Source organism: Python bivittatus, unplaced genomic scaffold (assembly GCF_059951505.1).
Source record: "Python bivittatus isolate LINGU-HERP-01145 unplaced genomic scaffold, Pbiv_v1 ctg000350_np1212, whole genome shotgun sequence".
In the NCBI taxonomy this organism is placed as follows: Eukaryota; Metazoa; Chordata; class Lepidosauria; order Squamata; family Pythonidae; genus Python; species Python bivittatus.
This window is the reverse complement of record NW_028277074.1, coordinates 22,528,512-22,600,600: the sequence shown is the minus strand read 5'-3', so window position 1 is coordinate 22,600,600 and position 72,089 is coordinate 22,528,512. Positions and strand designations below refer to the sequence as shown.

General features: G+C 38.2%; 1 protein-coding gene across 2 annotated transcripts; it reads right to left on the bottom strand.

Moving 5' to 3' along the window:
- Positions 1-14,925: 14,925 nt before the first annotated feature.
- Positions 14,926-66,266, bottom strand: ABCG1 (ATP binding cassette subfamily G member 1). 2 transcript variants are annotated; one of them, XM_007434800.4, is made up of 15 exons: positions 65,889-66,266; positions 59,239-59,482; positions 43,311-43,428; positions 38,071-38,203; positions 36,491-36,541; positions 34,888-35,033; positions 32,638-32,761; positions 29,616-29,730; positions 26,942-27,090; positions 25,174-25,275; positions 24,176-24,344; positions 20,872-20,972; positions 19,420-19,578; positions 19,018-19,136; positions 14,926-18,343 (listed from the first exon to the last, which is right to left on the bottom strand). In XM_007434800.4, exons 1-15 carry the CDS (start codon positions 65,928-65,930, stop codon positions 18,115-18,117), a joined length of 2,001 nt encoding a protein of 666 aa, XP_007434862.1. In that variant the 5' UTR covers positions 65,931-66,266; the 3' UTR covers positions 14,926-18,114. The 2 variants fall into 2 exon arrangements, with proteins under 2 accessions (XP_007434862.1, XP_088000829.1); XM_088144703.1 differs by lacking the exon at positions 65,889-66,266 and adding an exon at positions 65,264-65,563.
- Positions 66,267-72,089: the final 5,823 nt, after the last annotated feature.

Genomic DNA, 72,089 nt, shown 5'->3' with positions numbered 1-72,089 from the left:
CTTACCCAGCTCATCTTTTCAGTAATGTTATATACATGAACCATAATACGAAATGAAAGGCATTAAAGCATGATTGAAAAAAAGTCACGTTGCATTTTTCTGTCTTTTTTTTTAACATACTGCTGATTTGTTCTCCTTTTTGCCCTGGTTTTGCCCCCATTTAGATTCAAATTATAAGTTACTTTAAAAATGTAGCTAGCAGGAGTTCAGTCCAGATCCTGGCCTGTGGGACAAAGGGAGCTGAATTCCTATCCTCATGTCCTTGTACTTCCCAGTTCAGCTCTAGCTGTTATTATAGACATAGGTGGGCAACATCCAGGCTGCATATGTCCCAGCACTTCTTTGCTGATCTCCAGCACTTGGAGATACACTTGCATTCAGTGGCAAATGGCAAATTTGGCCACTTTGGGATAAAAACTTGATAGCGTGATTTTAGATCAACTTATAGGGTTTAAGGGAGGGTAATGGTCATAATGAAGGGACCTCCTGTTCCCATTCCCATGTTTGAGTCCCCTCTCAAAATTTTGACCTAGCTGCATCCAGTAATGTTGTGGTCCTTTGGAAGCTCAGTAAGCACATTCATAGAGATGTGGAAAAGTTAACACTCTAAGAATGGAAACTTGAAGAGAATTCTAGAACAATCTATTTCCCTCTGACCATGCCAATCTAGACATATTTGGGGTGGTCTGGCAGTTTTCTGGAAATTAGTCCTCCAAACCAGAACTGGGTTTGTAGTATCCAATAGAGATCTGAAAAATTATGAACCGCTTGAGGAGGATTAACTTCCAGAAAATCTTTGGACCACCCCAGAATCAGTGGGCCTGCATGATCCAAATGAGGAATGGAACATTCCAGAATTCTATGAAACATTCTGTTCCTGGGACAGCAGGTTTTGCAAATATCTTGTGTGAGGGAAACCTAAGTTGTTCTTAGCTGTATTGGAGTTGAAGGAGTTTTTTCCTGCTCATTCCATACCATTCAAGGCCAGCCTTTAAGTTTTTGTCAGTCAGTATAAGGTGATGGGAATTGATGCAACAGAGGCAGAACAAGGATCAGCAATGTGGGCAGCAAACTTCCTAGTGTGCTTTTTTCCAGCTCAAGGAGGGATGGAGAGCACTTCAATTCCAGAGGGATAAAGACCAACAGAGTTTTGCAAGACTTGTTTCCAGGAGCTTATATCCCAGAAGACATTGTTTTTTTTATAGATTGAAATAAACTCTCTCTTTCCTTCTATAAAAACAAGTTTCTGCATTTCCAAGAAGTATCTGCCAGAAGAATCCTCCAAGCCTAAATACCAGGAGGAGAAAGTTGTTTGAAGATGACCTGTATTCTATGCATAGTGTGTAAAATTCTAGCACTCATGTTCTCTGTTTTTTACATTTGTTTAAGTGAAGGAGAACATATACTGAACAGGAGGATTTTCATTCACCTTTGTTTATCTGGGCCCCTTTTCCCTACTGCCCCCCCAAACCCCTCCCTTTTCTTCTTCTCCCAGCCCCACAGTTGTGGTTCGGGGGACTAGGCATATAAAGCTCCAAGCACTGTTCTACTTTTCCTCCTATTTTGCTCCCTTCTCTCTCAGCCACTCCTTCTGGGAATAGCAAAGGGGAACGGGAGCAGGGAGGCTCCCCTCCCAGGACTTCCTCACTATGGCTTATTTCCAGCTGCTATCCACTCACAAAGAAGGCAGACCCTTGCAGATCCAACTCTTCTTGTTGGTGGTTGGGGCTGCTGTGTGCCACCCAACCAGTCTGTAGTGAAAAAAACACAAGAGATCTTTGGAGATGCTCTTGCAGCACTGGTCCAGCAACAATAAAACCAGTCAGGGGTCCCCTTCTCTCACAGCTTGATGTCTGTCTCCTTTGAAGGAGTTTCTCATGGGAAGAAATTCATCCCGTTATCTGAACAACAATATTATGGCTACATGGATCATGAAAAAAAACAACAACTTGTTATTGTGTGTTGTGCATGTATACTGCTATTTATTGCCACCTATTGGCATATGGGGGACGTGGTGGCGCAGCGGCTTAATGACGCTGAAAGTTGCCGGCCAGAAATGGTCGACGCTTCAGCGGTTTGAGTCCAGCCTTCGCGTTAACAGGGTGAGCTCCTGTTTCCTCCCCAGTTCCTGTCAACCCAACAGTTCGAAAACTCACGTGAGTAGATAAATGGATATTCTCACTCTGGTGGGAGGAAAAATGCTGGTGGCGCTTGCAAAAGGACTCAGGAGCAGTTGCCGGTAAGCGCGAAACCGTGCTCGCCCGAAAAGGGTGCAAAGCAACGGAAACTCTGCCTCCTGCGCTCGCCAGCTGGGCTCTGCTCTAGGAAGGAGGCTCTGGCAAACCACTTCCGAAACACCTTGCCTTGAAAACTGCAAGGACTCGTCCAAGCAGTCACTGCAGAGTCGGTAACGACTGAGCGCAGATTAAAAAAAAAAAAAAATTGGCATGTGTATGCTAGTTACCCAGTGGGGGGGTATTGAGTGGCAATATAACTGGAGCATTGTATGCCCAGCCTCGCAGTTGTTTTACCGTTAGCCACCATGTAGTTATGTAGTTTTATGGGTTATGTAGTTGTAACTAATAACCAAATAGTGTACCTCTTCTCTGAGAGTTTTTGGCTAGAGACTTTATGTTTGTAGATAAGTCTTGGATGCTGAATTTATGAGAAGACGTGTTTTTTCCTATATTTTGTATACAACTTGTATTTTATGAAGTTTTGCATTTTTATCAATAAACAACCAGATAGTATGTATTTTCTGGCTGGATTTCTTCAGAGAACAAGATATGGATATTGTAGTTTGCAAACCTCTCATGTTGATGTGTATTTTTTTCCCTGGGCAAAGTTTTTCTGGGAGCATTGCTGTACTCTGCACAACAGCTTTTCACTGGGGGAACAGAACAGTCTTCCAGATAGAAGCTGAGCATTCTTTGCTCAAAGATATTTGATACCTCTACTTCTTGACAAGAATATGTCTGGATAATGACATCAATTGAGTGTTAACTAGAGCTAAGATTCATGCAACCAATTAAAACTCTCCTCAATTCCTGAGAATGTAGACAGGAAATTCTCCCTTATAAAATTTATTTCTATTTCTTTTTGCTTCCAGTGATTAGAATAATATGAAGGAATGGTATCTCTCAGAGAAAAATAAGAGTGGTATGACTGTTGAGTATCTGCTCTTTTCCTGCCATCTTTGATATTTTTCTCGTAAACAAACAAAATAGAATTTGTCCAGCCTTCCTTAACCTGATGCCTATAGATGTATATGTGCTTCTTTACTACATTTGGAATGGACCTAAGACATTAAGAATTGTGCACTTTGCAGGGATGGAGATTGGCTGAAATAATTATAATAACAACACTCAAAGTAGAAATCTATGCCTGATTTTCAGCAATGGATTGTTCATATGTGTTATGTGTCAACATTAAAAGTAAGTTTATTTTTATTTACTTACTTGGTTAAGAAAGGAGTGAGGAAGAAAACTTTTCAGCAGTTCTGTTTATACTATAATTTTCCAAGGCACACTTTCATTTTCTCTGTTTTCCCTCCTCTTTGTAATATCTTGATTATTAATTCTGAGATTATATTACATTGTCAATTCAGCTATACTTTTTCTTCTGTTAATTAGTTTGACAAAATAAAATAAATAAATAGTAATAGAGTAATGTCACTGCCCTTTGGATCAGTTGGAATTCCCCAGATTCTGAGACAGTATGATACATTCTAAGAACATCAAACAGTATTCTGGAGGTGTGCTTCCGGAAGATTGGAAAAGCCTGGGTTCTTCCACATGACTCCATGTTTAAAATGTGTTTGGGACATAGTCATTTCTCATAACAAGTAAAAAGTTACCCAGTGCTCTCAGTTCTCTATCTTCACAGTTAAGCTTTGCTATAATTCATTGCACTTTTCTTTCTTGTTAATATTCCTAATGCTTGTTCTACTTCTGCTCTGACCTTACTGCCATTTAGGCACCACACTACAGGTTGTTTTAAAAATGTAGCTAGCAGGAATTTCGGCCCATATGCAGGGATATAGTATTTTAATCCTTTATCTGTTCATGCAATTATTTCTAGACCATCCACTTCAACAAAGATTTCAAGGCAGTTTACAGTCAAAGACATTAACACAAAACTAATTAATTAGGCAGTCCTTACACCATCTGCTTTTGCCACTGCAAGAATCTTACATACAGTCAAGCCTGTTGTAGCAACCAGACAACTGGTGGGGAAATCTCAATCAGGGCTATATCCTTATTTTCACCCAGCCAGATATTTGTGATACAAGCCAGATTAGCTCATTTGTCCACCACCAACATATTGTGGATGATAGAGGTCTTATTGCACATGGATCTGGCATTCAGTAGCAGCAACCTGAGGCCATAGCATCCAGCAATCCTACTACCCAGCCCAAAGGATGAGGCCAAACAGTCAGAAGTGGGTACCTATGCCAACTTATTTTATTTATTTATTCAATTTATATAGCTGCCCACCTCAGACCAGTGACAGAACTTGCTGTCTTCCTTCCCTGTAATGCCTCCCATTACACTTCCTGTGGCCAGTCACTTCAAAACATTAACGGGTCTTCAAAACATTAAGAAAATTAGCAGCACAGCCAGGGTGGGCACAAGGCAATAGCATTTTTATTTTAAATTCTGAAAGTGGAAGAAGCACAACACAGGTGCAACTTTTGGCTTGTTACACTCTTCTCCTCCTTACAGCATTTTGATACAAGCTTTAAATGAATTTCATGTATACAGATAAGCCTTAAGATCAGTAGGAAAATAGAAACAAAGGAGAAGAAATCATATAAACAATGGCAGAAGAAATATTCTAATTGGCTTCAAAGCTCAGGAGATTGAGCTATCAACAGCGCTCAATGACATTGTTAGATACAATAATCCACAATACTTATTAAATCATAGGCATTTAATAAGACTTGAAAAGTGTAAATAGGAAGATTTGAGAGATTTAGTCTCTTCAGTGGCAGGAGAAAGGCTGAGTAATGTTGAGGATGGATTAGAATAACAATGGAAAAGCAGGGAGGGAAATTCAAAGGTAGAAGAAAAAAAAAAAAAAAAAGGAAGAAAAATACAGAGATAAGCTTGTTCTTTTCTAAAACACAAGATGGCCATGCATAAAACAAGGGAAAATGAGAAGAGGGTTTTCTTCTTAAAATTATAGTAACAATAATAAGATGTAACAAAATGAGTAAAAGACATAGAAAAATAAAATAACAAACCCAATTCCACTGCCTGACAACCCCATGTTCCCTCCTTCATTGCTCTACTTGGAATGACTCTTCTTATTCCACCCTGGTTTTTAAAACAAACAAACAAGCAAACAAACACTATAATTCTGAGAGCCTATATTAGATAAAACTAGGGAAAGCACAAACATATTTCGGGATGCATGGTATTTGCTTTCACTGTTTCTACTCTGTTCACAGATGAAAAACTTGTATATCTCATTAATTGGCCTGTTCTCTTTTAATGATCCTGGCAAATAGAAGGGGTAGAAATGGAAGCAGTAACAGACTTCATTTATTTGGGCTCCAAGATCACCGCAGACGGAGACTGCAGCCATGAAATTAAAAGACGCTTGCTCCTTGGGAGGAAAGCTATGGCAAGCCTAGATAGCATATTAAAAAGCAGAGACGTCACCTTGCCGACAAAGATCCGCATAGTCAAAGCTATGGTTTTTCCAGTAGTAATGTATGGCTGTGAGAGCTGGACCATAAAAAAGGCCGAGCGCCGAAGAATTGATGCCTTTGAACTGTGGTGCTGGAGAAGACTCTTGAGAGTCCCCTGGACTGCTAGGAGGTCAAACCAGTCAATCTTAAAGGAAATCAACCCTGATTGCTCATTGGAAGGATCGATAATGAAGCTCAAGCTCAGATATTTTGGCCACCTAATGCGAAGAGAGATCTCTTTGGAGAAGACCCTGATGCTGGGAAAGATTGAAGGCAAAAGGAGAAGAGGATGGCAGAGGATGAGATGGTTAGATAGCATCACTGAAGCAATGAGCATGAAACTGAGCAAACTCAGGGAGGCAGTGAAGGACAGGAAGGCCTGGCGCAATATGGTTCATGGGGTCACGAAGAGTCGGACACGACTTAACGACTAAACAACTTTTAATGAGGGCAACGTAGGAGGATTTATGTCCCCCAATTTCTGCTGATTGTATTTCCAAAACAATATTTTCTATTTCTGCAGTCTGTTTAATTTTTTTCCCCCTCAGAAATGGAAGGCAGTCCATTGATCATAGTCCTAATGCCCAGCTCTGAGGACAATATTGATCATCTAAGTAGTGCTTTTGATTTGTAGAAACTCAGAACTTAATCTCAAATTTAAAAGTTAAATAAATATGCAACTCTTACTCATCTGTAAAAACTGACTTCAGAGACTTTTCAGTAGATTAGCCATTTGCAACATGCTTCTGGGTAAGTTGATGCTTCAAATCACAAGTAAACAGTTCTCACCTTTAGTCAATATGTTACTCAGAGTATCCAAACTATTCTAACTCTTCATCAACCCTGGAATAATTTTCCCAGGAATGTCTATCAGAAACTGCTACTCCATAACTCTGAATACTTGTAATCTTATGCTGGGATAGTATCTGGTCACTTGTCTTCAGTTGGTCTCTTTTTCAATTGCCTTTGATTTTCCAAGTATCAAGACTTTTATTGCATTTTCTTCTCTTTACATTATGTGTCTAAAATGTCTAAGCTTTGGCTTCATTATTAATGTTTCCAGTGATCAGTCTAGATTTGTTCTTCTTGTATTGCCAGGCATTCTCAACTATTTGTTCCAGCATCACAATTCAGACATCTATTTTTCTTTGCTCAGCCTTTCTGATAGTCCAGCTTTCATAGCCATATGTTATTTTACTATATTTTACATTACTTTTCAAAATACTTTAATATCTTACCATGACCTGCATAGTCTTTCTCCCAAGTAGCAGATGTCTCATTATTTCTGGTACAGTTACCATTCTTGTGAAGTTTTGAGTCTAGGAATATAAAGCCTATTACTGTTTCAACTTCTTCTTCACCTATTTGCATTGGGTTGGCATTGGCTGTTGAGATAATCTTAGTGTTTTGCTTTGTTTCCGATTGAGCAATAGACAGGTCTTTTGTACATACTCACTGAATGTTATGGTTGAGTATATGATCAAAGCTGCCTTTATCTTAGTGACTTGGGTTCATACATTGCATTACATTATAAACTAGGGTTTACAAATGGAAATAACTGTGTTCACACAACATGCTAAACCAAATTCAAGCCATATGCATAATTGCTTTGTTTCTCTGTGTGCAAGGAAGTTCCTCGTATCAAGCTAGACAACCTAGTGCTCTCCAGGTTTTTATATTAGAAATTCTATAATCTCTGATCATTGTCTAGTTTTATAAAGATATAACTCAAACTTCCAGAGATCATCTAATCTTATCATACCCACTCCTGTCCACTTTCCCCAGTACCCCAACTGCTCTCTTTAATCAGTAGAACTGTGAAACTAACTGGAATCAGCCAGCCTCTGATTTAGAAATTTACTCTTATGACCTTACTGAAAGATGAAGGAAAGATCAGTCATGGCTTAAGTACTGATGAATAAGGTTGTGCAAAAATTCAGTTCAGAGATTTGATTTGAAGATTGAATGAAATCTCTGAATCAAATGGACTTTCAGAATTGGGTCACCATCTTGAATTGAATCATATAATTTATTGCTTCTGAATAGATCAGACAATTTGATGGCTTTTTGTACAGAAAACCTATAATCAGATTAAATCAATTATTCAAATTAGATTGATTAGAATGAAAACACAATTCAAATTCTGAAAAAGGTATTTTGAAACAAATTAAAATATTTCAGAAATTGCTCTGGGAAATGAAGGGCAGAGTTCTGGATTCTTCTGGATGACCACTGTTGGATCTAATTCCTGGTCTTGCTGGATTTGATTTGGTTTAAGAAGCAGATTTAAGAAGTTTGGTACATCTCAAAAATATTATTCTAACCTGAAACAGATTAAAAAACTTACCAACATTAGTTCATTTAGGGCCTGGTTTTTCATTTAGCATGAGTAAATCAAAAGTAAAGTTTAAAAAGAAAAATTGAAAAAAATCAAGACCCTATCAAGTAGAGCTCAGCTCCTTGTGTCTGCATTTATGCAATTTTCTTGGAAGTGTGACAGAAGTGATTTGCCACTGCCTTCTTCTGGGATTTTTTAAAAAATTATTTCACAGTTCAGCCTATAGCCCTGGATACCAAGGGAATCCCACATCCAAATAACAACCAGGGAGAACCCTGCAATAATTTCAGCTCCACCTTTGGCCAATTAATTAATCACAGTGAATCACCAACTGTCATTTCATTTGTACCAAACACCCAAAATGTATGTGCCACTTATTATGCTATCTTAAATATATTTCTCCACTGAGTTTAAATGTATATGATTTAGACTGTGTTCATTACTATCTACCCAAATAATCCCAAATGTATATTTTTCCAGCTACAACAAAACTGGACTTGCTTTAGCTTAATTTATAGAGAGAGATAAGCACTAATAGTTAGCGTAACATCTTTAGGATAAGCTTTTCCTTCTGGTTCTGCTGGCTAAAGGCTGTAATAAAATTGATTTCCTTCTGGTTCTTCCTTCTATTTTTCCATTTATGACATTTTATTTGAAAAGATAATATAGTCCTCCCAGTCTTTTCTACAATCTTTTTCACAGCTCAGTTTTCCTATCTGCAATTAGCAATCTCTCTCTCTCTTTCTTTTGTTATTTTTAGAATATTTTCTATCAAGGTAGCAGAGAAGAACTTTGGTTTCTATCTCAGTAATGAAGGGTGGCTTACATTTGGGGGCAGAAAGGTGTATTCAGTCCAGATGTGATGCCAAGGACTAAATTCAAGACATGGACAAGATCAAAAGAAATAGATGGGACCTGGGCAAAATAGCTGGGCCATGCAATATTTTGAGTGAATAAATGAAATATTCGGCTTTTGGCAACAGTCAACCAAGTGCTTTCAGAAGATCCAGAAAAGGGCACAAAGGCTTCAGCAGATAAGACAGCATGTTATTATTTATTAATTTGCTGCCAGAACTCAAAGAGTTTCTTCGCTACATAATCTTCCTACTAATATTAATAGTTAATCCATCATAACCACATGTTGATACTGTATCTGGGGTATATGTCAAAATCTTTATATCAAAACAAAGGTGGAGGTATGAGGACATAAAAAGCCCTCCAAAGATAAACATTACCTGAAAAGATTGAACAAACAGATTAGTATAAAAATTATTTTCAGCAGATCTTTTGCCTAGACCTTGCCTTGTTAATTTCTTATGGAGTGCTAAAGGTTCCTGACAGAGGAAAGCAAGCTGCCATGGAGCAAAAGAAGTTCTGGTTACTGGTGATGGTCCTTTTCTTAGGATTCAGCAGCCTGGCTAATGGATTTTCCCTGAAACCATGTGAGTGGAACTTTTAAAAAAATGTTTACTGGGACTTATTGATTCAGCTTATATCAAACCTGCCTATTCCATGTTTTCTGCAACAGCCTTTTTGACATCAATATATTAGCTTTTGGTAAAGCATGAAAGGCAGGCAGAATCTTCAGTTATAGTGATTCCTAGTGCATATTCTTTGTTACAATATTCTTACAGATGTTCGTCCTCAGGTGCCCAAACTTCTTGACTGGCTTACAGTACTTTGAATCTGAGGGAAGGGGTTGCATCTGCTGCCCTGCCTAAGGCATCAACATGTCTTAGGTCAACTCTGGACTTAATCGATACCTGTTTGTTAGCATACTTAGCGTTCAGGCTTAAACATAAAATCTTTTTACAAATCAAATACCTTAATGGCCTTCCCCTTCCCCAAATAAATTAATCTGATAAACTGTATTGAACAGCTTCAGAAGAATGCCAAGTGCAGCCAAGTGCCAGAATGAACTGTGGATACCCCTACATCAGTGCTCAGGAATGCTACAACAGAGGATGCTGTTTTGATTCAAGTATTGTTGGAGTCATCTGGTGCTTCTTTCCAGATCACTCAGGTACAGTATTAATTTATTGACTGATGCTACTGGTTGGGGCAAAGTCTTCACAAATTGATTTTCATAGCCATAAAAATGCAACTAGTCTAAACTATCAGCACTAAAATATCTATCATCACCCCTCAAAGCCAAAATCCCATAATTAGAAAGCATTATAATCTGATAGTGACAAAATAACAGTAGTAAATGACAATATAAGCAACCCACAGTTTAATGGACTGTGAGGGAAAAGGGGTGTCTGCTAAAGCCAAATGTCCATTTGATTTGAATTTACTTAACTATTTAATTTTCATCTAAATATGTCACTTAGCATTGTTACAAAGTGATATAAATTAACATAAATGGTGTACAAACAGTATAGGTGAACGACCTATAAATTGTGTGTGTGTGTGTGTGTGTACACACACATACATAATTTATATGTTGTTCACTTCCACAAAGGACTGAAGTAGTTTACAGTCAGAGAATTACAGCAAAAACAAAAACAATACATCCATCTAATCTAGTTTATCTAACCTAAGGCAGCTGTTGTACCATCAGCACCTATATGTTCCATGAAATAAGAAACCGAGGCTTTGCTGTTATGTTAAAATAATAAAATCTCTACCTACTTACTCACATTTCTGGAGAAGGGCAATTCCACTTGACACTTCACTTAGTGAGAGATCAGTAGACCAGAAAAAAAAATCTAAAGTTTTAATAGGGATCATTTGTACATTCTGAGAATTTCTGTAAATTCAGCTCTTACAGTGGAAAACACTAAAGCATTTAATACAATATTTTCCTACAGCAAATCCTGCTCTTAACAAAACCAAATGTTGCTGCAAGCAGAATCCCTATTATTTTGCAAGCCACTGCCAGCTCAACATTTATTATTCTTATGACATGCATCTAGTGGTCTTCAAGGACCAACCTAATAAGTATGTACTTAGCTGAATTTGAGCACAGTGATCAAATGGACCTGTATATGATGTCAAGCAAAACTGCAGATTCTGTTTATAGTCAGCTATTCATCACAAGCCTATAGCAACCACAGCGTGAAGCAAACACCTTTCCATTCTGCATTTTGGGGTATGTTTGTAGGGTGTGTGCACACAAGTATATACACACACAGGTACGTGTGCATACACCCCTTGGGCATTCACTGAGAAAGCTGATGAAAAGAAAATGGGAACACAAAGCTGTTTCTGTCTTTTAATAAAGTTTAATTTAGAGACTTAACTCTGACCAAATTCCTAATGATTTGAGAACCAAACCATAGAAGGAGAAATTTAAGCCAAACAAATAATCAACCAAGAAAAAGACAACATACTGAAACGGATTCAAATGGATGTATTTGCAGTTTCATGAGTGTGCATGTATGTGTCAGTCTAGTAATGTAGTCTAGATGCAGTTTTTACATCTCTCTCTCTTTTTAACCTGCTATTGTGCAACACTTCTTTCTGTTTATCTGACCCAATTCATTTCAAGTGATTGATGTCTGAATCTGCTTACAGAACTTATCTGTACTAACTTCCTTCAACACTTAAGTACAAACAACACCAGAATAACTTGCACATTGGTGACCTAATACTAATTCTCTGGAAATATAAATGCATCCCCATCCCTCAACCAATTTTAATTTTCAGGAAGGAACATCATTCTGCAATCTAGAGAAAACATACAGAATGACTGAAATTAATTCAGTTCATTAAGCTAAGATGGAGGGAGCAAAGATGGGAGCCCATGACCTACAAGTTTCAGAGTCCCAAGCCTCACTTTTGCTGCCCAGAGAACTTCCTACCTCTGGAATTTGGTGCTTATTTGCAGTACAATTTTTGTTTGTTTTAAATAAATTCTAAAGTAAGTGTGTGAAGCCTCCAGTACACTCCAAGTACTTATTTTGCATAAACCCATCCCATAAACTTTATAGAAAGGGCTACAGATTTCAGCTCTGCCCATCTATAGAAACAACAATTACAGCAGCAGAAGCAGAAGCAGCAGCAGCAGCAACAACAAAACACACCCATCGCCTTATTTACTTTGGGGATAGACAGCATCAGACAGGATGAAACCAAAGGAAACCAAAGAAATTTCAGATGAAAATGTTAAAAAGGAGAAAGAAAGATAGCTAAAAGTAGTTTACACCAACACCATCTATTATATAAACCATCCTTGCTTCCATCACATCCATACACCACTTTATACATTGCCTTTTGTTCTTTAAATTTTCACCTTTTTCAGAACTTCAGGCTCCATCTAATCAGGACTCTCTTGGTCTTCCTCTGCATTTCAACCTATCCAATATTTCTCTATATATTTGTGTGGTAATTAACTTTTCTTTATATGACCAAACTACCTCAAAGTATTTATTTGTACTGATCACTCACTTTTGTATTAGTCTACATTTATTTAGTACTTGTTCATTCTTGACTCTATTTCTTGTTTTGCCACATGCAATGCACATTAAAAAGATGTGAGGCCCAGTTATGCCCACCATTTTGGTGCTGTTGACTCCCCTTGGGGATGCCCCTGCTTTGCCCATGTTTTATATATAGCTATTTGTGCCTCTTTTGACAAACTTTCATTCTTTGCAACAGACAACATACTACCACAACCTTTCCATCAGGATTTCCATATTAGCATTTCTCAGATTGTTTTCCCATCGTTAGTAAACATTCTCATAAAATATATAGAATAATCTATTTTCCCTATTCCAGATATGATTGAGGTCAACAGGCTTACAGTGTCACAGGAATGTTTGGCATTGTAGTTTGAGTGGCAGTACTAATTGTTTGTAATTCTGTTTTGTTTCCAGAATGTTTCATCTAAAATAAATGTGATCCCAGAGCCTATCTCCTTCTTCTAGGATTCCTGAGGAATTAAAATAAAGCTAATCTTGAATCTGTGGACCTACATATGCTCTCTTGCTGGTTAAAATAAATGTTGGCTTTTGAGAATATGTCAACCTTATCTTAAAAAATAAATATAATACTTAAATGCTAATGTGATTTTTCCAATATATTGTTCTGTCAAGTACAAGCCTTGAAACTTCATAGCTTTTACAGCTATGCCATTGTTGGTATTAGTTTGTACTGTTTGTTCTACAAATCCTGCTTTGTTTTTCCACAAGTAAATGCATATTGATACTTCAAATCAGGGCCCATACTTAACACAGTAATGTTGTATTAACTACAAATATTCTAAGTTAATTATATTTGTTCCTCAAACCTAGTGCATTATTTGGTGGGGATTACACTCAGTTGGCCAAAACTCTGAGCCTTGGCAGAGTAGTATATTAGAGAAGTTATAGGAAGACATTTGGTTCCAACCTCTTTTCTTTTCCAGCAATACTCAGAGGAACCCATTAGCCTCACAGCAATCCTGCAAGACAAGCCTTGGCAACTTTCAGTTGTGTAGATTTCAATTCCCAGAATTCCCTAGCCAGTATAAACATTATTGTAAATTTGGGGAATTGGAGTTCACACATCTGGAACTTGTCAAGGTTGGGATACTCTGAATAAGACTAATGGAATTAACATTTGCTATTATGTTCCCTATGAAATCCTGGGAATTATAGTTTTGTGAAGAGGTAGGAATCACTAAGCATTTTCAATATCCTCAAAAATATTGCATAGTGTGGTATGGTAAAGAAAGGGGCCTATAGTATTGGTAGTCCCTAGAACTCTCTCACCCAAGTTATTATTCAATTTCAGTTCTGGTTAGCTTCAAACCCAGACAAGGTTATTCACATGCTACCCAGAGCAGTTATTGTACAGTACTGTATATACTCACAAGCAAGCTGAGAATTTTAGGTGCCAAAATGCACCCAAAAAATTGGATTCAGCTTATCTGCAGTTGGGCTTATACACAAGTATATATGGTATATTCATAAAATGGAATTTTATGGGGATGGGGGAGTGGGGCAAATGATAGCATGTGCATCATGATGTCACGATGCAAGTGATGGAATCTATATACTTGCATCAGATATGAGTCAAGTACAAAGCTGTGTCCTTTAAGCTATGATGTTTTGACAGATTTGCTGTCATCACAGCTTGTAACAAACACCGTGCTGAGACCTAGCCAACAAATCTATGCAATCATCAGGAATCGAACTCTACCCAAAGGAAAGCTTTACCCAAGCTCTACCCACTGCCACATCCAAAACACTAGGAGGATCTATCAAAGCTTCTCTGAGGCTTTTGTAACAGAAGTGTGTTCCATATTCCCATTGTGTTACCGTGCAGTAGTAGCCAGATAAAGGGAATGGTGTTACAGTGGAACAGCAGTGGAGGATAAAAAATCAAGCATCTCAACTCTCTTTGCTCCGAACTCCATCTTCACTTTAGCTACAGTATTTTCGTTTAAAAAGCTGCTCTTGAGGTTTCACTAAATCACAGAGTAATGTAAATAAAGATACAAAATATATAGTTCTAATCTCTTTTCTCCCCAGAATGTACAGAAACATGGAAGTGGATATCCTACAGAGAAATGTTAGGAGGGAAGTTCAATTTGAGCACAGCTCTTTCATTGTTTATGAAAGAATGCAGCACCCTCTAGTGTACAATCCTTGACTATATTCTAAAAACAGCATAAAGAGAAGTTGCTTACACATCCTTCAAAGAGAAAACTGTTTTTGCTTACTGGCCTATTTACATTTATTGGATGAAGGGTTTAGAACTCACATTTTGTTTCCATTAGCTTACATGCCCCATGAATTCTAAGGAGAGAGAAAAAAAGGAAGGAATAAGCTGCAAAAACAGGAAGCAGAGAGAAAAAGAAGAGGTAACAGAAAATAAAGAAGGAGCCCATATTTAAGACTGGGCTAAGGAAAGCTTCAACAGCTGAAAACTGAAAAATCACTGAAACAAGACCAATACAGCAGTTTGAAAATACCAATATTTTTATTTAATTATTCCTTTGTTGCATTATCATAAGGGTTCTCTATTTTCAGAAAACGAACTCTAAACTGGAAAATAATGCACATACAAATATTCTACAGGAAATCAACTATACAGAAATATACAAAGCATTTTGTTAGTTTATGCAAAATACAGAATTAGAATGCCCAACATCCTAAATCTTCTAGTTCGATACATGAATCAAAGTACTCATAGGTCAATTAGTTATCATCATCAGAACTATAAAAGATAAACAAGCCACCTGGAAAAAAGACAATGTTTACATGTATCTACAACAGTGCAAATGTATCACAGCGTGCAAGCAGCAGCAGTCTCTAGAATAGCAAAACCAACAGGAATCCAAAGTAATGCAGTGTGCATCACACAACCAAGACAAAAGAACTGTTAATATACAGTAGATGCACTCTTTAGCACGCTGAGGTTTTGAAATTACTTGCATTGACTTTTGCTTTTTCTTTAAAAAAATAAGAAAACCACACATATGCATAAATGTCTTAAATAAGTATGTTTTTAGGGCAACAACTCATCACAACTAAGAATCTACATTGCACAGAAGGTATGATTTAAAAACAAAAGATGTCAAAAATACTGTCACATTGATACATACATACAGGTGATAATTCATCTCCCACCATTATAGATGCCTCGGATAATAACAATCCAAAGTTTGTTTTAAAACGACAAATAGGAATTTTTGTTGGGCTCTTTTTGGAGCAAGGGTTTAGCAATATTTCAGCAATACTTGAGCACGGAGCTTAGTAGAAGATAGCTCCTAAAAGAAAAGCAGGATATGTATAGTCTGAAACTCAGAGCATGGACATTAATTTCAAAAGTTTTATGATCTCCACATCATAATTCTGATATTTCTCAAAATAGCAGGTTTCACATAAAAATGCAATAAACTGAATGGCTTTATTTGCATGACATGCTTAAACTTGTTTGTTGGAATCATGGTTTACTCCATTGATCCAATTTTCTGGGTTCATATAACACAGTGAATGATAAACTAGCTGCACAGGCTGAGATTCCATGATGCATTGAGTTAAATTGTGATTAGCTAATTTGTAGTTCAGTGTGTTGAATGAATTTAGCCAGGATGTTCTCCACATATTTAGCTAAGGTTTTGAGCCAAGCCTAGATATATGCAAATATATGATACACACACACACACACGCACACACACACGCACACACACATGCCTTAGTTGTCAATTAGTAGATAACTGAGGGGTTTCTAGGAAAGCACTTCTTGTGTGGCTCTTCCAAATCTGGTGGTGGTCCATCGCAATCCATTGACTGGTTGTGAGGCCAATTACCCTCCAAAGAGACTTGGATATGAGGGAGGTTCTCTTGTTCAAGATAAGTAAATACATTCTTGGAAGTTGTCTGAGCTAATCACAAATGTTGCTGTATATCTGCTGTTAATTTACAAAATAAGTTCTTTATTGTTTCTGGATGCAGATCTACAAGTACCTAATTAGTGGTGCAGATTTGAATCCTGTGATACATATGGGCCAAACTGCAAGCTACTTCAAAGACATAGCCAAGAATTATGTATGTTTTTATTTATTACTCTAAAGTAAGATTAGAAGACTAGTATTGTGGGGAGAAAAGGACTTTAGCTTTGCCAATCAGTGCAATCCAATTACTGGATCATTTTCCAGCAATATAAACCATGCACTTGAGGAACCTGTTCTAGTCTGGAAGAATTGTGGAAGGGGCATATTATTAAATCTTATAATATGGATAAAACAAATTTAACTCCAGCCTTATAGCCTTGTTTTTAGCTTTTATTCATTTTGTTTTAATGTTCTAACTTAACTCTAGAGATCTTGCTTGAGTGATTAAAGTATCCATTCAAGAACAACCTCTGCTTAGAATCCAGCTGTTTGGAAACAGCCGTTTGATCGTTTCTGAATGTACAGCTTGAAATCTATTTTGGATTGAAAACAGCTTAATTGGTTTCCCTAGTAAGCCAACCTCAACCCATTGCACTGAGGTAGATATGACTGGCCTAGAGTGGTACCTTTCTTTCCTACAATGTTAGTTTCACAAAATACAAGTTCTGAGACAAAATGTTATGTACAGCTAGAGCTTGAAATTACGGTGTAGGCACTTCTAATAATCAACATCCATTTACACATCTCACTTGTCCAATTAGATGTCAAACTGGTAACAAAAACTGTTTAGATAAACTTTGTTGCAATCCAGCAAAGAGTGAGTGGGGGAAATATAAACTGTCTATCAATGAGTTTGGAATCACCTAGCTTTGCTGGAATGTTAAGATAGCATGATTTGAATTTCTTTTTGAGAAAGTCAAGGATTGGTGAAAAACAGAATTGATGTGTCTTGTTGTACACAGTGTTATGTATAAACAATGCTGGGGTGGGCACATATGTATCACAGAGACCTTTCTACTAAGTCCTTAAGCATTCATCATACCAAACACCAAACCACTGGCAGTCCTTTTTCTTTTTAAAATAAGTGTTATTAAAATATGCTAGAGTATTCAAATTTGAGATTGGTTTCCATTTTGCTCTGTTTGGGTTTCTGCATTCACAGAAAGTAGATAAAACAGACAATGAGGTATCTGAAATTCCACAAGAAAATGAGACTGAAAAGACACTGCAAAAACAGAATGCTAGGAGTAAAGAGCTGGGTACTCATCTTGCATTTTCAAATTCTTCTACATCATTTACTGGAATATGATATAATATTAAACATTTGGTACATGAGACCAGCTCATATGATTAAAGTTCCAAAACTGGGTAAAGGAGAACCAATACAAAATTTCTCATCTTTATTTTTAAGCATTCAGTTTAAAGAGGCACCTTTCATAAAACTGGAAAAATGTGTAGACTATGTGGGAAAACATTTGTAAGGTGCCACAGGAAATAATGATGCAACATTTCTTGTTTTTCACTTATAGTAACAGACATCTTCTGTCTTCTTGCCAGAACTATAGCTACCTTAGAAGAAATACAGTTTCCAGGAGAGGAAACTCTTGGAATCAGCAGTGATATTTTTTAGAACTGAAACAAGATTCCATTCTAGTTCTTCTAGGGGCCAGATGACAATATGGTTTGCAACTGAGCTTTGAAAACTCATCAACCAAAAAACAACAGTCTAGAACTGCATGTTACCACATTTGTTTTTTATCTCTCTGCTCGAATTTTGTATCTGAGAACAAAATAGGCAATGAGACGTAAGGAGATGAAGAAAATTCCAAGCACAATGAAGTCCAAATAAAGTTTAGCATTTTCTACATCCAATTCTTTGAGGATGGCCTCTGATTTCTGAAAATGGCAAGTGTCATCTTTGTCACAGTGAAGATCTTCACGATCCAAACCATAGATGGAAAGAATAACACCTTCAAATCCATACCTATGGGGAGGAATAATTTACAAGGTCAAACAAAGCAAACACAAATCTGTGATGTACTGGTAAAGAAATGCAAGCAATCTATAGCAACAGTATTATTATTTGATTAATATCTTATATTTTGGTTCCACTGAGCACTCAAGGCAGTTAATAATACATGAAATAAAGACTACAAAAAGGATATTAAAAACATACACTTAGGCTAATGCAAAAATTCTTATTTTTAAAAAAAACCTTCAATTGAAAATAAAGGTCTATCAATCCCCCTCAATAGGGATTTTTTCCCCCTCATGGCCAGTAGAGTTGCATTTGCTTATCAGGCTGAAAATATGTAATTTGACCAAAGCTGTTCACAGCCTTTGTGCTGAGCCAAGCTTTGAACTCATGCTATACGACTCAGATGCAATTTCAGCTATCCAGCAGATCAAATTGGCTTACTCACATGTGGACTCTATAAAGTCAAATTATACAGTCTTCCTCCATATTCATCCTTTTTAGAAGTGCATGCACACATGTGTATGTAGCACATGTATCTGTGTATATATACAAACACATACACCCAGAATAGTTAAAAATGAAAACAGCTAGCTCTATGAAAATAAAGTTCCAGAGAATGCCTGAAAAGATGCCTTTGCATATCTAAGCTTGAAAAACCAAGAAGCACCCTTCAAATGTACCTGACATAAGAGATGTAGGACATCCACTGGAGGTAAGTGGGAATGGTATCAAAACTGACAAAGAAGCCTGAGAAGAGGAGAACTGGGATTGCTGTAACAGGACCAACAAATGTTGCCACCTTAAAAAAAGAACAGTCAGAAACATTTTTTTAAAATTAAGGAATGGATCAAACTTTTATGAGAAGCATGTTTGCTAAAAGCCTTTTTTAATGACACGTGATATGGACTGCAGAAGTGAGTACAGTTCAGTTCCAGCTGCAAATATATCATTCCCCAACCTTTGGCCATGTTGTCTGGGAAGAATGGGAATGTTAATCCCAACTCCCCTGGAGGACATCAGGTTGAGACAGGCTGGCCGAAGAAACAGAGATATAGAAGATTGCATAAAGCAGGAGAAAAGACCTGAAGGGAGGTGGATGCTGCTCCAATCAGAAGTCCAAGGGATTGAGCCACAAGGGATGTCATGGCCCCCAGGGCTGCAAACAGGAGAAATCGCAGAGCATCAGAGGGCTGTGCTGTCATCCAATATACAATGCTGCAGTAAGCCACAGGAAACATAATCTGTAGTAGATGAATAACAAAATATGGTGCTCTGTTAAGTCAAAAGTAAAGGAAGGAGTTATATCCATATCTTGATGTTAATGAAAGAGCGAGATGGTGTCCCATCTCTTTGTCTTTATGAGCTGAAAGATATTTTCAGTTCCTGTATCTACCAATGCACGTGAGAAGTCAGATGCTACTTTTCCTACTTCTTTTCATATGAATCATGTTATGTCTGGATTTTTCAGGAACAGAGCTCCAGTTCATGAAATGACTGTGTATGCTCGTGTAGATGGAGATCACTGGAGCATCTTCAGAAGTAGACACCAGCCTTGTGAAAAATACAGCTGCTTTAATAATTTGAAGAGAGTGTTTTGTTTGCCCAAGCACATAGAATGAAATATATCACTTTAAATGCTTTGCACATCCCTAAGGTTTTATCCTGTTAATTGCAGCTCAAATATAGCTGGTCTACTCTTTTCTCTCAAAATTTGGCAGCCACTAGAAACTGAGTCAATGAAACCATCCATCTGTACCTAGTGTTATTTCTTGGCATAATTCTAAAATGGGATTTGGGCATCCCATTTTCCAGTGCACAACAACAACAACGTTTACAACTGATTGTATACTATATAGTATATATTATACAGTGGTACCTCGGGTTACGAACGCCTCTGCTAACGAACTTTTCGGGTTGCAACCAGCTCCAGCCGCAAAAATTTACCTCGGGTTACGAACTGGATCCGCGGCCATTTTCCGCCCGTGCCACGTGGTCTGCGGCCATTTTCCGCCCGTGCCACGTGGTCCGCGGCCATTTTTCCACCCGTGCCACGTGGTCCACGGCTGTTTTTCTGGCCCTGCCACATGGTCTGCAGCCGTTTTTCCGCCCTGCTGCGTGGTCCGCGGCCGTTTTTCCGCCCCTGTTGCGTGGTCCGCGGCCGTTTTTCCGCCCCTGCCGCATGGTCCGCGGCCGTTTTTCCACCCTGCTGCGTGGTTCGCGGCCGTTTTTCCGCCCCTGACGCGTGGTTCGCGGACGCCAGAACGGATTAACGATAATTACATTGAACCTTATTGGAAAATTTGCTTTGGGGTGCGACCAATTCGGGGTGCGACCAGAGTCACGGAATGAATTAAATTCGTAACCCGAGGTACCACTGTATACTATAAAATGATTTGTGACATCATTAATTCATATTCCTTATGACGCTACATATTGTATTTTACGGACCACATCAGAAAAATTTATTCAATAAGTATTGTTATCTACCTTCTTGTCCTAAAAAAAAAAAAGGTGAGATGCGGAAAGAGAATTACCTGAAAAGGGACATCAGCCATAGTTTTAGCCAAGTAATAAGCCTTCAGACTGTACCAATAATTCAGATGTTCTCTAAGAAATACTCCCATCTCAAGAGGAACTATGTAGAAAAATAAAAAATAATAGCACTTGAATAAAAAAAATCAAAAGCAACCCTAGAAAGTAATGTTATTATCCATATGTGATAGTCTCCCATTCAGCAGCAAGCAGGAGAAAGGGCTCTTCACTTTCCATTAGTCTAATAAATAAAGGCTTCATCTAAACTAAGAATCAGATCTATCAAAAATACATAATTTGGTACAAAGCTTGCATATATTTATGGAGAAAGCAGAGGAATTGGATTTTCCAGCTCCAGTTCACTAAGCTGGGCTCATACATAACTTTAAGCCAAAATGTAGTTTGCTAATATTTGTCTTTACATGGTAGATACCGTGCATCCACTGTAGTTTGCAAATTGTTTTCTTTCTAATGATTCACTTCCTCATCACACCAACTCTATGCCTGAACTGCTCCACTTCTGAACCCAGATGTGAAACGGGAAGGCTGCTTTGCTAGCCCTGCCTCAGTGGGCTATTCTTCTATCAGAACTTTGCAACTTTTCTTTTGAAAACATTGATTAATAGTCTTTCAACAAAACTATCCCTACTTGGATGCTGTCCTGATCCTTGTCATGTTTAGTCTTTCCTTCATTTGAAATGTATGATTTGAATGTGCGTATTCATTAATATATCATTTTTATAGAAAAAGCATGAATTGGTTTTATTTATATGAATCTGTAATTCTGAAAACTGCAGTATCTTCACAATTTAGTTTTTCAAAAGCGCAATGCATTATTTTACATGTTTATTTCAGGAAATTCTCTCCCGAATATATTATTCAGGAAAATTCAGTTGTCAGAGAAAAAAAAATTAATTTTCCAGATTTCTTTTATACCATAAAATGTATATACTTTTTCTGGTTAATTAATAGTGAGTTTAATATGTTGGAAAACTGTCCTCATATTGGAATAAGGATATTTGAAACACCATATAAATTATAGTATGAGTGGGTCTACTTTGGAAAACATGGAATTCCCCCTCCTTCTATAATATTTTGTAGGCTATTTATAGAAATAAATAGCCTACAAAATATTAGAATAATATTGCTGGATCAGGCCAAACCCTAACTTAATCCAGGATTCATTTCTCACAGTGGCCAGTTAACGGCTTTGGGGTGCACACAAGCAGGTGGCAGAGCCGACCCTCTTTTCAAGTATTATTCCTTGGCAGCTTCTATTGGGGGCATACTTCCCCCAATTTAGAGATAATATTAAGTCTAAGACTTAATATTATCTCTATTACAAGTACCTGTTCTTCATGAATTTATCCAGCTCCATAAAGCTATCCAAGTTAGCAGAAAACACATTTGTGCTAATGAATTTCGCCAGTTAATTATGTAGGTAATAGCACACCAACCTCAGTTTGATCTTTATCATCATGCTAAATTCACATTATGGGGTAACTGAAACTAGAGTATAACAAGGCCATCTTCTTGTTGAAGAATATGAGCAGAGGGTAGAGTGTAATCTTATTAAAACAATAGGATTAGATTATTATTTTACTCTTTTGAGGAACTGCAACCTAGATATCATTTGCTGCCTTGGAAAAGGGAAATATTTTCAAATTAAAATGCCTTTTGACACCAGACGTGAGTCAGCCTTTAATGTTTCACAACCCACTTGATTACTGGAGGATTGAGTATGTTCTTTCAAATAATAAGCCTTTAATAATCCTTTATATATGATTGCACATTGTTTGTTGATCAAGGGGGACTGTTTGATCAGCCAACTGCAGGTCTCCCTCTCCTCCACTTTGGAGCAGCTGGTGGCCCTTTGAATAATCAAACCCTAAAGTGAAGAGACAATTTCCCCTGTTAGTTGCCGAGATTTAGCAGTGAAGGACAAGGATTAGGTCAGGAGACTGGATCTCTCTTTCTGCTGCTGTATGCATTTACTTTGTAGTAAGCTAAAAGGATTAGAGTGAAAGACTGCTTTCCCCCTAAAAACCAGACTAGCTGATTAACTGGAGGGAAGGGAAATAAATAGACAGAGAGAAGGAAGAATTTTAGCTTGTAAACAACAAACTTGCTTTGATTGTTCTCATGTTTGTTGGTGAAAGAGTACTAGCCAAAGTGGTAGATGTAGAATATTTCTTGTGAACCTTGGTTGGAAAATATCAGTCTCTGCTGATCATTCAAGCAGTCTTTTAAAACACTCTGATCTCCACTCACTCCACCCCGGTTCTCCTGTTGGTTTGTTTTTTTATTTTGTTTTTTGAGATAGGGCTATCTTTCATTAACCAACCTGAATGAGAGTAGCTGGGTTGTGGGAAAATGGGCAGTTATCTGACAATACCCCCAATGGAAGAACTAAGCTCTTGGAAACACACGTGGGAAAGAGGAGGGAAATCATTCAAGAGCACTTGAATGATCAGCAGAGAATCCTAGATTCAGAAAGGTTTAAACCCACGCATGTGTCAGCTACCAATCACTCTCCTGAACCTACCCCACGATATAAAGCAAAAGGACTGCAACATTGCCCAGCATCATTGCTGAAAATCTGTAAAATTCAGCTCTGGGAGCAGTGCAGTTTATAGACGTTCTTTCCTGCCAACTTATAGATGGGAAGAAAGTGGGTGTGTGGATTAACTATATGCCTTTTCCTGGGATCACCTGCCACACACTCCATAAAAAAGACACATTTGGCTTAAGCAGATGCAGAGAGGTGTTGGCCTAGAAACCAGGAGACTGTGAGTTCCAGTCCCACCTTAAGCATGAAAGCCAGGTGGGGGACTTTGGGCCAGTCTCTCTCTCTCAGCCCAACCCACCTCACAGGGTTGTTGTGGGGAAAATAGGTAGCAGGAGTATTAGGTATGTTTACCGTCTTGAATTATTTATAAAAAGGCAAAAAATTACTATGATGACGATGATGATGATGATGTACACACCACTGCAAACTCTGCACAGCCTTTTTCCTTTGAATCCAAAGTGCTGCTCAGCCCCAGTGTGTGTATGCATGTAGTATGCACATAACAACTACATGAAGCTTTGCTTGTATTACTGAAAAAAATATAATAGGTGACTTATCAAACCATTAGCATTTTGGCAACCCTCCACCACTGGTGCCCTATAGACAGTTAGAGCTTCTCTTGCAATTCCTTCCCAATGTAACCAAAGGCTAGGAATTTTGGGAATTGAAGTCCAGAGTATCTGGGAAGCAACTGATTGAGGAAGCCTAGTCGGTTGTACGACACTGCTAAAACTCACATGTAAGGACCGTTGGCATGAGAGCAGCAAACATAAGAAACAACATGGAAAAAAAGAGGAAGCCAGAATTGCTCAGGACTTTCTTTGCTTCATTTCCAATCCCTAAATACAGCAAGCCTATCAGAAGTCCAATTCCAATGTGTGATGTCACCCGCAGATGTGTCAGAACCTGTTAGAAAGGAAAATTACCTTTAGGCTTAGAATATTTTTGAGTTAGCAAATCCTGTAGCATGTTAACATCTATACATATACACACACCGTGAATAACAAACAGGATATTTCTGTATAGTGTAGAAGCAAGAATGCAAATAATTTTCTAAAACAATGTGATTTTTGTACTAGTCTAGCCTAAGAGGTTTCTTAGAGGTAATGCTTCCAGTTAATGTTTCCAGTTTGTGAAAAATTAAAATATCTTCCTAAATTTTCTAGTGTGACAAAGGAAGACACCTTGAGGAAACAGGATGTATGTATGCAGGTCTCACTAACAAGGGAAAAGGAGGAATAGAATTGCAGTAATAATCAGATGTGAGACAAAAGTGAGGGATTAGTGAGAAGAGAAAAAAGAAAGAAAGATACTTAGGAAGAGAATACAGGGCTGGACCATGCACTTTGCTGCAGTTTACCTTTATAGTTTTAATTCCATAAACTTCCCAGTATTTTGTGCTCATTCATTAATGTCAATAGGGATGGACTATAAAGGAACAGGATTGAAAGAGTGTGCTGCTAAGAGTGTGGATGAAGCTACAGACAGACGGGGTAACTCAAAGAGGTTAAAAAACAAACAAACCCAGAAGTCTGAAAACTAATAATGTACTTTATGTCCATATTTCCCTTCACATCTCCTTACTTTTGAGGCCTAGTGGTTAAATTATGCAAGATTGAAAGAATCAAACATTTTTTTTATTTTATGCACTTAATATGGGTAATGTGGCTTCAGATGTCAAAACTGATAATTTATAATGTATTTTTCTTTTTAATACTTAAAATATGAGCCTTACCGAATCCCTCATTATGGTGAGAAAAGTTCTTTTAAACAGGATACAAAACTGAGTAAGGCAGCTGGCTGAGAAGCTATGACAGCCTTCCATGGATGAAGAATCCTGGTGCAAAACACAAATGGAAAATGAATTCTTTGTGTTGTTTTGTTTTTCAGGTTCCATCAACAGGATCAACAAACATAACACTGATTCTACAAATTCACCGTCTAGCATTCGGGTAGGCATTGTATTGAACCCAGATGTGGTTTGCTGCAGTTGGCTGAAGGGCAAAATCTTAACTAAAGAAATGTGCTGGCTGGGTTATATTCAGGACAGTTGAAATCTCATTCCATCCACTAACTCTGATATTCTAGCAGAGAGAGAACGTAGCCAAATAATGAAATATATGGGCAAAATGCCAAAATGAGGCCAGGGAAAGAACCAAGCCCAGCCAGACCAGAAAAACATCCACAATGCTGGCACAAAATCAGGCCAGACTGGGCTAGACCTACATTTGTATCAGCTGACTTCTCAGATGGCAGAAAGCTAACATAAACCATTTCCAACACACTGAATCTAACAGGAGCTCCCCCACTTCTGGGCTGCAGGAATGAGGTTTGACCTGGATTCAGCACACGGTCAAATAATTTAGTTCAGGGAGATGTATCTCTTGAGATATAGCTCCCTTGTCAACAACAGGTATTTAGAGGAACACTAAACATAGCCTTTACCACTAATAACTAGTGATATATTTATCCATGCATGAGAAGCCCTTTCTTAGTCTGTCTCAGTTTTTCTGTTTCAGGTGAGAAAGATGTTTCAGAGAAACACTATAAATACTCTGAATAAAATATTTCACATGATATCAAGATTCAGCATATTAAGGTTTTTCACTTAAAAATAACTGAGAGGTACATCAACTATAATCTTAAATCATGTTGTGTTTCACCAGACTTTAATGGACAGGGTATGGTAGAAAAAACTGAAATTAAACTCAATGTTACTAATTCCAGGGACTGGATTTCAGACATAAACTTATTCTGGATGGACTGGCACTCCCACTGGCTGTCCATCATGAATGCTGGATCCAGGACCACCCACAGAGGTTGGCAGTCTATGGGTGCTCCTGGATCCAGCATTCATGATGGACAGCCACATGACATCTGTGGCATGGGGGTTCTTTTACCAGTTTTGACTGTTAAATCAGTTGCACTTCTATCGGAAGAAGAAAGACCTGGGATTGGTAACACATGTACTAATAGTCTCAAAATTGGATTATTACAATCCATTAATTGTGACATGATCCTTGAAGATGGCCCTAAATTGCAGATGGGCCAGAATTTGACATTAGAATTTGGCAACGGTTTAGTTCTGCAATGAAAAAGCTACACTGGTTGTTGGTTGTTTTCTAAGCCCAGTTCAAAGTGCTCACATTGGTATACAAAACCTTTAGTTTGGGGCAAAATTATCTGAGAACCACCCAGATTTCTGTATGATCCATCCAACAGCAGGGCATCTTTTTCACTTCCCATCAGAGATGCCTCTAACACTAATCATGAATTCTGCTTTTTTTTTTCAGAGTGGGGTTTTTATTGTAGAACTAACTGATGAGGTTCACTTTTTATTATAGTTTAGGAATAATTTAATAATAATAATAATAATAATAATAATAATAATAATAAATTAAATTTATATGCCACCCAACTCCCAGCAGAAGGAAGCATTTAAAACTAAAGAAACTACTCAAAGAGCTGCAGTAACTGACTTGATCTCCTTTATTTTGAATTACCTCCTCTGATGGTCTGTGCCATAAAAAGGGGTTAAGTTCATTTTCTCCTCCAGAGTTTCTCTTGTAATCTGCATCACACATTCCCTCTTGCACAGCTCTTACAAGCCTGCTATTCTGGTCTCCATATTCACCAGAGGCAACTTCCATCACTAAACAGACAGAAGAAAACTATTTAATCTATCTACATGGAAGATTAAAAGTCAGATACATGCAGCATTACTCCTAGTTGTCAGGTATGCACACAATTGTGGAGTTTGCCAACCATCAAGATAAAGTGCAGCAGCATCTACATAACTTGCCACTTTTGCCAGCGTGCTGAAAGCAGCATTGGAATGTTGTGCCACAAACTCCACCTGTTTGGGCCATACATGTGACAGACTGCATCGTGATGCTATGACATGAGTGAAGACAACAGAAAAGAGTCAGGGCTTGCACCATAATGTTGCAACATCAGTCTGATTGTCCATGGCCCCCTACGTCTACAGATGGTTCCCAGGTTACGAATATCTGGTTTATGGATGACCCATAGTTAAGAACAGGGCCTATTGTAGCAGAATTCAAATTAAATACACAATGATTCAAGTTAAATACACAATGGTTTGAGTTCATTACACAATACTACTTATACAGTAGTATACAATAATACTGTTCTGGCTTAGATACAAATCTGACGTAAGGACAGACTTTGGGAATGCAACTCGTTCTTAAACTGGGGACTACTTGTATTGTCAAAATGGTTATTGTCATTTGAAAGCATGTGGCATGCATCTGAAAGCAATGCCAGTAAACACAACTTTTTATGCCATACAATTCATGATCATTTTAATTAAGGCTAATATCCATTTGAATTGTATAGATAGGAAATTGAGTTCCATCTTGTGTAATAAAACTATATTGTCTGTTGTTTCAACATCTAAGTTGAATCACTTAAGCACAAACTATCTTGGAATCAGAAGCAGTGGTTTGGAGTACATGGCAGCCATTGCAAATTAAGAAAAATAGCAATTACCAAAGATCTGAGAATCAGATAAGGAATCAGAAAATACTTGCTGCAGCTACAAATATAGAAATATATGCTAAAGGTCACATACTGATCCTGCATGAATGTAGATTGTTCAGATGATACAATTAACATGAAAGTTTAGGGGCACAGCTATCAGTATAATCCTGAAATCTAACCCTCCCCAATGTGTTCATTTATTGTGCACATGTTATTCGGACAAAGTTTGTGAAAAGCAGCTAACTCTCTGCAGAGGAAACAGAGTTAAAAAGCTGCTCGATTTCTGAAATTGTTTAAATTGATTAAAAACATTTTTCCTGGAGGACATCTGCATCTTAAGTCAGCAGGAAATTACTTGTTGTAAAGAGAGTTACTAAGCGCAATAATTGCACCAGCATTGAAACTTGTTATGGTTCAGTTTTGCAGAAAATAATAAATACATGTCATGTATCTCAGGGCAAACTCATACCAACTATAATTACAGCTATTAGTGTTGTCCACCAGTTAAACAATCATTGCTGATTAACCAACCAATTTAAATGTGAACTATATTTCAATGTCCATGCAGATAGCTTTAATAATCAATTTTTTAAAAGTACACTTCAATATGCTATTCTTTACTCCATATGACAGGAACATATACAAAATGGAAACATTAAAAAAAAAAAAAGCATGTCCTGAACATTTCACAACCCTAATTAAATTCTATTTTCAGTATGTAAAGTACACCCATCAATTAACGTAAATTGATTATGGTTGCAATATCCTGTTGAATTTAGGCTTATTTACAAGACAGTTTATACCATAAACTCCACCTCTCCCAGATTCTGCTATGTGTTTTAAGGTTCTGCAGTGCTATTTTCATTGGGGTAGAACACAAACCATCAGAAGCCTTTTCTGTAATTTTCCAAGTCAGCTGAAGGGTTTTCCCCAATTTCTTTGATGAGGGTGCCAGAATCCTCAAATTCAAGGGACTGATTGTGTTGTGATTAAAACCTACACCAGCAGTAGTAATGAATGATGGAACTTAAATTAACTAGGTAGGTACCCCCAATATAAATGTACAAAAATCTTTTAAAAAGAATAGAAAATATAATCTTAGAAATGTCTTCCATGAATGTAAAAAAATATTCAAATCCATATGACTATATGGATATATTTATAGGATATAAATGATTGAGCATTCTTATTCTTATAAGTGACCTTGACTACTACTTTATAGAAAGTCTGGGTATAAATTCCAATAATAAAGGTATAAAAATAGTGAGAAAGATTTACGCTAATTAGTTTGTTAGCATGCCCATAATTCAGAATTACAAATTCAAAACAAAAAAACACTTCAATATGTTATTCTTTGCACCACATGAATATGTCCAAAATGAAATTATCCCACAAATAAAGCATGTCCTGAGCTTCTGTATTTTTAACCATAAAAGAGAAGGAAGAATTCCAGCAAATACAGCTCTATTGTATTTTACTTGCACTTAGTTTTATTTCAAAGAGGTTTTTTTAAAAAATTTGTACCGGGTTTGGCAAATCTATCTACCACTAGAGGGTACAAGATATCAAGAAATAGATACCATCTAATTACTATGCACATGTACATATATACAAGTTCAGTATCATTCCCAAAAGCCTGTGAAAGAAAATGAGAAACTCCATCATTTTGCTCACCAAAATCTGCTGGATTGTGATACGTTGGACAATTTAAACCCAAATCTCTCAAATAAGGGACTAAGTTTAATACTTTCCCACGGTAAATGCATTGCCCTTGGCTCAAGACATAGAGCTGAAATAAAGAAAAACAAGAAATGATGAAGAACCTTCCTGTCTAGCTATAGAATTATAGTGTGCAATCCTATCACAAAAAATGTTATCTAAGGAAAAGGAGCCAGACTGATACAGTTAAATCTCCAGGATGTTAGTACACTTACCAAGAAGCAATAGGATTTTGCAGTACATAGTCTTTGTTTCCAGGTTTAACTTCTGGAAGATATTTCTAGTATTTTAATTTAATTAAATAAAATAAAAAATAATTAAAGTTAAAAATAATTAATTAATAAAATAATTTAATTAAAATAAAAATTAAACTGTCTCCTTATACACACCAAAAACACCTATTTTTCTCATGTCTAGCCTTGTTGTTATTGCTATGGAATGTTACATATCAGCATTTTTTCAAGTGTAGCTTTAAATCAGTTCTAAACCTTAATTAACAAACATTATTTGTTACATATGTTAGCATACATGCACTACTATACCACTGCTAATTCAAGTCTAAGGTAATCTGTAATCCCATTTTTCTTATCACAAATTTCCTAAAAATACAATCTCAATGTCTTCAATCTCTCAACAATTTCCTAACTCCATTATATTCTATTTTAATTGCTGGCAAATGTCAACATGTTAAATACTTTTATCTGATTACACACAGATTATTAATTTTATTTTGATATTTTATTTTGATATGAATTAATTAAATGTTAAGACTATACAAATAGTCAATCATGGGCAATCTACCTCAAAGAGTTACATCACCTCACAGAGATGTTTTGCCCTACCTTCACAGAACTACATTTGCCCACGTTGATGAAGAGTCACGATAAGGTTGATCTATCTCAAGCAACAGATTTAATGAACAGCAGCTATTGTCATCAAGCAAAGCAGCTGTTCTGCTTCTTTGAAGGAAAACCGGGCAGCATTTCACTGCACAGAGGCATTTTCTAGGGACATTTCCTTAGCCATCCAGCAAAATAAAGGATGTCTTAAGTACATCTGCATAAACTTGATACATATCATATGTGGCATGTAACAAAGTTCAATGTTTGAGAAAGATTGAGTGGCAGTTAAAAAGCTGCATGAATGAAAATGTGTATGAACTCTGCAACATCTTATGTTTTACTCCACTGCTAAATGTTAGGACTAGTAGATCTTTAAGGGAGCACTTCCCTTTGTTTTTTTTTTATAAATATTTTATTGCTTTTTAATTAATAACAAAAAAGGAAAAAAGAGAAGAAGAAAAACAAAACATAAAAATAATAATACACTATCAAGAAGAAGAAAAAAAACATTAAAAAGCGCTATTACAAAAAAGTGACAAAAATACAACAAAGGAAATAAAAAGTTAGCGCAGTGTATCATTATAACAGTAAAACGTTACAAATATATCTGTATCTTTATACAGATATATAATAGATATATAGATATAGATATATAATGCAAATATTATTCAGATGCATATATATTTCCAATACATTTATGTGACTGACATTGTTTTTTTCAAACCTACTGTATTTTGTATAAATGAGTCCCATATTTCAGTACACTTGTCCATACAAAGTCTACATCTATAGGCAATCCGCTCGTAAGTGGCAAATGCAATCAGGTGTTCAATCCACTGAGTGAATGGGGCCCTACGTTTATCTTTCCAATGCTGCAATATCAGTCTTTTGGCCGTAGTAAGGGCACAGAGAATCCACTTCCTTCCCTTTGTTGATATCTGAACAAAGCAGCCCTTTCAAACATCCTCCCACTTGTGAAATTAAACATCCCCTCTTATGCTCAGCAAAGTGGGATGGCTACTTTCACTCAGCTAACATTCACAAGGCAGATCTGATGAGCGAAGCAGACTGGCCCTGCCTAGACTTTTTGTGAAGGCAGAATTTTACCACATCAAAGTGCTGTAGTGGAATTCTATGAGGAAAACCACATTATTAAAGCAAATTACCTGTGATTTGCACACTCCTAATAAATGCATTTACTACAATGTAAGCATTTTGAAAGAACAGCTGGCAGGAGATAAGTTACCTTCCCTACATCACTCTGTTCTAAACTGATTCCCAAAGTAATTCAACTGGGTTGACTCATACATTTTTGCAGGTGATGTTTCATTAGGCCCCAGAAAACCCAAGATGTAATCCATCACCTATGGGAGGTTCCCACTAATAGATAGGTTTCCCCCGTGAACTTCCACTGGAAGTTCTCAAGATGCATCACATAGAAACAGAGAGATGTGTCCAAATACATAAGTTTTCCATATCAAAGGAGAGTTAGCCATGCAGCCATTTTCAAGCAAATAGTATCCCAAAGTGTTTTTGAGGTAGCAAAATACTGTGTGAAGGTCATGGTAGAATGACCATAGATTTGGACTGAGCCCCAAACACCTGATGGTAGCATTTTTATATCTACTCTTAAACACTGGACTTTCTTTCCTCTGAAGTTTTAAAAAAACTCCAAGGCTGCCATCTTACTGAAGATGTTATAACATTCATTCTCAAGTTAAGCTTTTGGAAAATCAATGTCTATGCTTCTTTGCTTACTCATTGTCTCTGACAGATTATTTCCCTGGTGTCTAACACAGATGCCTTCCAATATCTAAGGTAGAGAGACACATTACTTAAAACATATCAAGAATTTTAAAACACGAAACTTATGCAGGAAGGCAAACCAAGATTAAAATCTACTTTAACTTGAAACTCAAACTTGGAAGCTAACAGCTTCACATGTTAATTAATTTATGTTAATAAATTACACATGGTATATGTAAATTGTGGTTTAGGAAAACAGATGGCCTCTGTGATGCCTGTTAATGTGTTTCTGCCTCCAAAGATTCATCTAATGATGAGGAGGGGCCTCTTCAAGGCCAGGACCCACATGGCTCTGACGCTGTGTGCGCATATACATGTCAAAATAATACCTGATCAAACAGCTCAAAGAGTTTGGCACTAGGCTGATGGATAGTGCAGATGATGGACCGGCCGCCCTGGGCTAAAGCCTTCATTAGAGACACAACTTGAAAGCAAGATGCACTGTCTAGGCCACTGTGGAAAAAACAAAGAAAACATAGTTTGTCAAGCTTCTGTTCTTCTAATATTCAAAATTGACCTTGGAATTAAATGAGGAACCTTTCAATTTCAATGGAAGTTGAGCAAGAGACTTCCCAAGGGTAATCTTTGATTCTTACTTTTTTTTCACATTTTAGCTTGTCATTTACAAGGTTGCTATTACCATATTAAGTGCACCAAAATGATTTCTGTACACAATATACCCTTGACTACCTCATCTGCCAGTGATATGTGTGTGTGTGTGTGTGTGTGTGTACGTATGTGTATACATTCAACGTTTGAGTATCATGAACTCAGAGCAAATTCATCTCTCTCATTCTGGGAGCCTTTGAAAGGCGTGGCATATATTCAGTTAATCAAAGTTGTTTGATAGGAGACTACCTTTGTGAAACAGCTCAAGATATTGAACAACACCAGTGAGATATTGGAAAAAAAGGGGAACTCATGCCTTTCATTCTATAAACCAGGGCCCTGCAGCCTTTTTGGGCTGGTGGTTTGCCAATCCACAAAATGGCTATTACAGGAGATATAAACAATTGCAAAGCATCTGTTTATTACCAACATTTTTATTTCCCTTTTTTTTTTTTTACATTTATTGGGGGCCCAGACACACTCTTGAAAATGTAGGAGGCTGGCCCTTTGCTTTACAGTATGCTGGATTATCATTTTTTCTAATTAAAAATGGCTTTTAAAGATGTCCAAAATCAGGGAAGCTGGCTAGTTGACAAGGAATACATCCACAAACCTCCTGGTATTCTCAGTGCCAAATGGTGTTGTTGTTGTTGTTGTTAGATATATAACAAATTTCAGGACCAACTCATGAAGCCATGGGGATCAATGACTAATAGCCTTGATGGCAGTGTGACTGCCTCTGCTGGGACACTAGTGGGTTTCCTTGTGCAGTTGGTTCGCCACTGTGAGAACAGACTGCTGGAGAAGATGGGCCAGGTCCAACCCAGCAGAGCACTGCTTATGTTCTATTCCTCATTTTCCTTATGGAGCTCAAGGTAGCATACATAGCAGTAGGGAACCCCAGTTAAATGCAGGATTTCATAACCCACAGATATGTACACTGTGCTTAATGAAGAGATAAAGGATGGATTGACACACTAATTCACTGCTGACACTTTATTTACCTGATAGGAAGGTAAGGTCTTTTTTTTCCAAATAATTGCTACAAATGGGTAGAGGTGCAAATAGTTACATAGTGTGTTCTGAAAAATATGGATGCCTCTGAAAATGAGAAGGACTAGCTGTTGCCTGGGAGGACCAGCTACCCTGTAAATGTAACTTTTTAAAAATAAAATCTAAACATAGTTTCTCTTTTACTTTCTTTCCCCACCCAGCTATCTCTTCTCCTTACTTAATTTTCATTCACTGTTTTGTTCTACCCTTTCTCCTTTTTTCTTTTCCTTTCCTGGTGCAGCTACTCTTCCTCCCATCTCCATCCTGTATTCTCTCTTTGTTTCTGTTGTTACTGCTAGAATCAGGGAAGGAAATATCTGTGTGTTCTTGTGTATGAGAGTTATTTATGCATGAGAGAATGAATGTTAATGTATGAAGATGGGAATCCATGAATTTTATAACTCAAGTATCTTGTTTTACAGATAACTGAATGACTAATGATTAATACAATTTATGGACTTTTTTTGTCTTAAGCATGCCCATTTGGAGTTTGACTTTGGCGTAAACATTCAAGTGTATTTATATGCACACACTTATTGGGCATATTTATGCAAATTTCCAGTACTGGTTTCATATGGAGTTGGCAACCCTAGGGTGACAAGATGAGGAAGCTGGGCATTACATTGGATTTTTATCTGTGTTTATATATATTTTTTTCTATCCTTCCTTCGGAAGAAAGGAACATCTTAAATTCAGGATTATCTTCCTGTCAGGTAAATATAATACATATATGGGAAAAGTGAATTTCCACAGTCAAAGGCCTCTATTTTCTTTAAAAAGATCTATTTCAAATTTTGAATTAAAAAACTTAAAAGAGGAAATTTTCTGCTTTTCAATACTTCAGATATTAACTAAGAATAATAAATGTTTTAAAGCATATTTATAATTGTCAGTCTTTACTCCAGAACACAAATTACCTGGTAGGTTCATCAAAAAACATAACTGGTGGGTTGTTCACCAGTTCCAAAGCAATCGCGAGACGCTTCCTTTGCCCTCCTGAAAGGCTTCCAGTACGAGTACTGGCACATGATAGCAAACCCAAAGCTGTCAGGATCTCATTCACCTGTGGAGAGGAACAACATGATGGAAACTTTTCTAATAATTTCTATAATCATATTCAACAGTACATATCACAATAGTTGACTTCTGAGACATAACTGGCTTCCTGAGATTTGCTAAAAAAAAAAATAGGGAACCATGTGGATAGATATTTTATAAAATTTCTAATATGTCAGTTCTGAGGACAATCTGGCTAATCAATCAGTTAGGAAGCACATTGTTTAATAATTATTTTAGCATGATTTAACTCTTTGGTAGTTTGCTATTTCTAATTATTGTTAAGGTTGTAAAGAAATAAGCCTAAGTAGTCCTCTTTATTGAAAACAATGATCCTATTCTATTTTAATCTATGTACTATATGGTCTGGTAGGGCTCCAATTTATCATTTACCAGAGCCTCCTTTCTCACTTCTCCACTAGAAAACAGAGGAAAGATTGAGGCTACCCTATTTGGACTGCAAAAATATGACTGACTTCTAGATTGCAGCAGAGTGTTAAGTGCTTTTTTATCTCTTTACTTTCATCTTTATCTGTATTTTTCCAGCTCAGATATAGTAGCCCTATGAAAGAGGAATCTCTCATACCCTAATTAGAATGTTCTGATTCATCTGCACTTAAATTTTAGATAGATACCAGCTTTTCTTAGGAAGATATATCCTTAAAATATATATATTTTAAAAACAGTGAAGATTACATTTTTAGCCCACGCACATCTACCACGAAGTTCCATTTGACTTCTTTCAGAGTAAATATGCCCAGGTCTTCAGCTTTTACTGAAAAGATTCTAGTTGTGCTAAATGTTCCATGCTATGGTTTTAAATATGCCTTTGCCTCACGCATTATTACTTTCATAATTAGCCTTCCACTATCTCCCATCTTTTTCCTGGGACCTCAAGGAAGCATATATGGGGCTCTCTCCTAATTTTATCACCACAACAACCACCCTATTAAGTCAATTGGGCCGAAAGACAGTGATGGCCTCAAGTTGCTCAGTGAGTTTGATAGCTGAATAGACTTTCGCTTTGGATCTCCTGGTTCAATATCTTAATCACTATATCATACAGGCTCTTCAATGAAAAGGATCTTTTAACCACATGCCTTTAAAAACATCTTTTACTATAAGATCAAACTCTGAGTTACCAATCTGGCTAAGAACCTAAATATCATGTTCAATGAAGTATTACTATCATTGCACAAATTCCTCTGTATCTATATTTCCCATTTGTTCTTCCATTCAGTCATTTCAACCTACTGTTTTTAATTTCATAAATTAAATGCCAACTGGGTATCCTTTTCATTCAACATTTCTTAAATCTGGCCAAAAAAAGAAAATGTCCTGTAAAATATTCTAAATGTACTGCTTTCAGACACAAAAATAATACTTTCAGACATAAAAAATATACTGTTTTCTACAAGAAAACAGGTGCTAGGTTTTTAAGTCAGAATAAAGTAACGCACATACCATTTCTCTCCTGCCTTCATCTTTTTCTTGAAGTTTCAGGTGAGCAGACACCTGAAATAGTAGAATATTATCCTCATTAAGTCATTTGATTTGGGGGGGGGGGCTCATTCATGCAAAGAACGGTTTCTATAATACAGTATAGGTCTTTTGCAAGTGATATGGCTGTTTCTATAAAATACAGATCCAGACTATTATTGTACGGAAACCAGGAAACAAATCCTTAAGAGATGAAATATTATCAACAGTTTGGGTTAGGATAAATATTTGTTAGGGTAATATGAGAAGCTTGCAGGTATTCACAAAGAGAAAAAAATCCACCTTTGACTCAACCACCTCTTCAAGAAACGATGTGGAAACATTTCATCTGAAAATTATACTTTTGTATTCTAATAATTCTGCTTAGGAAAATAATATTTTCCAAAGTTCTGAATGCATTTATGTATACTATCCCCCCTCCCCACAAAAAGATTTTATTTGATTCTTTTGCAATTCAAGAGAGCCAGCTACATAGTTCAAGACTTGCAGGTCTTGATAAAACTCTCAGGCTGAGACCTGCATATCATTGTTAGATTTATCTGTTCAATTCAGCATCTGTGACACAGTGCTCAAAAAGGCCAGACTTTAATTTCTGACTGAATGCTTGCTTAGAAAGGACATACCTGGTCAACAAGAGACCCCCAACTTGATAAGAGAAGGTGACAAAGAATTGGCAATACAGATATGAGTGGGATATCATTAAAACTGTCTGGCTGAAAAGAACCCCAAGATCAATCTGTTTCCAGCTCTTAATCCACTGACAGGCTCCTCTAAGCAGTATCTACTCTAGAGCTCCTTGTATGCATGATGTACAATGATGGCAGAAAGTGTGAAACACAATGGTTATTGATGAATGCAGGCAGGACACTTCTCTTACGTTTAAAATATGAACACGATGCATAAACTGCTCTCTAGTGTTCTAAGTATGGAAGAAATAGGATGTTGAAAGGTCACATATTTTTAATAACCTACACCACTGTAATACAATTGTGATCTGCCCAGAATGTAATGATTTGGGGCAGCATATAAAGGCTCTAAAATGTGTAAATAAATAACTGGATTCTAGTTGCTTCTGTATTTCTTTAACTTGAAATCCACTCTGTAAATGTGCAGATCCTGTGAATTATAATATAGCTTCATAAAAATAGCTTTTTAAAAAATCACCAGTTTCCAGTTTACAAATTCCCTTCTTCCAGGAAAGCTCAGTGTACAATTTATAATCTCCTAACCATTCTTTTTATTTTTTTAATTAATCCATTGCTGGGCAAAGGGTACAATCTGTCTATCAGTCCTTCAGCAAGACATTTTCCTCCTGTGAATTGGGATGGCAAATTATTGCTGCCCATAATTCCTCTTGATCCTTTTCATAAATGCACTTTATTTCTTTTCATGCTCTTTGATGCACAAAGAGCATCATTCTTTGAGCATCAATGAAAAGATCATTCTTTTCATGATCATTGCTGCATAACCTGCAAAGTAGCTAATTCAGTAAAAAACATAACTGCATATTGTATAGAAGTTGTTACTGTGGTTAATAATCATACCATCATAGCTTCTTGGACAGTAAGATGTGGAAGCAGCATGTCATCTTGCATAATGTAACAAGACACTTTGCGGAAAGAACGCAAATCACGATGTTGTCCATTGATGAGAATCTCTCCTTTCATCCCAGTCTCCCTGAAAACAAGATAAGAAAACAGCCTATTGTTTTTCTTTATGTCTTTAGATCAGATTAAACAGGCAAGCCTGCACATTCAGGTTTTTCACATTACAGAACTCAATTCCATTTTAGCATACACAAATAAGCATAAAGTGTGAAATAATAATTATCAGGGTCTGATACACCAACAGTTTAAGGGTTATTGTAGACAAGCCCTCCATTCACAAATTTTATTTACTTATCAAGTTTGTACATTTGCAACAATCATATGCAAATTAATCCTCATAATAGCACACAGTGTTGGATTTACATCTCTGAAGTTCCTGAAAAAGTAATACAATTTGATTGAAAATATCTTCATAATTAAAAGTTAAGTGCATTAACGATGTATCTATTGAAAATTAAAAACACTTAATCTGCAAGATAGGATCTGGATGGTGGTGGTGCTGATATAAACTCAAGTATTTCCCAATAGACAGTATTACATAAAATTATTTGATCAAGAACAGAATTCAGACATAGGGCCGGTTGCAAATGAAAGGCTACAAACTGACATTCACAATTTGCCAATCTAGCTATAAGACAGGTGCAATCAACCATCTTTACCAGGAAGAGTTGTTTATCACATAGACACAGGGAGCTATCCCTGCCTCTCCCTCTTGGAGATAGAAGGTTTGAGTCTTTTTTAAAACAAAGGCAGATGTGAGAACTGGAAGAGGGAAGAGACAAAGAAGGGGCACCATGACTGGGGGAAGGACTGGGGCTCTGCCCATCTCTCTAGCAACTCTAGAATTAACTTACAGGAATGCCCAGAAAGTGAGAAGTCCAGAAATAATTGAGACAAGGGAATATTTATCTCAAGAAACTGTTATTTCTAAAAAGACTGGTAAAAATGTTTAATTAGGAATGTTGTGTTAAATGTAATCTTTGCTTTATTGTGCTTAAAGTCTCCTGTCTTTCATTTCTCTATACATAGTACTATATTTATGAAGTTATAATATTTCTGTAGAATTTTTATTCCTAGATTTTAGCCTCCAATCTCTTTAAAGAGAGGTTTTGTTTTGTTTTTTAATTTGCAGCAAATCACCACCATCTTGTGATCTACCTGGAACATTTACAGTATTTTGCATTTTATTTTGCACTGCCTTGTGGATTTTCTGTTTAGCAGTTGACTCTGATCAAGGCAACTCTATATTTATCTTCTTGAATAGGAAAGGCTTGCATCATTACACATTATCTTTTTTCCTTTCTTTAAATTTTGTTTGGGTTTACTTCTCTCTTGGAAGATTGGTTTATCTCTCCTAAAGCTTTTATTAGAATTTATTTTATACAACATAATAGTGAACTCAAAAAGAAGAGGCAAGAGAAAACACAAGTTATTTTGGATGAGATAAAGAGAAAAGAAGAAGAATTAAAGAAATTTCCAGAGAAGATAAGTATTTCTCACAAATTAAGCTTTTACAACAACAGTTATATATGTTAACATGGGTATATGAAACATATGAGGGAACTATGGATGGACAGAAGACCTACATCCATACTAAATGAGAAACAGCTACTTACTTAATATTTCAACATATTGAAGAGGACGCTGCTCTCACAACCTGAGAAAGACCAACTAGACATAACATCCAGGACTCAAGAAGACCTGGAAGAACTGGATGTGCAGTCAACACCTGAAGCTGGAACATCACTGCCACCCCCTCCATTACAGAGCACAACAGCTGATATGAGGCATCAGATCATTGATAAACTAGCTACAGTCAACCCTCGAGACCAGTTACCAAGCCTCAGTGGAAAAGTACCATCAGATAGTATGCTAGAAGATGTCAATAGAGCCTTCACAACAACCCCTACTACCACCATAACTCAAACCAATGAACTAGTATATGCTATAGCTGCTGTAATCCTGGAAATGCATGGCTACATGATCAAGAAGAACAGCAGTACATATCCCCCCGGAAAATGAGGTTGGAGACTAAGATCAAGGCAACTCGGAGAGAAGTTAGTCAGCTGGTGGAACTACAGAAATTGTGGAGATTAAGGATAAGACTTGGCTACTGAAAAAATACAAGGGCCTGACTCCATCTGAAGACCTAGAGTCTGCTCAACAAAGGCTCACAGCACTGGCTACCAGGCTAAGGAGATACACTAGAGAAGCAGAGGCCAAGAAGATAAATGCCCTGTTCCCCAAAGAACCATCCAAGGTGTACTCCCAACTGCAGTGCAACAACAGAGTAACAGCAGAGCCACCAGCAGCAGAAACTGAACAGTACTGGAAGAACATATGGGAGAAAGAGAAGACACATAACACCAGTGCAAAGTGGCTGCAGGTCCTGAGAGCAGATCACAGCAATCTCCCAAAATAGGAACCAGTCAGTATCACAGATATCTAACAGCAAGTCAAGAACATGAAGAGCTGGACAGCACCTGGCCCAGACATGATCCACATCTTCTGGCCAAAGAAATTAACAGCAGTGCATGAACACCTAGCAGCACAGATGAACCAGCTGCTAGCAGCAGGCTCCCACTTAGACTGGCTAACACAAGGAAGGACAGTGTGGATCATGAAAGACCCCCGCAAGAGAGCAGCACCATCCAACTACCAGCCAATAATCTGCCTCCCCACAGCATGGAAAGTCCTATCAGGCATCATAGCTGCCAAGCTAGCTACAGGAACATATGGGCCAGTACTTGATCACAGTTCAGAAGGGCATTGGGAACAACACCAGTGGCTCAAAACACCAGTTGTTCAGAGCTAGAGCAGTCACCCAAGACTCAAGGTCTAGACAGATCAATCTGAGCACAGCCTGGATTGGCTACAGGAAAGCCTACAACTCAATGCCACGGACATGGATCTGTAAATGCCTAGCACTATACAAAGTCAACAGGACACTAAGGACTTTTCTCAAGAACTCAATGGGACTGTGGAAGACAACACTAGAAGTCAACTCAAGACAGCTCGCACAAGTGGTCATCAAGTGCAATATATATCAATGATGCACTGTGATGCACTGTCCCCACTGCTGTTCTCCATAGGCTTGAACTCCCTCAGCCAGATAATCACAAGAACTGGATATGGGTACAAGTTCAAGAGTGCAAATACCATCAGTCATTTCCTCTACATGGATGACATCAAGCTGTAGGCTAAGAGTGAATGAGACATCGACACGTTGATCCATCTGACACAGATCTACAGTGAGGACATTGGGATGTCATTCGGACTGGAGAAGTGTGGCCAGATGGTGGTAAAGAGAGGGAAAGTAGTTAAGACTGATACGGTAGAACTACCAGTGGGCCACATAGTGGACATACAAACCAGCTACAAGTACCTTGGTATCCCACAATCTCATGGGAACCAGAATGAGGAAGTAAGAAAGATACCAACATCCAAGTACCATCAAAGGATGAGACAGGTCCTGAAGAGCCAACTCAATGGGAAGAACAAGATCGATGCCATCAACACATATGCCCTGCTAGCCATCAGATAACCTGCTGGTATAGTGAGCTGGTCAAAGGAGGACATGGAGGCTGCCAATGTGAAGACCCAGAACCTCCTTACAACGTACAGAGATTTCCATCCCAAGTCCAACACCCAGAGACTATACACCAGATGGAAATAGGGCAGGCAGGATCTGGCGAACATCAAAGCCACTGTCCTGGATGAAACCCAGAACTTCCAGGAGTACATCATCAAGGTGACACCCAAAGATGAACTGCTGAGAGAATGCCTGAGGCAGCAGCAGACATGGGAGGAAGTTCAAGCAGAGGAAGTGCCACAGCAAGACAAGACCCTGAATGGAATATACCACTGACAGATAGCTGAGGTGGCCAACATTGGGAATCTTACCAGTGGCTGGAAAGGGCTGGACTAAAAGAGAACACTGAGGCACTGATCATAGCAGCATAAGACCAGGCACTAAACACCAGATCTATAGAAGCAGGGGTCTACCACATTAGACAGGGCTCAAGGTACAGACAGGCCTCAGAGATATTCCAACACATAGTGGCAGAGTGTAAGATGTAGGCAGGAACAGCATACACTGAATGGCACAGCCAAGTTGCTGGCATTGTGTACAGGAACATCTGCACAGTGTATGGGCCAGATCCTCCCAAGTCCAGATAGGAGATTCCACAGAAGGTTATGGAGAATAACAGGGCTAAGATCCTGTGGGACTTCCAGATCCAGACGGACAGGCAGGTACTGGCCAATCAACCAGACATCATGGTAGTAGACAAGGACCAGAAGACAGCAGTAGTGATAGATGTATCAGTGCCAAGTGACAGCAACATCAGGAAGGAGTATGAGAAGCTGGAGAAGTACCAGGGCCTGAAGATGGAACTAGGAAGGATATGGAAAGTAAAGACCAAAGTGGTCCCAGTGGTGATAGGAGTACTTGGGGCTGTGACTACTAAGCTGGGAGAGTGGCTCCAACAGATCCCAGGAACAACATCAGAGCTCTCTAGGAGTTCTGCAGTGTTAGGAACAGCTAAGATACTACACAGAACCCTCAAACTCCCAGACCTGAGATTGAGGAAGACACATACCACCCATAGGGGTGAGAGGGGATTTTTTGTTTTTTGTTTTGTTTTACATACATAGATACATACATGGAAGACTGATTTATCTCCCCAAAGGGAAAGGAGTGAATGAAATGTCTTAGTCACATGTCTCTAAGCTACATGGCCAAGAAGTGGATTATAAATCTTTTCTTTGTAATTGCCAGAAAGTCAATACATGTTGTGATAGCTCTATCTTTCCCACATACCAGAGCTATGGAGAAGATGCCAGGTCAAGTGCCCCTGGAAAATAGATGATGGCAGAGGAAATGACCAAACTGCTAACTCAAAGCAGGAGGTAGGGCCAGGGCATGCTGGCTAGCGAATTCTGGGAGTTGAAGTCCACACATTTTCAAGTTGCCAAAGTTGAGAAATACTGCTTTAGGCAGAAACTATTGTTAATATTTAAATCTGACAAAGAGATGCAGCCTATCTCATAAATATAAATTACATATATTTTCAAATATATATTTTTCTCACACAGAACATCCTGGCAACACGCTTAACAACTTCTTAGACATTGGTCGTAAAAATATGCATGTGTTTGTCTTTATACTTATTAACCTGTATCCTGCCAGAAGATTCATAAGTGTTGACTTCCCAGCTCCAGAAGGACCCATAATTGCCACCAGTTCTCCACTACTGAACTTTCCAGAAATTCCTTTCAGCAAAGTCTTGAAACCTATAAAAATGGAAAGAAGAGAGAAAGTTCTAAAGTTTAGAAAACACTACATGTTTTTCTAAGATAGATAGGTACCTTGTTATAGTCATAGACCAGCTCAAAAACAAAACAAACAAAAAACAAGCAAACAAGTGAGACAACAAGTAAAAACCTCAGTAAAACTCAGTAATTGTAACACTGGTGTGGTCGAGGTGTGATGCATTTTACAAAACTTAGCCATCTTAATAGAAACTAAACCTCAGCCATGTTAACATAAATAAAATGACACTGATTGGATGGTAGCAACTGTAAATAAAACAGTCCCAGATGGCCTGGAAATCTCACTAGATGGGTGTTATTAACTGCAACTGGATATCTTTGTAGTGGTTCTGGAACTCCTTCACCACAGTGACAAAGTCTTTGTCCATGTTTTTTTTTTCTAATATTCTAATATTTTTCTATGATTTTGTAATATGTTTGCATCAGGTCCAGCCCAGGTTAAGACAATCTTTCAGTTTTCCACAGAGAAACCTTCTCATTACAGGCCTAAAGATTCTGGTGGTCTGGTTTGATGGGAAAGTTGTAATAAAATCATGAAGACAGCTCCACCTGTTATTTTTTTCCCACTTCCAGGGTAGCCCCGTGCCCCACATTACTCTGTATGTTGAACAACCGAGCTCATGTATTTCCAGCTCAGCTCCATTTCAGCAAAAAAAACTACCAGCTTAGCAGCTCTCTCTCACAGCAAGTGCTAAGGTTTTCTTAAAACAAAACAAAACCACCACATAAGATCCTGGGACAGGGATGGGGAGTTGAGCACTGATTGAAGCAGCATTTTTGTGATCTTGTATTGGTCAGCTGGAAGGGCTCATATGCTTTCCCCAGGGTTTCAAATCAGTGGCAGTAAGGACACTCATGAGTCAGTTTTAAAAGGTTCCACAGAGTTTGGCAGAGGAGAATGATGACAATTCTTTACATTTTCCTGGTTCCTAGAAGAAAAAAGTCCCATTAACCTGGATTCCCTTAATCTTTTTCCCTCACAATATACTACATGCATCCAATACACTTCAGATGTGCCCTGGAGCATTCACCAAGACACACATCTTGACCACATTTGGGAGATATATCAGAGGGTGGGAAGGTGAAGGATGCAGTCAGCAATGTCCATATTGCTGGGGAAGGATATAATTGCATGAGGCCAGTAATTATTGTGGATAAAAATTCTATACCATTTGATTAGCTGTATTCCTTTTTTCTTTTAGAGGTCTCTTAATAACAGCACTCATGCCTGTTTGTCTACCTGACTTTTTAGTAGTTAAAATACATTATTAGATTACAGCACAATGTATTATGTCTTGATTCTTGCTTATCTTGACTACAACATTCAGGTGTGATGACATTTTTCTCATATTTCTTCCCTTATTTTTGTCATTTTTGTTCCCTTTTCCCTCATGTATGTGAAATAGAGACTGGGAGATCTTAAATGTAAATGTAATTAAATGATTGAAAAATGTAAAAAGAGGAGGAAATGGAATAAATAAGAGCACTACGTGGGTTCATCCCATTTTATTTCTGGTGAACATGTTTTTGCATTATCTCCCTTGTACTACAACAGCAATAAAATAAGTCCCTTAAGAACTACAGTTTATCTCTAGCCTGAAGGAAGAAAAATACCGAGGTGAAGAAGATCCTGAGAAGGGGCTGGAAGAATTATTTGAAGACCGAATTTTGTATATTTTCATCACGTGAAGCAGCCAGGATTCAATTTATGAGAATTCTAAAGTGACTAACAGATCAACAGATATTTTAGAAAGCTGGGTGACATTTATCAGACAACATGCTATGACAGAATTATCTTCTTTTTCATCATTTTGCTCAGTTACTTTTCCTCTGCCTCTCAATCACCAAGCAAAGTTAGCTGAGCAGGCTAAAAAGAAACACTAGCCCATAGGATAACAACTCCAGAAGGGTAATCTGTCAGGTTCTCAGATAGCTGAATGTAATAAGGAAGCAGGCATTGAATCTATCAGAATTGTTTGGGAGGTGCAAAACATAAACATTCATATAAATATTCCTATTACTACAAAGATAATGCGTTCAAACACTAGCAAGCTTTCCTTGAATGATTATTTAGAAGTTTCCTTGAGATTTCACCAAAGGCTGCATTTTAATTTGGTGAATAGATTAATGTGGTAAATACAGCTAGATATCTAGATCTTGAAATACATAAAGGCACTTATATTTAGGACTGTGCAGGTGTGCATATAAATTAATATTTGTTTTTAGTAACCATGGTTATTCATTCAGGACATCTATGTGGTCCATTTCATACACACCTACTGCTTTGTTACAACTCATAACTCAAAACTTACATGTTGGTTCTTTATTTCATGGATCTCTTACAATTCAGGGCTAATTTCATAGGCATCCAAGGGATGGGGCAGCAAACCCTGTGACATATATACTTACATATGATGTCAGGCACAAGTAAAAGCAGGATTTGTATTGTGACATCACTACTTACAGGCTGTCATTTTTTATCATTGCAGACACTTATGGCAAATTTGCACCTGTCAAAGCTGAAGCACTGCATAACCCTGATATCTAGCTACAGTTAATCACAGAAGCACCTGCCTTGAGCCAAAGTAAGGACTAGAACATCATAACATTTATTCACAGGACGATACCAGTCTTTCTCTGACTTACCAACACACTGAAATGTCCCATGGTCAGTCAACCACAGCACTGTGGTGAGTTAAAGTTTATAAACAACGGTTCCTTTTTCAAAATACAAAACAGACAATTCCTACTTTGGAATTTCAGCTCACAGATTATTTCTTTGAACTCAATTTTCTATTGTGACAAAACACACAGCTCAGATACAAAAGCAGAACATAGAACGCTTTCAAAATATCTTCCAAACCCTAAATAAAGGGGGGGAAACCCAATCCACCCCTTTGCATCACAACCTCACCCACAGCAACCCTCAGCCACTCAAACTTTGCTCACCTTTATTTTGCCCACTTTGCCTGCCCTTTGTATAGGGGTGTGATTATTTCTGAATCAGTCCAAATTACATTTTAAAGAATTTGTTTTCAGTTACACAATATGTCCCCAGTGTCTATTGATGGTCTGAAGTATATAAGTGTACAGGCAGAACTCAGACATGAATTCTGAGTTGGAATGTTTGGACAAGGTTTTATACTACAATGCTGGTACTGTGATCTCCTAAGGCTCCCTTTCTCAGCCAGTGATTGGACAAACCCTTAGCAAAATTTATTCTTTGGCCTTCTGTCTCCTCATTATTCATTAGCACTGGAATGGACAAACTACAAACATTTTAAAACAATGGCTGTTGAATATTAACAAATATCACAGACTGACTTTGTTGTCCAATTATTTTTTTAAGAGCTATGGTTGAATTATAAAGTAAATTGATAGTTTAATTTATAATATTTTATAGCAGCCTCCAGGAAGCCTCACCTGGCTGCTTCAAGGCTTTCCCAGGCTCTTGCTGCACACACCCACATGCAAGTGGCTTGATTCGGCCGCAGTAGAAGTTTTTGGCTCTGCAAACCACCTATAACTGCAGGCAACCTGGGAAAGCCTCAGCATTTTTTTTATTTTTATAAAGATTAAAAGTGTACTTGGTGTACTTCCAAAATCATTTTGAAAATGTAGCTGAAATGATTTTGGGGACCCCTTATAGTACAGGTAGTCCCCGGGTTAAGAATGCCCAGTTTAAGGATGACCCATAGCTAAGAACGGAGTCTATTGTAGCAAAATTCGAGTTAAATACATAATGATTTGAGTTAAATACACAATGGTTTGAGTTCATTACACACTACTACTTATACAGTAGTATACAATAACACTGTTCCAGCTTTGATACAAATTTGACTTAAGGACAGACCTTAGGAACAGAACTCATTTTTGAACTGGGAACTACTTGTATATGAAGGAGAAATCCCTACTTCTCCTTATACATTATTTCATTTAGCAGGATTACAATGCTGGTCTATGAAGCATCTTATACCATGCTGCTTATTAAGCTTCTGAGTCATTCCTTGTAATGTACCATACAAGTATTTTGGCACTGTTTCCTTTTTAAAAGGAAAGGGTACAAAGCAAATTATCAAATTGGATTTTGTTAATTAGTACTGTAGGCCAGAGGGCCCTTAAAACCCTATGATGTACATTATCCTATTTGGAAATAGGTGAAAGGTCTTATGAAGGTCTACCAAGCAGAGGCAAGTTGACTAGGTAATACCAACACTTGTTCTTTGTAATCCATTTTCAACTATTAAAATACTCAGACACAAATAACTGGACTCTTTTTGCTATAGTGAGGTGAATCTTCCTTGGAACGTGTTGACCCATACATTTTATACTGGCATCACATGTATATATCTGATCCTTTCAGATATACTGTATCTTCTCTTCATTGCTTGCCATGTATTTACCAAGAATCAAAGAGTTTTGAAGTGGCTGAGGATACCACTAAAAAGCCATTGCCTGGGAAAACAAGCTACATCAATACAGGACAAAACTCACATAAAGGCTATATGATACCTGAAAAAAACAAAGCCTTTTCTCTACCATCAATACCATCTGTAACAGCCTTCCCTAACTTGCTGGCTGGGAATTCTGGTAACTGGACTTCAAATATATCTAGAGGCATCAGGTTAGAGGAAACTGATTTATGCAATATCATTCTGGATAGTGAATGGATAAGAAGAACTCTGCCATTTTGATAATTTACTATCTTTTGCACAGTGACAGAGACAAAAAGCTATATATAAGCATAGCTATCATTAATCAGTGTGTGGAGCACCAGATGCTTCCTGTATATTTCTTACACATGTGATTGTCACTTGTGCTAAATTGCCAACACATGTAATTGCTCTGTGATCATATCTCTGAGAAAACATACAGCCATTTCAAAACAGAAGTTGAATTGCAGCCACCATAAATAAAATATGTGGCAAATTTTTATAACTGCCATCATTTCACAACAAAGTTTTATATTGTGTCCAGCCAGTTAGATATTCAATGGTCAGTCTTGGGTGCAGTTATATAGAACAAACTGGAAGAAACAGCAGCATTTTCAACACCTGCTAAGCAAAGAAATTGGTGGTAACTACATGGTTGAAGGAGGTAATAAAGATCCAGTACAAGAAGGAGGCAGAACTTCTTTCATAAAGTCTTATACTGATCACATTAACCAATTTCAACCTCTGTGGGCCAATTTACAAATGGTCAGCTGAACTGACAACTAAAAGGTTACTGTCATTCCTCTGCAGCATTTATTAGTGAACATATCTTTCAAATTCTCACTTTTTATGTCGTCAAAATGGTATTTTTAGGCACGCCTCGTATGTCAACATTTGAAGACATGGACTTTAAAAATCAAAGGAGTAATGTCTCCTGAAAACAAAAATCTGACAAGCACATCAAAAGTAGTTTAGGTACAAAATAAACTCTTAATTTAATTTAGTTTAATTATCTAACCTAGCCAATAACAGCTAGAAGGTTGTGGTAATAAGACAGAAAATTAGAGTAAGATTGCAAACACTGGTTCTTAAAGATTTTATTACAATCATACTAGATACAGGTAGTCCCGAATTTAATTTGTATGTAAGCTGGAACAATATTATTGTATAATACTGTATAAGTAGTATTGTGTAATTAACTCGAACATTGTGTATTTAACTCAAATCATTGTGTATTTAATTTGAATTTTGCTACAATAAGTTCCGTTCTTAACTATGGATTGTCTGTAACCCAGGCGTTCTTAACCCAGGGACCACCTGTACTGCATTTATCTTTGCCTAAAAATAAGTAGAGGCAGGTAAGAAACTATATTTAGTTCTGATAGCTTACATCCAGAACTGAAGTTCCATAATACTATTTTCAATGAGAACCATGGATTACATTTCAGTTGGCATTCAAAAAGCACTGAACTACCATAGAGCTAAATCTTGACCAATAGCTTTTCCCCACTACTGAGTTAAGTGCTATCTATTTATCCTTCAGCTGACACAATCCATATCCTGCCTCCGCTACATATGCTCTGGGTCACCATCTAATGGAACTGTCCTGTTTTTGAGTGTGCCACTCATTCTCTGTCAGTTGATTGTTTTTATGCCTTTATTTTCATTTCCTTTTAGTTTGTCACCATTCACTAGAGTAAACATCCATCTATCAGAGTGCTGTAGTAAGACTGGGTGGGACTCAATTGCAGGGCTCTGCTTATTTTCTCTAGGCTGGTTAGAATGCCTCCAAATTCTCCTTGGACATTTCCCAAATTAAAGAAAATGTGGGATGGATGGATGGATGGATAAAAGGAAACGTGCAGCAAGACATCAGGCCATAATTATGCAATTTGCTTGGTTCTGTACAGAAACTGAACTAACCTAATCCTAACTGAAACTACCTCCCTGCTGGGCAACCATATGTAAAGAGTTTACATATTACAGACATGCCTCTTTATATATGAGACGTGTCTTTAATATGTAAACTCATTTCATGGGGGCAGAGTGAAAAAGTATTGAACCAGACAAATTGTAATGGTATGTGGGAATTACCTTGGGAGACAGGAAGAGGAGCCACAGACTAGGCACCAGTCAGATAAGAGGCAGCTGAGCCTGCAGAAGGAATGAGGACATGGCAAACATCTCAGAAGGGACCCTCCCTAGTTTTTTGGACTGTAAAGGTGAGGGGGAGAATGTGCTTTCAGACTTGCAAGATTCTGTTAATGTAACATTACAATAAAGATAGAGCTAGTACTCGTGGGTGTGCTTCTTGTCTGGACTACCTCACAAGACTGACACACATATAGTACAATTGTCAAATAAGAAAACAAAACCATTCAACTTGAGGAAAAATGGGGCCATTGAATCTAAAGATATTTCTGAATACTATTAAAACTGGAATAGTGCAAAAATGCCTTTGTTTCTATCCCAAATAGAATAGTCGGGGTCTGGTCATTTCAGAATACTATTGATGTGAATAGCATTATTAAACCCTCTTCTTCTTCCCGCCACAAATAATAATAATAATAATGGAACTCTATTTTCATATCCGTTGTCTGAAACCTGGAGAGTAGCTCACATCAAAAACAGGAAAGATGACAGGAGGTAATGGGTACAAAATGAACTCAGGAAACCAAGTGCTAATAGAAAAGGCAAACATTGGGAGAGAAATAGTTGTGATGAAGGCTGGCTCCCCAGTGGGGAGGACACACAACAGTGTCTTCTAACACTCCCCAAGCACAATCAACCCACAATAGTTCACCTGACCTCAACCTGAAAATAATGAGTGTCAAAGCATTTATGCTCCTTGAATATATAATTTCCATGGAAATGTCAATGAAATTACCAGAAGACAAGCTTGACTTGAAGGAGATTTTTTTTTTTTTAGCTATAAATCATGCTATTATATTGCCATTGGTATACCCTTTAATTCATGCACACAGGAAACATGAAAATAATCTTCCCCTAAATAGCGTAGAGTGGAACCACATTGGTATTTTACTAGTTCCCAGGTAGACCTCTCACAGTATTTAAAATAGCTTGTTAGCATTAATTATGAAGTTACCTCTCCCCATCCCATCCCTACTCCATGTGAAGTTTTTGTTTTAATATACACTTCTGATGTACTTGTCAAATAGCAAGCCATACAGTTCAGTCACAGAGATCACTGGGAGTTATTCTATAATGAATCCGACCTCTAGTTCAGGATTTTTCAAGCTGTGTTCCATGGAACTCTAGGGTTCTGTGAGAACTTGATGCAGTTCCACCAGTAACTAAGGACAACAACAACAACAAAAAATCACTCAAACACACCCAATTTTCTATCACTAAAGCTTTCTTGGTCAGGGATTCTGGAAAACATTGTTGTTGCTTTTTAACTAACAGATTCCATGGCCTGAAAAAGATTGAAAACCCCTGCTGTAATCCATCTAACTGAATATAGCATAACTACTGGCAGCAGCAATTGTCAAAGGTTTCACCCCTAAATCTTTTCCAAAACAACTTTGAAATGCAGGAACAAAATCCAATACCGTTATAAAGCATGAGATGAGCTATAGCCCATGAGTTCCAGCAAAGGGTCCATGTCTACTCTTAGCAACTACATAGATTTTGTCCATGACAATCTGTCCCTAAACTGGTCCTTCAGGTATTCCGATGGTATGAACACAGAGTACCAGAACAGATTGTCCAGCATCATGTTTGTAAGCATGTAGGAAAAATGCTACCATTTCCAGAAGCTAGTATGGATTCATAAAGAACAACCATGTCATACTGATCTTATTTTTTTAGAGCAGATAAATAATCAGGTAACATAGCAAACCAAGAGAATGCAGTGGCTGCAGTGTTTCTTGATATCAGGAAAGCATCTGACAAGGTCTCCGGTGGTATCCTAGTCAAAAAGTTGGATAAACTGCAATCTGGTAGACTTGCAGGTAGTTGAACAACAAGTAAGAACCTGCTTCTCAACAGTAGAAACTAGGATTATGTGAGAAAATTAAAGCAAATGCAAGCAGGTATAGCACCCTTGCAGCTCAGAACAGAGAGAGTCTTTTAAATAGGTCAATGAATGATAATAACCCTGCAGACACCAGACTCCATGTAAGTGTTTCTGGGATGTATTCGGTGAGGCAATCCTCACACCATCTGCTTGAAGAATTAAGGGGTATAAAGTATTTTGCTGAAAAATCACGATCTGCTCATTTGCTTCTTTCCAGATAAAGAGAAATACCATGAGAGGATGCTTGCATGATTCATGATTTTAACATTTTTGGTGACTGAAACTTTATACAAATATTATGGACATTTTTTTTTAAATCCCACTGAGTAGACGCTAGAAGAGTAAGGATGGAAGGTTTTTTGTTTTTCAAAGTATCTGCTTATGAATAGAGATCTTTGCCTAATACATAAACACATGCCTAACAGAAGATGAAGACAACACGGAAATGCATGTGTAGAAAATACATAGGAGGGGTGGGGGAGAAGACTATATCATGTTTAAATATAAAGCCTTATATAAGATAAAGCACCCAATTTTTTAAAAAAAATTATTTCAGCTTTGAAACAGAACAACTTTTTAAAAATATATTAAGTTCTATATATTCAATGTCTTATACAAAGTGTGTAATTATACAATTAAATTTAAAAGTCAGTTTTGTAACTTCTACCACAATTAAATATTTCTAGTGGAATAGGTAGGCTTTCACAGTAACTTTATAGCAGAATCTGTGTTTCCAAAGGGAGGGGGAAAATCTCTAATGAACATGGAAACAAGCTTTTCCAGTGTGCAAGTTCCAATGTGCAGATTTTAATTCTTCCTTTGGATCATTTGCATTAATTAAGTCTCAGAAACAAAAATATTTCACTGCAAACAAACTAAACACAGAAGCTGTTAAAATATGTGTGACTGTTCTAATTACCCATCATAATTTATTCTGAAATATTTAGAAGCATGAAACAGAAACCCATCATATATCACTCTAATCAAATGAAAAAAAATTACATTTCAAGAGACTTTAGGTCCTGCAGTTCAAATTTCAGGCCTAAGCAATTAAAATAATCCTGAACTACATTCTGTTTCAAAAAACCTAATTGACCTACATTCAGTACTTCAGATCCATTTAGATAATAGCATAATATACAGACAACCTTGGAACTTATTTTTATGTATTTTATGTAATGATTCTTAAACCTATCTAGTCTTAACACACGACATAAGTTGTTGTTGTTTAGTCATTAAGTCGTGTCCGACTCTTCGTGACCCCATGAACCATATTGCGCCAGGCCTTCCTGACCTTCACTGCCTCCCTGAGTTTGCTCAGTTTCATGCTCATTGCTTCAGTGATGCTATCTAACCATCTCATCCTCTGCCGTCCTCTTCTCCTTTTGCCTTCAATCTTTCCCAGCATCAGGGTCTTCTCCAAAGAGATCTCTCTTCACATTAGGTGACCAAAATATCTGAGCTTGAGCTTCATGACATAAGTACTGTGTGCTTATTGTATAGTTTTTTAAATTCTCTGCTGCATCCCATATTTCTCTTTTAAAGATTAGAAACCTAATCATTGAAGAGAATAAATGGCTTCACTGAAAAGCAGGGAAAAGTACTAGGGTTTTAAATTATTTTAATAACATAAAGAATATGTTTTACTATGCAAAAAAAAAAAATGTGTATGCAACATCATAGGTCCAGTCTAATTTTGGCTAATCACTAATTTATGATAAGTAACTCAATTTTAAGGGAGCGTTGAGCCTTGGGGTCATATCCACACTGCCAGGTTGCCCCATCGCAAGTACAGCCCACCAACCATTTCTGGAAGGCAAAACTGGACGTTGCCATCCATTACTTGCCCCCAGCCCACTGCGAATGCCTTTGTGTTCCTAACTCTGAGTTGACGGTAGTGCTTTATGGCTTATGCCAGCATAAGCTTTAGTATCCAGTTACCCTATTGCATTTTACTTTATTTTAGGCAAAGCTCCCCATTTTGATTGGCTACACCCTCACACCTGGGTCACCTCTTACCCCCCCTACTGAAAGACTCCTCTAACAAAGGCTCTAGCAGACTTTATTGACTCAAACCTAGGATAATGCAAAAAAGGAATTTTGATGTTAAAGCTGATTGTTGTGCCTACATGTTGATGATTTAACTTTGAATATACAAATTTAACTTTGTATACATATATTCTTACATGGGTGTGCGTGTATGTACACATACACACAAGTATATCTATCCTTGTAAAGACTGCTTTTAGAAAGGAAATTGATTGGCCATTGCTTTCCTGGTATGGAAAGTTGGGAGGGCCCAGCCACAGCATAATTGTTCTATGGGGGACTATGGTAGCTGGCCAGGATGAACGCTTGCAAGTTGCTGCTGAAGCATCCCAATCTGAACAGAATTTCAGATTGGGTGGCTCCCAGGATTGCAAAAGGTGTGATTGTTCTATTATGGATGGAATTGCCCTTCCTTGAGGCATCAGGATGAAAGTTGGGGTGCTCACTGAACCATATTGATAATGGAAACCCAAGTAGCCAAAGATTACCTTTGACTGGCAAGATACCTACTGCCATTCCTGGGCAGACACAGACTTGATATTGTTAACACAGTTCTGCTGGTTCTTTAGGAGAAGCCTCAAGAATAAAAAGTACAGGAAACTGGTTCAAGATACATCCATAAAGACACAGAGGCCAATCCAAACATAGTCATCTTTAGAGTAGACCCACTGAAATAGTGAGATTAAAAATAGTTACAATTTGCTTGTGTTCAGTTTATTTCAATAGATCCACTCTGACCAAGTCTAAGCCATTTAGTCCTGAATTTATCAACCATAGATCTATGAATTGGTGCAAATTGTTCCAGGGTACATTTTTTTCATGACCCAGGCATTTATCTTTTCTTCTCAAAGTAGCCAACAAGATTCAGTTTGCCAGACAATGAGAAGCACCACTTAGTTATTGGTACTGCAGGGATGTACCACATTCAATTAAAATTATTTAAAGCACTGTAAAAGCAGGCTATTTATAAAAATATCATTTTTAAAAGGAGCAAGGGTTTTCTTCTGCCACCTTCGGTTGATATGAAAAGGGAAAAGGCATCTGCTAATTTCTGCTTTCCCAACATCGTATTCTAATTAACTCATTGGATCAAAGATTCCTGTCTATGGAAGTCCAGTGCTAAAATGTGCAGCTGTTACAGCAACAAAAAAGTTTCATTATATTCGTTATTGGTTTAGAATAAAGACAATTAAATGGATCAAGTACAATTTAGAAAATTTATTTTAAAAAGGTGCCTTTAATACTGTCTTTGCAGTGAGTTGCTACATCCTGCATATCATTCAATCTAACTGGGTATTTCCTTTTTTTTTTTGAAAGGTGCCTAATCATGTGTTAACTAAGATGTAAGCACACTTACTGGTAGAAAATGTAAGCTGAATCCTGCCTATAACCTCCAACTATTTTACAGAAGAAGAATGTGTATTTTTCTCTGGCAATCATTTTGGTCCTTCCTTCCTTCCTTTTCTCACTCATCTTAGCAACAGTCGAAGAACAACCAATCAACCACTGCTTCGTCACTGCCCCAACATCACAGGCTGAGGTTACTATAGTGCAATGACTGATAGTAACCGAGCATGAATGAGAGAGAGCTGCTTCATGCAGCACCTCAACTGCAGTGCACCTGCTACATAAGAACAGGCTTTTCTAGACTCCTCTGACTAGAAACAGCAAATAATATACAACAAATCCTATTTTGCACCATTTGCATTTTCAAAAGGCATAAGGTATGGAATCTTGCAGGAACCAGCACAATACAAGATACATACTTGTTATGTGAATGTGTCAGAGTGGAATTTATAACACCTCAACTTTTTTTAAAGGTGAAACATTGGCATATTTATACCACATTATTTCATTTTGCCACCAATGTGTGTACCCTTTGGTGAAATCTACTTTCTCTAATAGTTTTTAAATAGTAGCTTGCAGGTTAAACATATATTTAACTACAAATTAGAAGTCTATTATTGGATCAAGTTTAATTCTGATATTTGAAATATTTAAGATATAGGCAGCTAATCAAAATATGTGATTTTTCATAGCAAAGAGAAATCTTCCATAAACTTATGAAAAAACAGCTGCCCTTCTTAATAACCTGAAAAAGTTGACAATGTTTCAGACATTTGTTACAAAATGGAAGAATAAAAAAAGATTTAAAAGCATACATGCAATTCACCAGTGAACATACATAGAAATAATGGGATTTATGCAAGAATCCTAAAACTTTATTTGCAATAATTATTTATAGCATTTGCAGTATTTACTATAGATCTATCTTTCACTGGGGACTGCACAGGAATTAGTCAATAGATTGAACCAGAAATGACCATCAAATAAGACTCATTCACACATTCTGTTTTTAGGTGAATATTTAATAGCATAATTGTAGCATGTGTCCTAACGTGCAAGTCGCACAGTGTTCAAAGGGGATTATTCTCAAATAAGTGTTCATGGATTGCAGTATAGGCCTTTAAAGCCAAGTTACCAACTCTAAAAATGTAATATATAAATAAGATAAAAACATGAATTTCAAGCAAGTACCAAATAGGTATATTTCTCAGAAAACCAATGTTGGTTTGCTGCCAAAAATTAACAAGGAACCTATATGATTATTTAATATTCCATTTAAAACACTATTTCAATATTTTACAGCCTTTATCTCTTAGACCAGGTGGCAAGGTAGCAATGGATGAAATAAGCTACGCTCAAGTACATCAACTTGTAACTCCAGACACCACCTCTGCTTGTTACCCACAACCAAGGCAAACACTTATATTCCACAAACCTCCCCACATTCCAAACAATTTAATGTCTATTCCTTAGAATTGACAAAGTGCTCCTTTTTCAAGCGAAACTTATACCTTATTAAAGTATATGGATGCACTGATGAAGTCACCAGAAGCTAAGTTCACTTCAAAGGAAACTCACTAGTTTTAGATACCACTTGCTGAATGTAGGTAACATTATCTTAACTGAAAAACAAAGGAGCTAAGATGGCAGCAGGGTAGCAGTATGAGATGCGAGCTCCATATATTTCGAGGTTTTTAAAAAAAAAAAATTCTAATGATCTTAAAGTGTTCTTCTCTGGTATGCAGAGCTTGCCTTCACTCAAAAAACTCCAAACTGCTTCTTGTTATGTGCATGTGTAGTATAGGGACTTAACTTTCCACACACATAGAGTGAATATTATCAGCAATGCTATAATTAGTCTTATGAATCTGTTTTCAGTGTAAATACCACGTTTGGGCTGTAAAGATCCAAGATAACCACTAGATGGCAGTAGAGGTATTCAGAAACCTATAAGTCTTTGCTTCCATTTGGTGGTCATCAGTATTTTTACAGTCCAGATCTGGTTGCCCTAGTATAAATAGCATAATGAATACAGTAGACTATGTGCACAGACACTAAAGGGAAATTGTATTTCTTGTTGAGCATGTGGGGATGGAAAATATAATTCAAATTAAGGGGAGGAGAAACAGTTCATGGTCAATTCAGTATATAATATCAGTTATTAAGCCTACAATGGGCTTAGCTGTTAATTTTCTGAACAAACGTGTTTTGTGTGCATGCTATGGTAGCAAGAATGTGCCACCTAATATTTTGTCATATGGGAGGATTCATCTATTTCACAAGTAGGCAACCAGTCAGCCAGCACCTGTTAAACTAGTAAACAATCATACGGGCAATAAGCAAAATTTCTGTTTTGAAAACGGTAATCCTGATTAATATAGCTTGGTAAAAAATAAAGATCCCCTGAAGTTTAACTCTTGGTGATTACTGGGCACCTCCATGTAGTTTTCTTAGCAACTATGGGGAAGTAGATTGCTCCTGCTTTCTTCTGATCTGTTTTTTCAGCTTTCTATTCATTTCATTCCACTGGGATTTTTGGTGGTCTCCCATTCAAGTACTAACCAAGTCTGACCCTGCTTAGGTTTTTCAGTGATAGCCAGTTGCTATCATCTATTGCAGAGGGGATTTCCTTAACCTATTTTACAACCATCATTACAGGGGACAAAAAAGGTTAACATTTCTCTTCCTACCATTCACTGATTCAGGCATGGAACTTGGAAGTAGGCTTTGATTCAAAGAATGAGATTTCAGGAGTTGGGAGTTGTGCTTTCCTTGTTGAATCTTCACTCCAGGCTTCCACGGTAAGTGGACAGTCTGGAACTTTAGCTGGATTTGGTTCTCTACACCTGCTACAAGGACCATCAATAGAACTCTCTCATATCCTACTAGCTCAACACAGACGATTTAGATTACAAATTATTCTTTGTTCTCTCATCACTCCTGTGCAAAATGGACTTCAGTCTCTATCATGCTGAGTCTTTGAACTAATAAGGGTGGGGAGAAGGGAAGCAGCATTTTAGTAGACTACAGAAGAAGAGAATTTTCTAAAGAATTACACATCAGCCATTCTAAAATTCTGTACATCAGTATGCTCTGAAAGTATAAAGCAAACAAGTGATATCATACAGCCAGGCCCAAAGACCCAAGTGAAACTCTAATTGCTTCATAATAAATATGGGACATTAGCCTCAAGAGTTTCCATTTTTTCTCTAGAGTAATTATCTCAATAGATTTATTGACTAATGGGAATCCCATGTATGTCTTCTTCCTTCCTGGCAGAATACACATCACAAAACGTAAAACATAATGTATAACTGTAGCAGTCCAGAATGGTTGAATTATTGATTTTGACTGTTTGTAACTATGGTACTTTTAATATTGTATAAATAGCATCTAATAATGTTGATGTCATATTTTCAAAGTTTTGATTAACAAAATATCTAGTTACAGTTTAAAAAGTAGTCTGGTGATGTTTCATTTTGGGGACTTTGTACCTGATATGGGAGGATTTGACTTTTTTTTTTTTTTAATTGATATTATTTTAACAGATGTTTAAAGAGTGCAACCAACTGTGAGAAACATCTCAATGTGAGAAACAGGAGTCCTACATCGTTAAAGGCTTAATGTTAACCTCACATCTAACAGTTCACATCACACTAGGCATGGTTTGTTAACTATGATCTTCCAGCAAGTTATATGACCTAGTTTCATTCATAAATTACATACACTGAATTCATAAATTACATACACTGAATTCACAAATTACATACACTGAATTCACACTCACAGTGAGCTAAGATTAAGCTACAATATGCTGTGATGTGCAAACCAACAATTCACTGTCTTTGCTACTGTTGGTGTATTACCAGGATGTAAATTACATAAACATTCATCCTAGCTTACCCTTCTTGTTCCACCAGGGTCCTTCTGGTATAGCATAGGAGAGATCTTTAAACTCAATGTTCACAGCTGGTCTCCGAGGAAGGTAGGAGAAATGATGGGCTTCTGTCAAAACATTGTCCATCTTCTTTAAATGGCCACTGAGCAAATGAACCTCTTGTGTGTCTGTACCACCAGAGACCACCTCATCTACTGAAACACATATTGACTTTGGCTCAGGCATAGCAGATGAAGAATTACTGGCATTCTAGAACACAAGAAGGGGAAAAATAAAGCATAGTTTTCCTTCCTTCCTTCCTTCCTTCCTTCCTTCCTTCCTTCCTTCCCTCCCTCCCTCCCTCCCTCCCTCCCATATCAAAATACAGTTACTACACATCTGCCTCAGAATATTGTCTCATAGTATTGGGGGGCGGGGGAACTCTACTAATGTTCTGCTGACATTGTTATTTTAAAAGAAAATATGACTGGGGATGGGCAAATCTGCCCATAAGACTAACTGCATATTGTCTGAGCCCAAATATCATGAGCAAAAGTTTCCCATTTTTCTTTGTGGCCATGCTAGGGGAGGAGATGGTAACATGTGAGCCAATCTCTGTTACAGCTTATTCTAATATGCTGCATCATAACTGAGTGAGTATCCACAGCCACGGTATAATCCAGGCAATGGCTAGTAACAATTTCTATTAGTACAGTTGATGTGGAAAGCTTACAACAAACAATCTATTGCTAAGGCTAGGCTAGACACGAAAGATAAATCTGAACTGATGTCTATAACAATGCACTTAAAAGTAGTCCTGGCTGTATTTTGACAGAGAAGGCAAATACCCAAGCATAATTAATTCATTTTTCTCAATGTGCTTGTAATGCAGGAAGGCTACAAAATTAACATTTATCCAAATGGTTATTTATATAAAGATTGGAAAAATTCTCAGTAAAGTTGGCTAAAATTATCACTTTCATTTCAGGTCACAATGTGTGATCATTTGACACTTGCAAGAGCCATGCACTATTTATGTTCTTTCAAGTCCTCTTTCTTCTGGCTCCGGAATCTTAACTTTGTGTATGAAAGTTCTACATAAACCTGTTTAGGATTAGATCCTCCGAGTCAGGCACAATTTGTTAGGATACGAGACATCAAACTTAACTTGTGGAGACAGACCTTGTAGTATTATAGCTGGCAAGGCCAAATGTTTACCCAGTGTTTAGGAATGCTGAAAACTATTCATTTATCTTTCTCAAAATTTTTCTGCACTGAACAGCAGCAGCTCGAGTGATTCAAACTTGATGTCTTCTTTGTTTGTCTTGACTTTTTTTACCCCACCTGCAGCAACTCCTAATAAGAAACTAATATATCTTTATTTTTCCCCCTTTGTACTTGCTATTTTTATTTGTTCTGCCAATTTACTCACTGTCTCAGGCAGCTCAATCCGTTCCCAAACACCTCTGTAATGCATGCTTTTCATACAACTAATAAAAAAGAGAGCTTTCACCTAGCAAACTGCTGCAGTCAAAACTGGATGCAACTAGATTGTCATTCCCACAACAGGGAGACTCCCAACTTTGCAAGGAGCCCATTTGCAAAATCTCAAAGCATACTTTTGTCAGCCAATGGCTGACTCTATGTCCAAATAAAATCTTAGGCCCTGAGTGCACACTGATTTCACAAAATATCATCCTGTATCTTGGTGGTTTTTTGAAGAAAAACCAAGTGGAGAATGCTTCATTATCCTTCCTTTGTCTGGTTACAGACTACACTTCCTTGGTTTGTGTATTGTCAGACTTATTTTCTGATTAATAACTTTCCCTTCAATAGATCCAATTCTCCATACTAGAACCCATCCAGACCAATATGTGAATCCTGCCATTTATATAGATGACATTCTTGGTTTCCAGTGATAAGCTGCTGGGTAAGCACCATCACAACAAGGTAGGCTAGAATGTACTGATCAAGCATCAGAGCAGGACATCAAAAGACCATTCCACTGTACAGGTAGTCCCCAGTTTAAGAACGAGTTCCATTCCCATGGTCTGTCCTTAAGTCGAATTTGTATGTAAGTTGGAACAGTATTATTGTAAAATAACTGCATAATGTGTAATGAACTTGAACAATTGTGTATTTAACTCAAATTTTGCTACAATAGGCTCTGTTCTTAACTATGGGTCATCCGTAAATCGGGCATTCTTAACTCAGGGACTACCTGTACAATATTTGGTCCAAATTACTGAATCAGTTTCAGAGCTAGGAAGTGGTTGCTGTTCTTAAGGGTTAACTTAGCAATAGCAAGTGCTATTTGCCAGCCAACAACATGGATTATATCTACTACTGCACTATTTTAGAGACTGTGTGAGTTGTAATCCAATATGTATGATGGGTACTAGTTTGGAAAAGACCGTCTATATGTCATTGAAATGTTTTGATTCATGTTTTTAACTGATGAAATGTTTTTTGTTTAAAAGTCCTCTGAGGTCATTTCTGAACTAGTGGCTTAGAGAACCCTTCCAGAGTCATCCAATCAGTGTTGTGCCAACATGATAGGAATGATGTTATATATCATACTTGTACATTTGGGTGATGGTATGAAGATGCTATAAATTGATAATGAGCAAAAGACCTATGGCAAAGGTAAGCAAATGTAGAAATACTCAATAATCTATGGAGGTACACATATCAGGCCATTCTGTGGGTGGTCATACTTCAATAAAAACAACATCAAGGGAATAGTCAAAGGGAGATTCCAGGATGAAAGAACAGAGCAGAAATTGCTTCGGTTGTATCAGTATCTCAGAGATAATAGAAAGCCCTTTTACTTAAGCTAAATAGGGTACCAGATTTCTACTATTTCTTCAGTCTATAAAATAGCCTTCTGTGTAATTCATATTCTTCCAAACTCTCATGAACAACTTTTCAGGAGGTATGGGGACTGCTAGGGTAAGAAAATTGGCAAAACTTAAGCAGTCCATCTTGCGCGCATATTATGTGTAGAATGACAGTGTACCTATGCTGGCAATGTGTCTCTTCACATTTTCATCAGTTGGCACATAACAGTGGGCAATGTTTAAGTAGCTATTCAATCAGTAACCTGTCCAGGGAACCAGGGAGAAACAGGTTGTTCTTTGTTTCCCACTTATATGGCATCTTTAACAACATAGTGAAGTAGTTAAGGAGCCAAGAGAAATGCCTTGACATGAACTAGTGTCAGCCCTTTGAGGTAGGCCAGGTCAGGAAACAGACTTTCACAGAACTATATTTTCCTGGAATAGGCTAGAAAAACAGAATCTTGCAAGGCTGATTGTGCTTCTCCTCCCCTCCCTCTTATATCCCAGTAAGTCAGGGAGGAGTCAGTCTGAGTCTCTTCTTAAAACTATTCCCTTCCCAGGACTGCCCTCTTTGTTTACACAATCATTTCTGAATATTTGCTTCAAGGCCATCTTCTGGTTTTCTGCAACTAGGGATGATAGATCTAGGAGGGAGCTTATAACTTGGACTCCAGCCATATACATTGGTACCAGATATTAATGACTTACAGGCTTGTAGCTATTCTAGGTATGCGTAATATTTGTGGCATTGATGTATACACTTTATGCCAATTTCAAATATCTGAATGTCTGTATTTGATTATGTGTCATCAAGTTGGTGTCGACTTTTAGTGACCACACAGATTTTCTCTAGAATGATCTGTCCCCCAAGGAAGCCCTGCAGGTCTTCTAATGGTGTACTCATCACTGCTGCAATTGAGTCCCTCCACCTTGCTGTTGGTCATCTTTTTCTCTTGCCTTCTACCTTTCCCAGCATTGCAGACTTCTCAAGAGAGCTGGGTCTTCGCGTACTGTAATGTGTCCAAAATATGACCCTGGTCATTCATGCCCCGAATGAGAACTCTGAATTGATTTGATCTATGATTCATTTGTCTTCTTGGCTATCCATGGTATTCTCAGGACTATGTCATTTTTAGCTCCAACATATGCTTGTATTTAAGACCATAAACACAGATTTCACAAAGCAGGAACTGAAGAGAGAGCTATCCAATTCAAACACACCTTCAAGCTACTGGATTACTTAGACTACTTTCACCCCACCACCATTTCTACTCTCTAGTCCCTCAAAAGAGATTTGAAGATAAGCTGTTACTGTCTTTGAAGATAAGCTGTTACTGCCTTCTCTTCTGCTGACCTTGCAACATTAAGAACAAAGAGGGAAGACGCCCTGCCTTCAGCTGCTACAGGTCCTGCAGTACAAAAATCCTCTCATCCCATTCCAAAAAAAGGAGAAATATAATCAATTGTTTGTGCACGCACACCCACACAGACGCTTCTTTACTTCATGCTCTGTGCCTTGGCCTGAAACACAAGTATTGTCATGTTATGAGATCACAAATGTGGGAAACTGCTTTCTAACTTGGAGAAGCACTTTCCATTCTAAAAAGGTAGGCTTAGCTCAAAGCACATCATTGTGATGTGTAATTCTGTTATATTGTTTAGATAGTTCTTTTGCAGTGCAGAGGGGAAGAGAAACATGCAAGTTGGACAGGAATTCAGAAATTTAATTTAAAACTTCAGATGACAAAATTATCAGTAATAATTAATTTTCGCTTCTGAGTGTGATTCAAGGTGCTGGTCACCACCAATAAAGCCCTACATGGCATAGGGCCTGGTTACTTGAGGGACCACCCATCTCCCATAGTGTCTGCCTGGCCAGTTTGATCCTGCAGGGTTGCCATGCTCTGGGTTTCATTGACAATGCCATCTGGACCCCTGCCCTCTGGAATGAGGTTTCCCCCAAAATTCGAATGGCTCCCACCCTACTGGTATTTTGAAGGGCCCTGTAGATGTGGCTCTTCACTCAGGCCTTTGGCAAGGATGACTGATGCCCCTTTCTTCCTTTTTGTTCCCCCCTTTTCTTTGCCATCATTGTTTTGTCTTGTGCTGTTTTTGTGTTGTTTTTTGTTCTTAAATTTTTTAACAGTTGTAACCCACCCAGAGTCACTGAGAGCCAGGGAGCATATAAATTGAATACATTATTATTATTTCCTTTTAAATCTTTATCTGCACCTACCAAATGTAACAGTTTTATTGAGTGTGAGGCAGGGAATCTCTTCGTAAGAATGGTAAGTTCAAAGACCATAGTCATGTTAAGACGCTTATTATTTTGGGAAATGAGAATTCATAGAAAAATCTAACAGTTCAGTCTTGGATAATGCAGAAAGAGCCAGTCATTTCAAACTGTGTAATGAAGAGACTTGACAGTATGCATGTCTAACTTATAATTATATATGTCTAACTGCATGCATTACATAGCATAAAACACATGTTCTCCATCTCAGTTTAGGTAACCTATCTCTGCTTTAATGCTCATTCCACTTTCCTATAGCTTTTTAAATCCAGATTTCTTTACTTGGGGGGGGGGGGTATTAAATCCTGTTACACAACAGTAACCGTAAATCCATTCCTTATCCAGCAGATGTCTTCGATTATGAAAAACGTTTATCCTCCAACTAAGAACAATTACTTTTAAGAAAATCGACTCTCTTGCTCCGTTTATACCAAGGTTGTTGTGCTTCAGCAGAAGTGTTTTCGAATCACAGGATGCGTCCGTGAAAGTCTGAGCATGCTCAGAAGACCATCCTATTTCCCCCCTCCATTTTTTTTAATGAGCGCAACACTGAGGTAACTTTCGGTCAAAGCCTGCTCCACGCAGCTGACTTCAAATACAGGATGATGTAAATGACGCCCTTCCCCCCCCCCCGCGCCGAGAAAAAATAAACATAAACCTCTCAAGTCTAATCACTCCATTTTGTTACAATCCATTACAGTCCTAAATAACTTTGGAGGCTTTCAAAGCCCCGAAGTGAGAGAATCTGCCGCCAAGCCAATGGTCAATAAATTACATTATTGGATCTACGTTTCGAAACTTACAGTACACAGTCTTGTGACTGACGTTATTAGACATTTCCGTGTCAACTATGCGTTCAAAAAGCACGCAAGCCAGAGACAGAAAACATCGGGCAAAAGGGGAGAGGCGTTCGCTTACCACAACGATTTGCGTGCCGGGAAATCAGGCAAGAGGAACGGGGAAGGATCCCTCTTCTGACCCTCCAATTAGATCGAGGACTGAACCGCGGCGAGAAGAGTCAGATGCGGGAAGCAGCCGCTACCCCGCTCCGTGCAGGCTCTCCCGGTGGTCCCTTCTAGAGGGGAAAGAGCGGCGTCCTTTCCCTCGCTAGCCTGCACCTGCGTGAACTCCGCGCTTCGAACTCGCCCCCTGCCCCCCCCCCGGGGCTTCTAAGCCCTCGGCTGAGAACCAGGGACCCGCTCTCGGAAGCTGGACCAAGCGTCCGGTTCCAACAGGCCGGGGGGACACCGGGACCAAAGAACCCCGGCGCGGAAAGTTGGGGCAGGAGGAGTTCCGCACGCCTTCGGACTCAAGCGACACTTTCTGCCAGGTCCCCAAATTGCAGCCTTTTGCGTTTTTAATTCCTCCCACGACTTTCGAGCTCCTGGCTTCCTCCGGGGGCATTCAAAATGCCTACCGCAAAGGTGTGCAGGGTAAGATCCTGCTATGATTATCAGAGGAATGGCTCCAGTTTCGAGATGCTCCGACGCTGCGCCTTATACAGGAAGGCGGGGAGAGAGAGACGCCCAAAGCATCTACTTACCAGAACGGCACCCACGGAGAAAGCTGCCATCAGACATGCCATGTGCCCCAGCGGAGAGGCTGCGATCACGGCAGGAGAAGGGGGAGAAACAAAAAGGGAAGGAAGGAGAGGGTGGGAGGGAAGGAGAGGAATCCGCAGCAGCAACAGAAGCGCGGCGGCGGCGGCAACAGCGCCCGCAGCGAGCCAAGATCGATCGGCTACTGAAACCGGCACTGGGAAAGCAAAGGCAAGCGGCCCCGGTCGAGATACCGGCAGCTGCCTCACGCGGGCGGCTCTATCTCGGCATCCTACTGGCTCTCCCGCGGCTCTCTCTTGTTCCCTATTGGCTGAGGAGCTGCAGGGGGCGGAGCTTGTTTTTTTAGGGTAAACGTGCTCTTGTTTTCCCTCAGCCTCTCGTCGCTTCGCTCCGCTTTAGATCGGCTTGGAAGCGCTTCCCCCGCCCCGCCCCGCCCCGCCCCCACTTTGGCCGGGTTCGGCGAAAGGGAAGGGGCGCGACGGTAGCCTGAAGCCGACACTTTCGGACCCAAGTGGCAGAAATCAGGGATAAGGTTTCCAAAATAAAAAGTAACGGGGGGGAGGAGGGCGGGGGTCAGAGATGATTTGACGCTCGTGTTCTGCATCTTCCCTCAGCACTGTGGCAAATGTAGGTCATGCTGCAGTTATTCTTTTTTATATAACTATTATCTTAAAAAAAAAAAAAGAACAGTAAAAACTAACAAGAACTAATATTAAGAGAAAGAATAAGAAGAAAGAGAAGAAAACTGAGGAAAAAGAAAATAGTAAAGATCAAAAGTGCAGAAAAGAAAAAGACAAAAAAACAAAAACAAATATTGACTTCCAACCCTCCTTGCAACAGATATAAGTAACAATATACATCAAACTCTTACTCTAAATTTAAAACATAACTTCCATTATTTCTGTTAGCCCATATTATTTCTAATCATCAAATCCATACAATGTAATTTCATTTTTTCTGTTTCCTGCAAAAAGTCCCAAAAAGATTTTCAGTTAGCATTAAAATTACACAATGTCTTATTTCAAATCAAAGCCGTTAATTTTGCCATCTCAGCCACTCCATCATCTTCACCATCCATTCCTCCACTGTAGGTCATGTCTTATCTTTCCACCACTGTGCATATAAAAGCCTTGCTGCTGTTATCATATATAAAAACAAAGTTCCTTGAGTTTTTTCCAACTGTTTATCCATCCATACATTCAAAGTACTTTTATACATATTAGACAGTTTTTTCTGGTGACAGAACCACTATGTACATTTTCAGAAGAACAGTAAGTTCCCAAATTTAGATCAGTACTCCAAACAAGTTCTGTGTTTCAGCCCTGTAAATAGCGAAGTGGAATGAATTCAATTTGATTAATCCCTCTGGGAGATTGTTTATGTTGGGGTGGAGTGGGGAATTCATTTATGGGCAGAATTGTTTGCCTGATATTTTTAAGGCATAAAGTATCTTTGGAGGGAAGGTATCCTTGCTGCTTGTGAGTTTGGAAGATTTAGGGTGGCTTCCTATGAAATATGGCACTAGTGTTATTCCTAGGTGGTGGTACTCTGACATTTAAGATGTAAATTGCAGAGGTTATCCTTAGGGTAGATTCCTTGCTGTATTGCTGCTTATGATTGATAAGTTATCTTACAAATTGATGTGTGGATGTTAACAGTGTTAATCAGGGATGTTAACAACTAGCCACAGTGAATCATGTATGCAATTGTGCACCAGCAGCACTAATGTAAGAAAAAAACCAGTTGAAGGAAGATTACAGCACTGGTGCTTACTTCCCTAATGCTGTATCTGTTTATCTTCATGTGGGCTGTACTATCATTGTTACTTGAAAGTCTAAAGAAGTGATAGAAAGGAGAGTAAGTCATAATGACTACATTAGAACTTCCTCAGTTGTTTCCTGTTCTGAATCAGTGCATTATTTTAATATCTCACACTTTATTTGAGGAGTCCAGGGACACATGTAGTAGAGCAATATTATGTTGGCATCTTTACAAACACATGCTATATAAGCTACTAAAAATAAACGAAACATTGTTTTATAAGTGCAGTGGATGATCCTTAATATATGAGAAAATAACCTTGGGGTGCAGTACAATGCTCCTTACTCTTTCAAAGGAGAGACCCTAAATGATGCTAACACCTCCATTGCTTTGGGAAATGAAGATATACTGACTCCTGTTACAAATATATCTGAACACTGCAGAAAACATTCCACTGCTAAGTGGCTTCATCAGCAGAGTTCCACTCATGGATCTCTCAAAATGGAATACAGTTGTTGGTGAGATAAAGACAAAATAATTTTCATTGATTACAGTGTAATGCAGCTGCAAAAAAGGCCAACAACATCAAGAGGTACATAATGTACAGAATGTGGGAAGTAATCCCACTCTACTCCGCCTTGGTCAGACCTCACCTGGAAGTATTGTGTTCAGTTCTATATACACCTATTTAAAAAGGATATTAATAAACTGGAGCAAGTACAGAGAAGGGCTACCAAGATGATAAAAGAACTGGACACAATGTCGTATGAGGAGTGATTAAAAGTCCTAGTATGTTTACCTTGCAGAAGAGAAAGTTGAGAGGGGACATGATAGCTGTCTTCAAATACTTGAAAGGCTGCTACATTGTAGAGGGCTTGGACTTATTCTCACTTGCTCCAGAGGGTAAGACTAGAACTAATGGGATGAAACTCCAAAGACGTAGATACAGATTAGACATTTGGAAGAACTTTGTGATGGTAAGAGCTGTTGATCTGTGGAATAGGTTACTGCATGGTGTGGTTTCTTCCCCTTCATTGGAGGTTTTCAAACAGAGACTGAATAGTCATCTATCAGGGATGGTGCAGTGAATCCTGCAGTGGGCAGGGGCTTGGAATTGATGATCTCTTAGGTCCCTTCCAACTCACAGTTGGCTGAATGACTGTACCCAAAGAGTGTTTAATAAGGGTGCCCCTTCAACTTGGAGGGAAGTATATAGTGGAGTACCATAGGACTGTGTCCTGGGCCCTGTGCTGTTCAACATATTTTATCAATGACTTGGATGAGGGAATTGAGGAGATACCTACAAACTTCGCAGATTATACAAAACTGGGAGCAGTAGCTAATATTAGATGAAAAAGAAGATTAAAAAAGAACTAAACAGGCTTGAGCAGTGGGTGAATTCAGCAAGGAGAAACAAGTTCTGCACCTGGGTAGGAAAAATGTGAGGCCCAAGTATAGGACTAGGAAAACCTGCCTTGGCAGTAGTAGGTGTGAAAGGTATCCTTGTTGACCACAAATTAAACGTGATCCAGCAGTGTAATAAAGCTGCTAAAAAGGCAAATGCCAACTTGGGGTATATTAACAGAAACAGAATCAAGATCACAGGAAATTATTCTACTCTGTTGTAGTCAGATCCCATTTAGACCATGTGACAACTTGGAGCAAGTTCAGAAGAAGGCTACCATGATGATGAAGCGTCTGAAATCCATGTATAAGGAGTGATTAAAGGATCTGGGTATGTTTAGCTTACAGAAGAGATGAGTAAGCAATGTCCAGTTGTCTGAACCCCTTCATGGATCACTGCCTTGTCGTGGCGAAGGGGCTTGCGTAACTCAATGAAGCCATGAGCTATACCGTGCAGGGCCACCCAAGACGGACAGGTCATGACAGAGAGTTCTGACAAAATGTGGTCCACTGGAGAAGGAAATGGCAACCCACTCCAGTATCCTTGCCAAGAAAACCCCATGGACAATGTTAAAAGGCTAAAAGATATGATGCCAGAAGATGAGCCCCTCAGGTCGGAAGGTGTCCAATATGCTACTGGGGAAGAGCGGAGGGCATTTCCAAGTAGCTCCAGAAAGAGTGAAGCGGCTGGGCCAAAGCCGAAAGGACGTTCAGCTGTGGATGTATCTGGAAGCGAAAAGAAGGTCCGATGCTGTAAAGAACAATATTGTATAGGTACCTGGAATGTAAGATCTATGAACCAAGGCAAGCTGGATGTGGTCAAACATGAGATGACAAGATTGAACGTCGACATCTTGGGAATCAGCGAACTGAAATGGACGGGAATGGGTGAATTTAATTCGGGTGACCATTATATCTACTACTGTGGGCAAGAAACCCTTAGAAGAAATGGAGTTGCACTCATAGTGAATAAGAGAGTGGGAAAGGCAGTAATGGGGTACAACCTCAAAAACGACAGAATGATCTCAGTGCGTATCCAAGGCAAACCATTCAATATCACAGTCATCCAAGTCTATGCCCCAACCACTGATGCTGAAGAAGCTGAAGTTGACCGCTTCTATGAAGACCTACAACACCTTCTAGAACTAGCACCAAAAAAAGATGTCCTTTTCATCATAGGGGATTGGAATGCTAAAGTAGGAAGTCAAGGAGTAATCGGAATAACAGGCAAATTTGGCCTTAGAGTACAAAATGAAGCAGGGCAAAGGCTAATAGAGTTCTGTCAAGAGAACAAGCTAGTCATAGCAAACACTCTTTTCCAACAACACAAGAGACGACTCTACACATGGACATCACCAGATGGTCAATACCAAAACCAGATTGATTATATACTTTGCAGCCAAAGATGGAGAAGCTCTATACAGACAGCAAAAACAAGACCAGGAGCTGACTGTGGCTCAGATCATGAGCTTCTTACTGCAAAATTTAGGCTTAAATTGAAGAATGTAGGGAAAACCACTAGACCACTCAGGTATGACTTAGATCATATTCTTTGTGAGTACACAGTGAAGGTGATGAATAGATTTAGAGGATTAGATTTGGTAGACAGAGTGCCTGAAGAACTATGGACGGAGGTCCGTAACATTGTACAGGAGGCAGCAAGTAAAACCATCCCAAAGAAAAAGAAATGCAAGAAAGCAAAATGGCTGTCTGATGAGGCTTTACAAATAGCTGTGGAAAGAAGGAATGCGAAAAGCAAGGGTGAAAGGGAAAGATATAAGCAGCTGAATGCAGATTTCCAGAGAATAGCCAGGAGAGATAAGAAGGCCTTCTTAAATGAACAATGCAAAAAAATTGAGGAAAACAATAGAATGGGGAAGACTAGAGATCTCTTCAAGAAAATTGGAGATATGAAAGGAACGTTTAGTGCAAAGATGGGCATGATAAAGGACAAAAAAGGCAGGGACCTAACAGAAGCAGAAGAGATTAAGAAGAGGTGGCAAGAATACACAGAAGAACTATACAAGAAAGATCTTAATGTCCCTGATGTCCACGCTGGTGTGATCACTGACCTTGAGCCAGACATCCTAGAGAGTGAAGTCAAGTGGGCCTTAGGAAGCATTGCTAACAACAAAGCTAGTGGAGATGACAGGATTCCAGCTGAGTTATTTAAAATACTAAAAGATGATGGTGTTAAAGTGCTGCACTCAATATGCCAGCAAGTTTGGAAAACGAAACAGTGGCCACGGGATTGGAAAAGGTCAGTTTACGTTCCAATTCCAAAGAAGGGCAACGCCAAAGAATGCTCAAACTATCGCACAATTGCACTCATTTCACATGCTAGCAAGGTTATGCTCAAAATCCTACAAGCTAGGCTTCAGCAATATATGAACCGAGAACTACCGGATGTACAAGCTGGGTTTCGAAGAGGCAGAGGAACTAGAGATCAAATCGCCAACATTCGCTGGATCATGGAGAAAGCACGAGAGTTCCAGAAAAATATCTACTTCTGCTTCATTGACTATGCAAAAGCCTTTGATTGTGTGGATCACAACAAACTGTGGCAAATTCTTAAAGAGATGGGAATACCAGACCACCTTACCTGTCTCCTGAGAAATCTGTATGCGGGCCAAGAAGCAACAGTTAGAACCGGTCACGGAACAACCGATTGGTTCAAAATAGGGAAAGGTGTACGACAAGGCTGTATACTGTCACCCTGCTTATTTAACCTATATGCAGAGTACATCATGAGAAATGCCAGGCTGGAAGAATCACAAGCCGGAATTAAGATTGCAGGGAGAATCATCAACAACCTCAGATATGCGGACGATACCACCCTAATGGCAGAAAGTGAAGAAGAACTAAAGAGCCTCTTGATGAGGGTGAAAGAGGAGAGTGCAAAAGCTGGCTTGAAACTCAACATTAAAAAAACTAAGATCATGGCATCTGGACCCATCAATTCCTGGCAAATAGAAAGGGTAGAAATGGAAGCAGTAACAGACTTCATTTATTTGGGCTCC

What these genes read in the sequence shown, in the direction of transcription:
- ABCG1 (XM_007434800.4), bottom strand. Translation starts at nt 65,930, where the DNA reads ATGGCATGTCTGATGGCAGCTTTCTCCGTGGGTGCCGTTCTG. An exon ending in AATCTTCTGGCAGGATACAG is followed by an intron (nt 38,204 to 43,310) that starts GTTAATAAGTAT and finishes TCTTGTTTTCAG; the next exon opens with GGAGACTGGGATGAAAGGAG. An exon ending in CAGCATCCACCTCCCTTCAG is followed by an intron (nt 19,137 to 19,419) that starts GTCTTTTCTCCT and finishes TCTTTTTTTAAG; the next exon opens with GTGGCAACATTTGTTGGTCC.